This window comes from Muntiacus reevesi, chromosome 2 (assembly GCF_963930625.1).
Source record: "Muntiacus reevesi chromosome 2, mMunRee1.1, whole genome shotgun sequence".
In the NCBI taxonomy this organism is placed as follows: Eukaryota; Metazoa; Chordata; class Mammalia; order Artiodactyla; family Cervidae; genus Muntiacus; species Muntiacus reevesi.
Genome location: NC_089250.1, coordinates 39723987 through 39795856, shown reverse-complemented (window position 1 = coordinate 39795856; position 71870 = coordinate 39723987). Strand labels below are relative to the sequence as shown.

Genomic DNA, 71870 nt, shown 5'->3' with positions numbered 1-71870 from the left:
TCTGTACAGTCATTATATGAAGGAGGCCTGCATAAGATCTTTCCACTCCATACCTCATTCAATTCTCAAAGCCCTGGTTGTACTGCCAGAAATGTCTTCTGTGTTCAGAGATCTGACCAGCAAGCAAGAGGTTGAGGAATGTGGCAAACCCTGCAAGCTGCGTCCTCAGCATTGATTCCCCCCGATGACTTGACTTGACTTGGTACAGCAACGTTCCCTGGTGGCTCAGTGGTAAAGAACCCACCTGCAATGCTGGAGATCCAGGTTTGATCCCAGGGTCAGGAAGGTCCCCTGGAGAAGAAAATGGCAACCCCCTCCAGTATTCTTGCCTGGGAAATCCCATGGACAGAGGGGTCACAAGAGTCAGACACAAATCAGCAACTAAACCACCACCACTGTGTCTAGTTCAATACTATGGTTACTGGCGGGATTGAGAGGGGGAAGGTTCGGGAGAGGGATTAACTTGGAAATCGGGATTAATAAATGCACACTACTGAATATAAAATATATAACTAATAAGGACATGTTGTATAGCACAGGGAACTCTCCTCAGTGCTCTGTAATGACTTACATGGAAAAAGAATCTTCAAAGAACAAAGCAGATAGATAGATATGTAGACATATGTATATATATAAAGCTGATTCACTTCAAACTAACACAACAATGTAAATCAACTCTATTCCAATTTTTAAAAAGAAGAAAAAGAACCACAGAAATGGGGGAAAATAAAACACTCAGTCTCCCAGACTCTCTCGCAGCTCGGGGTGCCCCGGTGACCTAGTTCTCTCCAGATAGACATAAGCACAAATAGCCAATTGAAGCTTCCAGGAAAGGATAGTTTTCCAGATAACTGAGATCAGATTCGGCTGATTTTTACCATTTCCCCTCCTTTTTCTCCCTGCCTGGAATATGTCTCAGTGCCTTAGGATGGAAGGCCCATCCTCTGACAGTGAGCACAAGTCCCCAACTTAAGGTACAGAACGTTAAAAGAAGGGAGCTGAGCACTGACACCAAGAGGCCCACCCTGGCCCGGGACCACCCACCTCTGCTTTGCTGCTCCTTGAGAAAGTCCTACTCAGATTTACATCTTTTGTTCATGCCACTGAATGGAGTCCCTAATTATTACAGAGAACAGATTCTTTGAGTTTGCATTTTGTATTACCAATGTTCCACATATTACAAATAGGGTTTACTGTTTTGAAAAAGTAAACTGGCTCCGTAATAATGTGAAAAAATGCTTCACTCTAAAACAAAAACATCAATTTTAAGAAATATGCATAAAATAAGAAAGATCTTAAACTCAAATTAACAATTACTTTATTTTCATTGCCCCCAAAAAACAACTTTGAAAATGTTCCTTTTAATCTGAGTGAAAATTTCATTTCAGGTTAATGCTAATAAAATATGATAATGACCTCCATATGAGATGAGTAACGTTTATGGGATTTCTTTGTTGGTTCACTTACTGATCCATTACTTATTTGTAGATAGAATCTTCAAAAAAAAAAAAGAAAAAATGTGCAATGAAAAGTGGATGTACAAAGATGACGTTAAAATCAAGATTCAAAATTAATGAAACATTTTCCTAATAAAATTTTTGATTGTTTACTGTGACAATATTTGAGTTTTAGTCTCTCTGCTGGAAAAAAAAATAGAGTGGATAAAAGAGAATGGCATGGACAGCATGGTGACTACAGTTAATAATGTGTGTGTGTGTGTGTGCACGCGCATACATGCACACACGTGTGCTCAGTTGTGTCTGACTCTTTGGGACCCCATGGACTGTAGTCTGCCAGGCTCCTCTGTCCATGGAATTTTCCAGGCAAGAATACTGGAGTGGGTCACCATTTCCTACTCCAGGGGATCTTCCCAATCCTGGGATCGAACCCAAGCCTCTTGTGTCTCCTGCATTGGCAGGTGGACTCTTTACCACTTGCGCCACCTGGGAAGCCCACAGTTACTAATACTGTTTTGCAAATTTGAAAGTAGCTAACATAGTAAACCTTGAAAGCCCCCATTATGAGAAAAATAAAACAAAAACAACAAAAAAATCTTTGTAACTATGTATGATGACAGGCAGTAACTAGACTTCCTGTGGTCATCATTGTACACAAATATTGAATCATGGTGCTGTCTACTTGAAACTAATATATTTTTATGTGTCAGCTATACCTCAATTATGGAGAAGGAAATGGCAACCCACTCCAGTATTCTTGCCTGGAAAATCCCATGGATGGAAGGGCCTGGTGGGCTACAGTCCATGGGGTCGCAAAGAGTCAGACACGACTGAGCGACCTCACATCACATACCTCAATTAAAAAAACTCAATACAAAAAACTCATTAAAGCACTTTTCAAATATATAAAAACTTTTTTGTAATAGTAATATAAATAATAAACCAATAATTTTCTTTAAAAAGTTGATTTTATAAATCATCAGCTGGTTTTTAAACATGCCCACTTTATAATACTGCCTTTGAATATTTAAATCTAATAATTTTCATTACTAACAAAATACAGTGCTTATTAGGCATCTTTTCCAGATCATACCCCTTGTACCAGCCTTTCACTGTCTCCTCCAAAGAACTCTGTAGTGAAACCATCTACCTGAAGCATGGAAGACTGACCTATTAATAGAAGATCACAGGAAGCCTATCGGCTGGTCCCATCCATTTGGGATCATCAAAAAAACATCGGATGCTCAATTGCACTGACCCGCTTCAACCAGTGGTCAAAAGGTCACATTCCAGAGACCAAGGAGTCTTGACCAAAAGATAATGTAACCAATGGTGGCCAGCACACCAGCCCTTAAGCCTAGATGTCAGCCACCCCTGTGATGAGCACTTTCTGCAAAAAAGGAAATCCAGGTAAGTGTGTTCAGAGGGAAGGCTTACCCAGCAGGCATGTAAAACACTCTCTATTCTAGTGTGGTCCTCATTCTGCACTTTTTTAAAATAGTAGATTTACAATATTGAGTTAGTTTCAGGTGTGCAGCAAAAGGGATTCAGCTATTCCCAGATGGTGCTAGAGGTAAAAAAAAATTCTCCTGCCAATGCAGGAGACGCAAGGGATGTGGGTCTCAGCAATCCCACATTTGGGCATACACACCAAGGAAACCAGATCTGAAAGAGACACATGTACCCCCATGTTCATCACAGCACTGTTTATAATAGCCAGGACATGGAAGCAACCTAGAGGCCCATCAGCAGACGAATGGATAAGGAAGTTGTGGTACATATACACCATGGAATATTACTCAGCCATTAAAACGAATTCATTTGAATCAGTTCATATGAGGTGGATGAAGCTGAAGCCCATCATACAGAGTGAAGTAAGCCAGAAAGAAAAACACCAATACAGTATACTAAAGCTTATATATGGAATTTAGAAAGATGGTAATGATAACCCTATATGCAAGACAGAAAAAGAGACACAGATGTATAGAACAGACTTTTGGACTCTATGGGAGAAGGCGAGAGTGGGATGATCTGAGAGAACAGCATCGAAACATGTGTCTTATCAAGTGTGAAACAGATCGCCAATCCAGGTTGGATGCATGAGACAAGTGCTCAGGGCTGGTGCACTGGGAAGACCCAGAGGGATGAGATGTGGAGGGCAGTGGGAGGGGGGTTCAGGATGGTGAATACATGTAAATCCATGGCTGATTCATGTCAATGTATGGCAAAAATCACTACAATACTGTAAAGTAATTAGCCTCCAACTAATAAAAATAAATGGGAAAAAAAAAAAGAGAGATGTGGGTCTGAGCCCTGGATTGGGAAGATCCCCTGGCGGAGGAAATGACAACACACTCCAGTATTATTGCCTGGAAAATTCCATGGCCAGAGGAGCCTGGTGAGTCCATGGGGTTGTATAGCGTGGGACACAACTGAGTGACTGAGCATACATATATATTCTTTTTCGGATTCTTTTCCATTATAGGTTATTACAAGATATTGAGCATAGTTCCCTGTGCTAAATAGTAGATCATTATTGTTTTATAATTATTTTAGATTCCACATATAGGTGATACCATATTTGTCTTTCCCTGTTTGACTTATTTTACTTAGTATGAAAATTTCTGGGTCCATCCATGTTGCTGCCAGTGGCATTATCTCATTCATTTTGATGGCTGAGTGGTATTCCATTATGTAAATGTTCCACATCTTCTGTATCCATTCATCTGTTGACAGGCATTTAGGCTGCTTCCATTATCTCGGCTATTGTAAATAATGCTGCTATGATCACTGGGATGTATTTTTTTTTTAAATAATTATTTATTTATTTTGGCTGCAGTGGGTCTTAGTTATGGCATACGGTATCTTTTTTAGTTGCAGCATGTGGGATCTAGCTCCCTGACCAGGATCAAACCCAGGCCCCTTGCATTGGGAGCTCAGAGTCCCAGCCACTGAACCACCAGGGAAGTCCTGTATGTATGTTTTCAAATTATAGTTTTGTCTGGATATATACCCAAGATTGGAATTGCTAGATCATATGGTAGTTCTATTTTTTCATTTTTTAAGGAATTTATATATTATTTTCCATAGTGGCTGCATCAGTTTACATTCCCGTCAGGAATGTAGGAGAGTTCTCTTTACTCCACCACTCTCCAGCATTTATCATTTGTAAACTTTTTGAAGACAGCCAGCTGACCAGAATGAAAGGTAGCATCTGCTATTAGTACCCTTCTCCTTGACTATTAGGGAACTGTCTCCCCATCTCTAGGCTCGCCTTAAGAAGATTCACCCTATACACTGTTGCACTCCATGATGGAAGGAGTCCAGTATAGTCCACACTCAAGGATAGAGGACTTCAGCTCCACCTTCTGAAGGAATATCAAAGGATTCGTGGATATACCCTAACATCTCATAAAAACCATCTTTTGCTTCCATCCTCTCTAAGCCTGTACTTCCCTAAGAGCTCAGATGGTAAAGCATCTGCCTGCAATGCAGGAGACCTGGGTTTGATCCCTGGGTCAGGAAGATCCCCTAGAGAAGGAAATGGCAACCCACTGCGGTATTCTTACCTGGAAAATTTCTTGAACATAGGAGCCTGGCAGGCTACAGTCCACAGTGTTGGCAAAGAGTCAGACATGACTGAGCAACTAATGCACACAGCTTTTTCTAAGCTACCAAACAAACACATCACTCTCAGCCTACATTCAGATCCCCCAGCCCCGTCATCCCAAACGTACCCACTCCCAGCCACTCGTTCATACTCCCTCATACTACCCCAAGTGATCAGCTTGTGGGTCCTCACACATGCACGGGGCTTTCCTGTCTCTGAACCTTTCTTGCCTCTTTTCTTTAAACAGGAATATTCTGCAGACATTTTGGCATCGTCCATCACCTGCCACCCACCCATCAAACTGAACTTGGCCTTCATCTTCTCCTTGATGCCTTACCCCCATGGAAATCCTAAAGCACACCGTACCCTCTGTGGCACTACTCACTTTCTTATGCTTACAACTGTATTAATGTCCACGCTTTCTCTTTCACAATTAGACTGTAAGTTCCTTGAGGTAAAGCCCAGGCACATCGCAGTATGTTCAAGAGTGACTGTCCCAGTAATCTAATCTTTATCAGATGAACAAGAGCAGGAGTCAGCAAATGCTTTCTAAAAAGAGCCAGGTGGCAAATATTTTAGGCTTTTCACGCCATGCGGTCTCTGTCACAGGTGCTCACCTCTGTGGTGTGGTTCCCAAGCAGCCAGAGACAGTCTGTAAACACACTGTTGTATGTTTGTGTTGTATTTCAATCAAACCTTACCGGCTTCAGGCGGCCGGCTGAATTTAGCCCATGGGCCATAGTTTGCCAACTCCTAAACTAAATATTGCCTATGGATTGTCAATTTCAGATACAGGGATTACTGTAACTATTTTTATATAAAATTTTTTAAAATAATTTTTCTGTTGTGGAATTTTGTATATTCCCTACTTCTTTTATAACAAAAAAAAAGATATTTTAACTTTACAAATCTTTCACACTTTTTGAGAGAATAGAGGGTGGAGGAGGTATGCACACACAATTATATGTTTACCATTTTCCTCCCACTCTTCTAATGTAAAGTCTCTAATTGTTTTATATTTTTACTATCTCATCTGAAAAGCAGCTTTTTATCCCAGTCATAGCAAGACTACAATACTGCAATGGCTGAACAGTAATTTCTGTTTGAACCTGAGTGTTATATCCTTGTTCTGAATATTTGTCTTAATTTCATCTTTGACATATATTTAAATTATTAGTTTCCTGTGTGAGAAGAGAAATGCATGAATAGCAATCATTTAAGAATTAGTGATCCACAATCACATACATGGATATAGTATGATTACTTAGGCAGTGAGGTAGAGCTCAATAAACATATAACACAGAAAAAATAATTGTCAAGTTGTATCGAGACAGCAAGAGGATGTGAAGTGTTGCTAGTTTGAAAAGTCTATTTATGGGTTTTCATGAGAAAGTTACAGAGCTCAACGGAACCACTCCTAAAAGACTCAGCTCTCCTTTACAACAGTGGATGTGAAGCTTGGAAACCACCCCAGTGATAAAAGAAATTTGCTGTTTTCAGGGAAATGTCAGGAGGCAAACGTTATTCTTGTTTGAACAGAGCTAAAAGAGAGGCCACTGTGTGTGTCTGACAGTGACAAACGGCTTCCAAAGTAAACGGCACTGTCTGCCCACTCCCGCCATCCCCGAACCTGTTTTGCCGGCTGTCAAACCTTTGGCCTCCGTTCTATCTGTCTCTAGTGATCATGGGAAATGATCATGAATTACTTACTGTCCTAAAAGGTAGATAGACCTCTTCATTCAAATATTTCACATCACCTCAAACTCTATATACAAGAGGAGACAAATGCTGATGTAATTTATAAATAAATGTAGAAGACTTTAAGACAGATTTGACTGTCTTCTCTGCCTTGTCTGCTGAACTTTGAGGAGAGTATATTTAAGCCTCAGCATTTCAGAAAATACTCAGAAGAAAAAGAAGGAGGAAAAGATCCTTATCTCTCAAGTGAGAAGGTAACACTTAAGGCAGATTCTTTGACCATTTATTTCAAAGGATGATCCAAATTTGCTGAGTTAGATCTGGGAAATGATGGAAGGATCTAGAAAGTCTTTTTTTATACTGTGCAAAGACCTCTATCTCAATTAATTATTGAGACATTATTTATAGGTAATAAGATTTACTCAGTTGTTATTCAAGAATATGCTTGTCCCAATTCAATGATGGTTCAGTGGTTAAGAATGCATTTTCACTGCTGAGGGTTGGGGTTCAATCCCTGATCAGGAAACTAACATCCCACAAGCTATGCTGCGTGGCCAAAAAAATAAAGTTATTGTAAAATATTGGCCATATTCCCTGTGCTATACATTTATCACTTTATCTTATTTATTCTATAGCTAGTAGCCTGAAAATACGAGGGCAAGTGGGTGGTGCAGTCAGAGGAGACCACCTCCCAGGGAGAAGCAAACCTATGGCCCACTGTCCTTTTACCCCTTCAGAATGTAAATTCCCCTTCTTTCTTGTGTATCAACGTAGGTGGCATCTGGTCGGTGAATTGTTCATGCCTTCATTCAGCAAATAGAATTGAGTGCCTATTACTTGCCAGGTGCCGAGGACTCAGTGCCCAGGCAGACCCATGTGCTCAGCAGAACAGGTAGTAAGCCTCATATGTGGGCAGAGCTTCAGAGTCACTTAGCATCATCAATGACGAATCCACTCAACCACTACAATTTAAGTCAGAGGAATAGGGGAACTTCCCTGGTGGTCTTGTGGTTGGGAATCTGCCTTCCAATGCAGGGAATGTGGGTTCGACCCCTGATTAGGGAACTAAGATCCCACATGCCAGAGGGCAACTAAGCCCATGAGTTATGACTAGAGAGAAGCCTGACCACTGCAATGAAAGATCTTATATGCTGTAATGAAGACCCCACAGACTGCAGCTCACACCAATGCAGCCAAATAAATAAACGTTTTCTAATTTAGGAATTAAAAGAAAATAGAGGAATGCAGCCCAGTTTTCCAAGAACAAGTAATCTCCATTACCATGACTGTAGACATATGTCCCAGGATAAGGTAATGCTTCAAGTCTCTGACCTAAATGAGGCCATTTGACAAGGCTGTGTGCATGCTCAGCTGCTTTAGTCCTATCCGACTCGTTGCAACCCTATGGACTGTAGCCCATCAGGCTCCTCTGTCCATAGGATTATCCCAGCAAGAATGCTAGAGTGGGGTGCCATTTCCTACTCCGGAGGATCTTCTGACCCAGGGATCAAACCTCTGTCTCTTGCATCTCCTGCACTGGAAAACAGATTCTATACCACTAATCCACCTGGAAAGCCCCTTTGACAAGGATGCAGTGTGGCATATAGTCTTGATGTTCCTCCTCCAAAAACCCCCAAAGTCACTCTCTGAAGTTCCAGGCCTTGGGCCTGATGGAAAAACAAGGTGGTTTTAGGAGATCCCAGAGGATCAGCCCCGAGTTCCCCCAGAGGAACTATTTTGAAGTATCCCATAATAAAATTCGGTTGAACAGTAACCTAAAGCCCTATACATTTTGTGCCCAAGACCGGAAAAAGGAAATGAGGAGTGTGGGGAAGTGTTTCTATTTTTATTTCTATTTCAGGTAGCCCCTTTCTCCAAGGAGCTCCAGCGGCTGCTTGAACCCTGGTCAACATTATATATGGTGCTTCTGTTCACACACGCTTTCCTAGATTGTCCAGTCTGGCTTCTGCTGTGGTTACCTGTTTTCCTTTCTTCCTCTATTGCCACTCACAGTTGTAATGTTCTGGTTTATTCATTTACTTAAGTGACCTGAGACTTCTGTTTTAAAAATCTAGAATACCAAAACGATGTGCTTAAAAATAGAATCATTTTTACGATCGCAACACGTTGATCCGGGCTTTTATATATTACATGGTGAATAAATGCATCAACACATGAAGAAATATTAACAGCGTGTCCTGCTTCTGTCAAAGGGCCAGTGAACACATATCCAGCCATGGGGAACAGAGCGTCTGCAAAAGTAGGGACAGATGTTCTTCCCGTGAAGGATTGGGTTCAAGGTGATTCTCCCCTGAGGATGGATCAAAATAATAGCTTTCATAGGAGATTTGGCAGTAGCCAGACGGGAAGCTGTAGCTTGGATGTGTGGCCACGGTGGGCTCCTAGGTCTACCATGAAGCGAGAAAACTAACCCCTTTCACCACAACTCTGTCATCAGTTCCAGGCAGGGACTGGGTCCCCTGCCCAGGGCTTCAGAAGGGTGGAAGGAGGAGCAGAACTTGTTCTGAGCTGCTCATGACATGGGAAACTGGAGGTCCAGGCCATGTTTTCCTGATTCATGAGAGGCAGCACAACAGACAAGGGGAAGGCAGGGCTTTGCCTTTGTTTTCTTGTTGCTTCTTTTTAAATTTTTATTTATTTTTTAATTGGTAGAAAATTGCTTTACAACTTTGACTTGATTTCTGCTATACAACAATACAACTCAGTCGTAATGATATTTATAGATATAGATAACCCTTCCCTCCTTCTTATTGTTTTGTTAACTTTTTGCTATTTAGGCCCAGTTACCCCACCCTTGGACAGTGTAAACCTAAAATACCAACAAGCTGTCACCAGTCATGTGAGCTCCTTCTTGGGGAAGAGGAGGCAAGAGAGAGGCTGAAAGTTTCCTTTCCATGTTGCTCCCCATGAAAAGTGAGGAAATGTGAGGATAGAAGAAAGAACCCATCTCACATGTGTTGTTCAGAAGACAGGGTCATCAAAAAGACTATTCTGAGTCTGGACAATGCTATTAGTAATATTCCTTAATCTCGAGGTTGTGGAGGGAAGGAGCTTGGGCAGGACCCTCACCCCAGCCTCCATCTTGACACCATGAGTCAACAGCCATGGCTTTGAGGGGGAAAGGAGGGAAATAACCGTTACTGTGTCATCCCCAGCCTCGAGATCCACAAGGGACACTTAAAGCAGGCTTATTCTATAACCGCCTCCACAGAATAGCAGACGGGCTCCGCTCATCAGCCCCCTGCTGCTTTCCCATCCACACCAGCCCTGGGTGGCATTTTCTGTTCAGTGAGGGTCAGACTTGGAAGCCTCTCAGTGAATCCTGCTGGCTCATTTCCTCCAGCAAGAGAGCTGGTAACTGTGGAGGTTTGTGGCTAGGACTTCCTGGTGGTCTGAATAAAGCAATTTATGCGCTCAGTTCCTTTGAGGCCAAGCCAATGGTCTTCAGCCCCAAGGTGTGATTGGCCTCGCTACATACATGTCCCCAGGACAATAAAGATCCTTGCCCAGTTCTCTAAATCAGTTGACCACGGGAGACAAACATAGACTGAGAAGCCTTCCTACTGTAGGTATCCATGCGGCCGCCAGTTGTAGGCTCTGTCCCTGAACGATGGGTGAAGGTGACAGTCTCTATCACGAGTGTGGCTGCAGCCAAGCTCAGGATGAGAAGAGCAACCAACAAGGTGAGCGGACAAGCTGGCTGACCCTTCACTCTGTCCTTCAGCTCACTTCTCCCCTCCAGCCGTGTCCAAACACTCTCTAGAGCCTTGACTAAGGTATCAACTCTTAAATGTGGCTGCTGCAGAGTGGCATCTTGAAAGGACTCTGGACAAAGACTGGGCTCAGATCCTGGTTCTTCTCTCAACCTGAGAGTTCACTTTGGGAAATCATCCAGTCCTCTTAGTCCCGGATTCGTGACCAGCAACATGAGGATAAGCAAGAACTTTTTCTGAAAATGTTATGTATATGTGATTCCAGCTGTGGTAGACTAGCTGGTGATAAACCAAACCTCTTATATGGAATGATTAAAAAGTTTGGATAGAGAATTAAAAATACCTGTTCAGAGGCAACAGAGAGTTGAGAAGGCGACAGGAATTTGAGGGGCCATGATCCAAGACAGAAGAAAAATAGAAATGTGCCTGCATTTGGTCCAACCGTTCTCCCTGAGAGATTTCTGGTTTTCAAAGCAGCAGTTCTAAGGGCTTAGAAGCCTAGAAACTGGGTGTGGTGGCGGGGTGGGGTGGGGGAACGGCAGAAACCAGCAGAAAGTGATGACCAGAAGTCTGAGATATGCTAGATGCAGCTCTAAGTGGCCTTGCACAGCCTCGTGAAGCTGGAAGGAGGGAACACAGATCCAGCAAAGGGAAGGAGGGAACAGAGATCCCAGCAAAGGGAAGGAGCCCTGGACGAAGACACAGGCTACGGGACGGACCGCGTCAGGGGCACACCCCGGAAGTGGGAGCAAACCCGGCACAGACCAGCTGGGACAGATGTGCTCAGCTCCTGCCTGGATGGGGACCGTCTCCGCCTCCTGCAGCAACCCACAGTAAGAGAGGAAGGTAAGACTGTCCCGTCCCCCAAATTACCTCTGACGTTTATCAGTGTCTGGTATTTAAGAAAAATTACTTAGCACACCAAGGGTCCAAGACAACATGACAGGACACACATCTGAAAAAACAGACCCAGAGGCAACAGGTAACAGAGTTGCCAGCAAAGGACTTTAAAACTACTGGGATAAATATGTCCCAGAAAATAGAAGAGGGAAATTTTCAGTAGATAATTAAAATCAATTTAAACAAGAATTAAAAGCCGATTCTGCACTGAAAAATAACCTGGAAAGAAGTACTAAATAGTTGGGTTCAAAAGCAGCTAAGATTTGACGTGTTGGAAGAAAGGTTAGTAGAAATTAAGTAAACTGAGGCACAAAGAGGAAAAAGATGGAAAATACAAAAAAGAGCATAGAAATATGGGACACAGGGAAGAAGTGTAACATCATATAATTGGCATCTCAGAAGTAGAGCTGAGAGAGAAGGTGGCAGAAACATTACTTCAAAAAAAAAATAATGACCAAAAACCTTCCAAAAGCGATGTAAGACATCAAATCTTAGATTGAGGAAGAGTTATGCACTCCAAGAGAAAAATCGTGCAAAGAAAACCACATCTAGGCTTATCACAGTGCTGTTAAAGCAAACAGAAAAAAAAAAAAAGAAAAGAACAGAGGATACAGAAGTTTCAAATGAGAAAATTAGCAAACTTAACTTATTCAGTATATATAGAACACTGCAGGATATATAGTCTTTCTGAGCCCTTGCAGAAAGTAAAAAAGTAAATGTAAATGTGAAAGGAAGTATGGGATCTTTAAGATAAGTTTTAAAGCACTTCAGAGGTTTTAAGTTAGAGAGGGATATGTTCTGATGAGAGTGGAATTAAGCTAATAATCAGTACAGAAAAGACAACTGTCAAAATTCCCTTATGTTTGCAAATTAAGTAATATACTCCTAGGTTCCTTATAGACCAAAGAAGAGGTCACAGTGGAAATTTGAAACTATGTAGAACTGGATAGTCATAAACATATAACATACTGAAAGTTGTGGGATTCAGCAGAAGTCATAGTCGGAGGAAAATATATGGCCTCAAATGAATATTTTAGGGGGGAAAAGGAGAAAATAAATGAGCAACTCCAGAAGTTAGGTAAAAAAGAGCAAATTAAACCTCAGAAAAGGACAGAGCTGGGAATAATAAAGGTGATAACAGAAATTGGTCAAATGAACATATGACACAAAAATCTAGAAACCAAAGAGTTGTTTCTAGAAAAGAGGAAGAAAGGAGGACAGAGTACCAATATCAGGAATGAAACAGAGCATCACTGCAGAGCTTAGGACTTTTTTCAAAAGTGAGAGGATGGTATAGACAGCAATTTTTTTTAAAACCTTGCAAATAAAATCTGAATAGTTTTGTAACAATTAAAGAAAATATTAAATAAATTGACTACATAATAACAAATTTCCTCAGGGAAAATACAGACTGGAACAGCTTCACTGGTGAAATCTACCAAATACTAAATAAAGATATAATATCAATCCTACACAAACGCTTTCAGTACACAGATAAAGAAACATTTGTTGTTCAGTTGCTCAGTCACGTCCACCAACTTTGCAACCCCATGGACTGCAACACGCCAGGCTTCCCTATCCTGCTTCTGGAGTTTGCTCAAATTCATGTCTATTGAGTCAGTGACGCCAACCAACCATCTCATCCTCTGTTCCCCCTTCTCCTCCTGCCCTCAGTCTTTCCCAGAATCAGGGACTTTTCCAATGAGTCAGATGTTCACATCAGGTAGCCAAAGTAATGGAGCTTCAGCTTCAACACAAACACTTTCAGTACACAGATAAAGAAATATGAGTTCCTAAATAATTTTATGAAGCCAGGGTAACCTTGATACCAAAATCTGAAAAATCCGTTACTAAGAAGGAAATTTTCAGGTCAATTTTATTATAAATATCAGTGCAAACTTTTTAACAAAATATCAGAAAATCAATTCAAGTTACATGTAGAGAGAATAATATATCAAGACAAACTTGAGTTTATTTCTGAAATGCAATGTTAATTAACATTCAAAATTTAGCAAATGTAACTCAGCACATTGTGAGAATAAAGGTACAATCATATAACTATACAATAGATGTAGAAGAAATTCAATACCCTTATGATAGAAAACAAAAATGGTGTGCACACTGGAAATATAAGGCAGATTCTTTCACAATCTGAGCCACCAGGGAAGCTGCAAATAAAACATAATATAATATAAAAATAGTACATATGAAAATCTAGAACACACAGGATTCATAATGCTGAAATACTGGACATTTTCACCTGAGATCAGATGCCCATTACTAACTATTATTCTAAAACAATTTTAGCTTATCTCTTTGGGTGACACGCTTGGGTAACCCATTCCACGACATGCAAGTTTCAGTAAACAGATTTGGTCACTTCCTCTGGAAACTTAAATCTTCCTAAGGAGAAGACAACATTGGTGCATTTTTAGGTTTGCTTTTTGTGATGTAAATAAGACTCTTCATGATTTGAGAGGCATATTTCTGGGTTTTGGAGAAAGTTTAAATGCAATACCTGCCCAGTTCTGTGGACAGAAAGGGGCCATTTGAGAGGGGTGCCATGTGGGGGGTCTCAAGGACTTTCAGATATGTTATCACTGTGCTGTAGACTAGAAAGGGAGACTTCTGGAAAGAGAGAAAAAGAGAAAGGAGACTGTGTAATTGATAGGGTGGGTGGCCTAGTCCCACACCCAACCATCATTTCTCCAGTCCCTGATGCACATATGGGGCTTCTGCAGACAGAGTCCCTTTGGAGAAAACAAAAACTGTTCTCCCTCTTTTGCTTCCCTCTTGTCATCCCAATCAAATTAAGCTGGTCAATTATTTACTTTCTAGTTTAAATTATATTTTCCATCCTGTTGTTTTTCTGTCCTGGGTGAATAAGATGCTATTGTCATAGGTCCTACCAATGGCAAAATGTTTGAATAGTGGAAGACTATAACATTTTGCCTTGATTTTTTTAACAAAAAATTTTAAATATACTTCTTTAAAAATTCAGTAACTCACTTTTTTTTTTTGAGGTGACTTGTCCAAGGTAACACAAGGTGGACCCAGGATTTAGACCTAGATTTTTTTTTAGTAATTAATTTATTTTAATTGGAGGCTAATTACTTTACAATATTGTGGTGATTTTCACCATACATTGACATGAATCAGCCATGGGTGTACATGACAACCGCCCCCCCCCAACATCCCATCCCTCTGGGGTTTTTTTGTTTGTTTGTTTCCTTTTTTTTTTTCATTTATTTTTATTAGTAACTCACTTTTAAAAATGCAAATTTCAGAGTTGATCAAAAAACGTTGTTACTGCCACTGATGTGTGAAACTCTTTGATTCACTTTCTTTCTCATTCTAAATGCCTTCTCAATAACTTTAGCCTTCAAAGGTAACTTTCTGTTTCACAGAAGAAAAATTGTATTGATAAAGAAAGTTATTCTTCTCAACATAATTCTCCATATACCTTCTTTTTCTTATTTCAACCTTTTTTATATCCTCCTTTATTCTTTTGCTGATGTCTTCTATCACAGCTATGCTTCTTGAGTTTTTAATTCCTTTTTATTACAGACCTTCTTTATTCCTAATGGCATTATCCCACATTTTTTAAATCTCTAATAATTTGATTTAGCAGTTTTTCTTTATTTCCTCTTACTTCACTTTTGGTAGAAATAAAAATATGTTAATACTTTGTCTTAGTAAATGAACATGATCTTTACTGGAAATTTTTCAAAATGCAAATAAATATTTCTAAAAAAAATTCCTAGGCTATCACTTTGGACAATGTGTTGTGTGTGTGCTGTCTGACTCTGCAACTCCATGGCATGTTAGCCCGCCAGGCCGCTGGGTCCATGGAATTTTCCAGACAAGAATACTGGAGTGGGTTCCATTTCCTACTCCAGGGTATCTTCCTGACCCAGGGATTGCACCCTCATCTCTTGCATCTTCTTCATTGGCAGGCAGATTCTTTACCACTACACTACCTGGGAAGCCCCTTAACCAAACATGAAGTCCTTCTAAGCACAAGACCCTGTGTGACCACACAGGTCAAAAACCTATGAACACTCTGCCCAGAACATCTGGCCTAACCCTTCCAAATCAACACCTTTGACCAGTTAGATCAACCAAGTCAATCCAAAATGTTTCATCATTTCATGAGCTTCTCACCTGAGTTGCTAAATGGTCATGACTATTTTGGGGTGTTTTTTGGTTTTTTGGTTTTTGTTTTTCTTTTTTGGATGTGAACCATTCGTCAGAGTCTTTATTGAATTTGTTACAAATTGTCTCTGTTTCATGGTTTGGTTTTTGGCTGCAAGCCATGTGGGATCCCGGTCCTCCAACCAGGAATTGAACCCACACCCCCTACATTGGAAGGTGAAGTCCCAACTACTGAACCACAAGAGAAGTCCCATGACTGTGTTCTTTTTGACCAAATTAGCTGAATCTACAAGGATGGTGGGGTGGCGGGCAGAGGGTACATTGTGTAAGAAAGACAGTATCAGGCTGAAAGTTATGCAGACAATTGGAGGGTTATATCTGAAGTCTGTTATCTTATGATCTGAAAGGCATTGCTCTAAAAATAAATAATAACTGCCAATGATGACCATCCTCTAAGATCCTGGGCATCCTCTAAGGGCACTTAGAGGGAAAGACAGTTGTAGGCCTCAAGGCAGCCCTAGGGGGTGGGCACTGTACAGACCCAATTTGCAGATGAGGAACCAGTCCTGGGGAGAGACACATGGAGTAAATTCTCCAGGTAACACAGTCTGTTAGCAGGGTAGTAGCAGTAGTAGTGTTAGTCGCTAAGTCGTGTCTGACTCTTTGTGATCCCAAGGACTGTGGTCCGCCAGGCTCCTCTGTCCATGGCATTCTCCAGGCAAGAATACTGGAGTGGATTGCCGTTCCCTTCTCCAGAGGATCTTCCCCACCCAGGGATCAAACCCAGGTCTCCTGCATTGCAGGCAGATTCTTTACCGTCTGAGCTACAATGAACAGGGGCTAAAATCAGGTCTGAATAGCCAAACCCCTCTTGGTCTCCACGTGGTTCCAGCACCGTGATCCCAGGCCCCATCTTCTACAGATACAAGCAAAGATCTGGATTTGGGAAGGCGGTGGGGAGGCTCATGTGGTGGTCCCGCACCTCACTCGCCCTGAAAATGGGCCTCCTGCTTGTAAAAGACCCTGAGCTCCCGAATATACCTGAACTTGCAAGCCCACATCTCAGGACTGAGGGAGGTAAAGCTACTCTGTTTTCAGCCACAGACAAGGATTTTTTTTTTTTCTCTTCTCTGTATAAACAGCAGGTTGTTTTCCTAGTTCATAGCTGAATGCCAAGCCTCCATAAAAAAATAAGAGAAAAAGGAAATTCTTGCATAGAACATGAAGGATTCAGCAAAACGAATCTCAAAAACCTAGGTGTTCAGGCTCTGTGGACACAACCGGCATTTTGGGGACACACTTAAGCTCTGCCTCCACCTGTTTAAAGGCTGGAATTCAGGGCTTTGGCATTTGATGAACCCTCTGTTTTCAGTCCTCCTAGGAACAAAGCTAAAATGACCTGTCTATAGCACTAGGTGTTCCTTATCTGTTTTCAAGGCTGCCTCCAGGTTCAGAGTAAAGTCTGAAAGCAAGAATTGAACTGACTACAAGACTGAAGTCCAAACCAGGGGGTCTATGTGTACATAGTCATGTACATATGACTTCCTCTGTTCTCCAGTTTACTGTCTCTATATAGATACTAAGATAAAACATCGAACATACCTAACTTTTCATACTTCCCATGCTCCCTCCAGGATGCAGACAACTGGACAGAAGATTTTTTTTTAATTATTTATTCTTCTCACTTAGATTTAATTTGGTTACAATCCAGGTGTGTCCCCCAATTCCATATCTCATGCTTGTTTTATTTTTTTTTATTTTTTTTTTTTTTAATTTTATTTTATTAGTTGGAGGCCAATTACTTCATATGACCCAGCAATACCACTTCTGGGCATACACACCGAGGAAACCAGATCTGAAAGAGACACGTGCACCCCAATATTCATCGCAGCACTGTTTACAATAGCCAGGACATGGAAGCAGCCTAGATGCCCATCCGCAGATGAATGGATAAGGAAGCTGTGGTACATATACACCATGGAATATTACTCAGCCGTTAAAAAGAATTCATTTGAATCAGTTCTAATGAGATGGACGAAACTGGAGCCCATTATACAGAGTGAAGTAAGCCAGAAAGATAAAGAACATTACAGCATACTCATGCTTGTTTTAAACAATCATTATCAATGCTCTTAATGAGAACCCTGCAACATGTCAAAGTGACTTCCAAGTGATTAAAGATGGCATTGCCAGTATAACATTGCAAAACCTATATTTTCTTATCATTACTTAGGAATTGGTAATCCTTTTAATATATAGCATATATTAATATAAGTGGGCTTCCCGGGTGGTGCTAGTGGTAAAAAAAAAAAAAACTATTTGCCAATGCAGGAGTTGTAAGAGATGAGGGTTTGATCCCTGGGTAGGGAGGATCCTCTGGAGGAGGGCTCAGCAACCCACTCCAGTATTCTTGTCTGGAGAATGCTATAGACAGAGGAACCTGGCAGACTATAGTACAAGGGATTGCAAAGAGTCGGAAATGACTGAAGTGACTTATCACAGCACATTAATATAAACATATAATGTACATTATTTATAATAAATATTTATGATATATATTACATACATGTATTATTATATATAGGCTTCCCTGGTGGCTCAGATGGTAATGAATCTGCCTGCAGATTCATTGGTGGAACCAATACTTAGCACTGTTACAGCAACTGATAATATCACAACCAAAAGCAGAGCTTGCAAGAAAAATACCTATCCAAGCAGGAGACCCGATTCCATCACTGGGTCTGGAAGATCCCCCGGAGAAGGGAATAGCTACCACTCCAGTATTCTTGCCTGGAGAATTCCATGGACAGAGGAGTCTGGTATTCTGCAGTCCATGGGGTCGCAAAGAGTCACACACAACTGAAGCAATTTAGCATGCCTACATATGTCATAAACATATATGTAATGTATATTGTACATGTAATGTCTACATACATAAATATATGTGCATGAATGGTGTCAGCTGTGGTAGACTGCAGTAGTTGATCATAAACTGCTCCCACCCAGGTATGCAGGCCCCTTTGCAATTGACTTGGCTGTTCTCAAAGAGGCAGAGACTATTTTATCATCTCAAGTACCTTGCTTTGACCCATAGAAGGCCATGGAAGTGATATTATTCAACTTTCGAGGCTAGACTTTGAGAGACCCTGCAGTTTCCACTCGTGCTCTCTTGGACTGCTGCCCGGGAACTGCTCGGTAAGGAAGCTGATCAGATGTGCTACATGCTGGCTTTAAAACTTATGGTCTCCACATTAGTGTCATCAATGCTGTGTCTTTCTGTCTCTGCTAGAAAAGCTGGGGACAAACATGGGACTCCAACATTTCCACCTATACCAGAGTGTCCCATTAAAAAATGATGGTTCTTTCAAGACTAGAAATTTTTCTCCCAATACTACCTCTTTTTTTTCAACCATAATACTTATTTTGAAACAAGAATACTTCCCAGGGTCTGGGAACTTTATTTTTATCCAAGGAACCCCACGTCTCCACACTGATAAAAACAGATGGAAGTTAACTAGACCATTTATCATTTTCACGTGTATTAAACCTTCAAAAGAAATCTCTTAAGGGACCAATATTTACCAACGTTACAGTAACTGATAACATCACAACCAAAAGCAGAACTTGCAAGAAAAAACCTATCTATGCTAATTTGCTTTCATTTAACTCAATGGAATGAGATTCTTGCAGCCAAAATTTCTTCTGATGCTGAGCCTAGGACAACCTGAATAATTCTCAGAGGTTAGGTTATCATGACAATTCAAAATAAACTATGAGCTACGTTCTTGACAGAACTGATAGATCTTTGATTCTCAGCTGGACTCAGGTATAAATGTTATTTTACATTCTTGAAAGAATTTATTCCACGGAACTGTAGGAACCCAGATATTGCTTTCTTTTACTTTTCCCCTCGCTCACACCTCTTCTGCCTCAGGGTAAATATGATTAAGAAGCCTCAGTTGCTTTGATGATAGTGTTACCCAAATTTAAAAGAGAGTGACAGTGTGCTGAGTAGAGAAACCTGAAAGTTTGTATAGGAAGAAATTAGTTGAATTCAAATGGCAAGTGCCACTCTGGGGCTTCTTTCAGAAAAGCACTCTTGGTGGGAAGGTGGCCACATTGATTATTATCCCATGGTTCAAATGACATGATAAGATGCAGGCATATGCTCAGTTTTGGATACTTCAGGCATCTCTGATTATTTTTCAAGTTTCAATGAGAACTAAAAACATATTGTTACCAGCACATTTTCTTTTAATTTTTATATTCACGCATATTATAAGAAAAATGAAATCCATACGCTTATAAAAATTCATTTACACTTTGCACTTCACAATGTGTGACCAAGTCTTTTTATAAATCTTTTAATGTCTTTGTTTACTTTGGAAAGCATCCGGTTTGTGAGAAAAAAATAAGTCCAAAGAAACACGAGTCAGAACCCAACTGCCATAGTCCATTCACGTGCACTGTCACACACAACCCATGAGGCTACGTACTTGAGAATCACTCTCGAGAGCAAAAAAGCATTGCTAGGTAGGGAGACCTGGACAGATGGATGGATGGATGAATGGATGGAGGCAAACATCACTAAAATGCTTGATTCTACAGCTACCTTTTAAATGTTACTTTGTCACACAAACTTGGTGGGTATTTTCTTGAGGCCCTGAGCGTTTGTGTATTTCCTCTAATTAAACCTCAGCAGTAAATGAAGACTTCACCTACACTTCCAACTCCAAAGTGGACTCCTGAGTTGGACAGGGCATTTCCTCTCCTAAAAGTCTGATGGGATCTTCCAAAGAAGACCTTCCCTGTAACTCTTCCTGAAGGTACCAAGTTGAAGGCTTTAGTGCTCTTTCTGTCCCAGCCCAAAGGATGGAGTCGAGAATGGGATGACTTTGTCTCCAAATTCATTGACTCAGCGAAGAGCAGGAAGACACAGTCCAAGTCCACCGTGGCTGCCACGGTCATTGCGCCGAAGTAGGCAGCTGAGGCAACAGGCTGTGTAACCAAATCCCCTTGAGGGGAACAGAGTCGGTTGAGGTCTCTATGCATCAATTTCTAGCTTCCTAACATGAGGAAACATGATCACATAACATTAACGTAAGTGGACTTGTCACAAAAATCTTCTTCAGTGCAGTCATGATGGCTCCCGGGCTGCCACTGATCCCACAAGTCTAGCCATAGATTCAGTAAGCGTTCCTAAGGCCTTGGTGAAAGTCTCAGGGCTGTCCGATTTGGTAAGTGGCTGACAACAGCGGTTCCTTCTGATGTTACGTAAAGTTCCGGTCAGTTCAGAGACTTGCGTGAGCAGTCTCAATGGCCTCTCAGCCTTTCACAAGCCTGAGAGATAGCAACTATGGTCTGCAGGGCTGTGACATGATTAAACTCACCCTAGAATGTTGATGGGAAGTGCACGGCAAAAAAAGGAGGAAAATGATAACAGCCCTAATAATGAATGCGCATGACCCAGATCAAGTCTCCGTTCTTTACATATGATCCCGCTGAATCCTCACACCTGCCCAGGGAGGGAGCTATCAGTCCCACTAAACAGACAAGGAAACGAAGGCTGTGGAGTTTTGCCAAAACTTGCCCAAAGTGACATTGCTGCTAAGTGGTAAAACCAAGATTTGAACCAAGCCAAATCTGCCAGCTTCTAAGCCCCTGAATACCCCCCATCTCTTCCTAGATCATCTCCTTCAGGGAGCGGTCCCACAGCTTATAGTCTGAATTTCATATATAGATATAAAAGCACAAGGTAAAGACAGAGACCCCCACTCCCACCTTGTTTAATCTAAGGCAAAAATTCTCTTTATCCCACCCGTAAGTGACTTTTCAGGATTTTATCATAAAACAAATGCAAAAGTGAGAAAATAGTCAATTTCTACCTCTCTACAAAAGATCAGTCCTTCTTTAAATGTGAATCATGATTTCTAAATAATTAAGAACTTCAAAAAGATGACTATAATGCTTAAAATTGGGAAGATTCAAACCCAAACTAATCAAAAGCATCAAAACTACACAAACACAGATAAAATTTATTTCCTGAAGACATCAGTTTTGACTAGGTTGCTTTTTGAAACTCTTCTTTGTTCTAGACTTAAAGCATTGAATATATATGTATATTTTAGAGTCAAATTTAGAAGTGAAATTTATCTCTAAGGTGATCTTGAATCTCATCTAATTTATTTGATAATTCCCACATGTATGAGCAAAGAAAATCTGTTTTTCACTCTATGACCAGCCTTTCCTGTTTGTTCCAGAATCAATGCATCTGATTATCAAGTACAACAATAATCACAATGGGAAGAGCACTCTTTTTGTAAACAGGTGTTGATCACAACTAGACAGGTTACCACTTGAAGAGAATGATGAATTTTTATATATTTAGTGTTATCTTTTCATCTTTATCTTCCTGGAACAATACGTGCTCCCCCTCGTGGCCAGAATGATACCTTCACTTCTTAGATCAAGCTAAATGTATTAAAACTCTGCCAAAGAAGCTTTTGCTTGTTTTTTTGTTTTATGTTTCACAAGCTTCAAGTTCCAATTCAATTCTTTTAAAAAATCAATTTCCTTTAATTCATTCAAATATCTTTCTTATTTTTTCATCCAAGAGTTTTGTTGTGAAATTAAAACCATCTAGTTAAAGAATTTTGTTATTTGCTGTTTGGGGTAAAATTAAATCTTATAAAACTAAAACCACATCCACCAGTGACTGGGAGAACTTCCCCGAAGGGAAAATTGTATGGCTAATATAAGACACTGGAGATAATCCATCCAGTCAATATATCTCACTAGAGAAAAAGGAAATAGAATGTTACAGGATGGAAATGTAATTTAATAGCTGAGTGAGCACTTGATCAGCTTATTTCATCCTCAAGAAGAAAAAGAGTGAAGGGAACCCAGGTGGTTAAATTGTAAGGCAGTTGAAATTCCATCACCCATGAAAACTGTAATTGGGATTCCACTTTTGGACTTGGCCAGCCCAGAAACAGATGTGTGTTCCAACGAGGATCACAGAATGCTCTCCTAGAGAAGAGCTCTTTAGAGTGAAACAGGGGTTTCAACTGGTTTCAACTCCAAAGAAGAGACTAGACTAAATTGAATATAATTGTTCCAAGTGTTTATAATTCCCAAGTTGGATTGTTACTAAATGTGTGGTTTTCCTTTTATTGCCTTGGAAAAAGAAGACAGTGCGATTCCTCCTTGCTCTGTCCTTTTTAAAAAAAAAATCCAAAAACAGAAGAATTTTTTTAAGTTGAGATCCAACAGTTTGGCTAGAAATATCTCAGCCACAGTGAATGAAGCTCTAGTTCAAACAGCAAGGTCAAGGTGAAGACCAAATACCATTTTGTGCATAATCCCTGCCCATTAAAAGAGGAGAATCAAATGTTTCTCATTACACAGCCTGCCTGGATGCACAGTCCTTTCGGCTGAGTTCCTCGGGCATTTTCTGGCAAGGTTCTAAATTCATATTAAACAAGCCTCACATGGAGCAGGTAGAGTTTCTTTTGAAAAAAGAAAAAAAACCTCAACCAATGTAATTCTAGCTAGAAAAACTGATGCCAGAAAATCTATAGTGGGCTTTAACCCAGACCACCACTCCATTAAATAAATCTCACCCTCCTTAACAGGAGTCAAGAAACAAGCAAACAGGGAAACACAGTTGTCAGTAAGTGGGGTCCACCCAGCAAGAGATTAATGCCACACAGATTTCAATTACTTGGGAAGAAGTAAAAAGAATGCTCGGGCCAGTGTCGGATGTTTACATTTTATTGCTATCCAGTATTTCTTCAAACAAGGGTCTTCCCCACCCCTTTGCCTCCATCTCTCTTTTCCGACCCAGAGAGACACTCTCCTTTAGAAGGAAAGGAAAAGTGCATTCTTCAACCCCTGGTAAGTTTGAGCATCCTTCGGTGACCCGCAGGACAAACCAGAATGTGTTTAGGAAGGACAAAGCTCTGTGTCTCCTGCCCTTCTGTTGACTTTTCTTCCTCCTTGCCCCAAAGCAGCCACCTTTCCCAAGGGAAGTTCTCACCATCCATTCTAAGCCCATCCTCCAATCAAGAATGCCACAAAATTCCATCTTTATTCATTTAAAGCATGGAGCTAGCCCTTTTTACAAATACTCTGTTTCTAATAAAACCCTGTTGATATGCATCCTTTCACAAGAATCAAGTGGATATGCTGGAGCTGGTGGTGTGCAGAGATCAGACCTGCAGAACCCACCCATGTGCACCCAGCACAGCACTAGATGAACCCAGAAAGTTCACACACAGAAACAGGGTTCTGTGGTCTGCATTTTTTTTCCTGGAAGGAATCATTTAAAAACAAAACAAAACTGTAGCAACGTTCACCTTTAAGGACAGATGAGGACTGGAAGAAGCTTTCCCTTTTCATTTCAATGTTTCTGTGCTGCTACACTTTTCTAACAATGTATATATATATATATATATATATATATATATGTGTGTATATATATATATATATATATATAACTTCCATTCTTTCGACAAATCAAAGGGTGACTTGAGTGACTGCATATCTTTTTTGTTTATTTTGGGGTACGTCTCTTCATTTAAAAATTTTTATTCTTAAATTAAAAAATAATAAAAGGCAGGTGCTAGTGCAAATTGCCTCTGAGGAGTGATTCCTTCTCAAATTATTTGATCTGACACAGTACTCTGTAATCTTACCATGAGTCCCCAGTATCTCCACAGAGCTGTGTGCACAGAGAACAAAAAAAAAAAAAAAAATCCAATCCTTAATGGGCTCTTTTGAAAATATTTCAATTCTGGATCCTTCCATCATTCATAAAAACGAATCTCCTGCCCTTTGTTAACAACGAAAAAAATAATCATCTCCAAACAGGTGAAGCAACACCAGGGCCGGGCTTCCAGTGATGTCACGACCTGGGAGGGTACATTTCACACTCAGGACAACGAGGCTTGGCGAGGGTACAGGCCCCCTCCCCACCCGGTGGAGTAGAGGCTTCACCTAAGCCCGCTGGGATTTCCCAGGACCCACAGCCTCCAGGAAGGAGATCGGATGGATGTTACAGAGCACGCTGGCCCTGTGCCTGGATGCTGCACCGCCCCCCTCCCCCCCATGAATGTGCCCTGAGAGCCGGGGACCCTGGAAGACCCCCCTCCAGCCACACCACAGGAGGAGCCACAGGGGACAGACGTGGAAAGTGCCACCCTTTGCACAGGGCATCCTCCAGCTGGGCTGCATTTTCCAGCTCTTCTCATCCATGACCCCATTCAACCCAAACACAGAGTGAGAAGATTCTTCTCATCCATGACCCCATTCAACCCAAACACAGAGTGAGAAGGTTCTTCTCATCCATGATCCCAGTCAACCCAAACACAGAGAGAGAAGTGGCAGAGGGAAAAAGATGACAGCAATGAGAGATGGATTCTTCTCATTTCTTCAAAAAAGCTGAGGTGCCTTCTTCCTTGCCCGAGGTAGCCAGTCCTCTGGGCAACAAGGAGGGGTATGTGAGATGCTTGGATGACTGAGCACATAAGCTCATCTAAATGCTTTATTCCTGTTACCATTATGAGCAGCCTCTCTGCAGAAAATGCTGGCACGGAAGACTGAAGACCCCAGACTCCAAGTTCGGACCCCAATCTTGGTTCTCTGATGAGGTGATGTCACCCAGTTTCCTTGTCCAGACCTTGTGATCCATAGCTTGCAGCATGTGATCCAGAGAAATAAACTAGGTCCCTAATCCTTGATACTCCTATCTATAAAATGGAACTTTTTTTAATAGGCAAGAAACTTTGAAGAACTGGAATAAAAGCCTCTATATGAAAACAGGAAGATATTCTTTTCATTAATTTTGATGAATACCTCCAGCAGGTACTATTGAAGTAAGATGCATTGAAAATAATTTCCCCACTAGTTCCCTCCAAACAGACAGCTTCTCTTACAAGTAAAATCTTCAATTCAAAAATCTCTGCTATCAGTTTTAGAGAACCAAACACAGGGAGGAAAAATAAAATAAGTAGCAGAGACGTCTCTGCACTAAGAACCCCCTGGATTGCTTAATAGTCTCTTATAATTTTCTTTAGCTTTAGAACCTTTTTAAAAGTGTTCTGAAAAAATCCTTACTGCCTTCTGCCCATTTTTTCCCTCTAAGAATTAACTTCATTTTAGGATGGTTCCTGCATTCTGCCTTGCTACTTTGAATTTTCAGGGACCATCCCTGAAAATGGTCATCTCCTCTTTGTTTCACTTCTACCTCAATCTGGGTGGCAAGTGCTAAGGAGTAAACCAATAAAAACAATTTCCTCTTAATAGTGTTGACGCTGGAAACCCAGGGGCTAAGTCGGTGAGACATATCTACACAATACTCCAGGCTGGACACAGACTGGCTTGCCCTTACAAAGCAGACTTTTAGATGCCTTCCTTTATTCAAAGGTAGCCATGGTTAACAGGTGATGTCAGACTCTCACCAGTGACATTTTTCTGACCACAAAGATTGCAGTTTTATGTCCAGGGTCCTGCCTCCAGAGTGTCTGAAGTTGGAAGCAGTGAACAGAGCTTGTGTTCTGCTCCAGAGGACACTTTCTGGGTTTTTTCAACCCATTCCTTTGCAAACCAGAAGTCAGATTGCACCTTTGTACCCAGAAGCAGTTTGTGGTTTAAATTAACAAATGGACTGACTCCTGAATACAAAAAAAAAAAACAAAAACAGTGCAGACATGTCTACCATATGCTGGACTCCCTCCTATTGGGTGTGGAGGAGTGGGAGCGGACACTTCCAAGGTAGGAATGGTTTTCTAACCACAGAAAACACCAGTGGCCGCAGGTGCCCCCCTGCCCTCAACCTTATTTGGGGTGACATCACGTCAGAGCAAGCAAGGAGAAACCCAGTCCTTAGGCACTGAGAAATCCAGACAAGAATACTTCCAGATAATGTCCTTGGGGGAGGGAGGAGAAGGGACAGTTCACCAAAGGTTTGTTTGGGTTCATTGTGATAAAATGTAAAATAAACGCTGCAGCTTCTCCAATTCCCAGGTTCGAGCCTCCGCCTCGAGTAGGCATGGGGGCCCCTGAGAGGTGGGGGCTAAAGACCAGAGGGCCTGTCCTGCTCTCTTGTCGAGAGGGGGGTTCGGGGAGGGGGGGAAGGGGGGTTCTTAGCAAGGTGGTAGGGCTGGAGGAAGCAAGGCCAATGAAGAGAGGCGGAGTAGTGACTAAAGGCCCAGGAGAGGAGGTAGCGGATGGAGCCGGATGGGGACCACGTAGACGGGGAAGACGCAGCGGGGAAAGGAGGCTAGAGAGAGAGGAACGTAAAGAGGCCGAAAGTGAGGGAAGAAAGGAGGGTCGCTAGGAAGGAGATAGAAAAGGGAGGAAGAAAGGAGGCGTGGGAGAGCCAGCACGAGGGGGAGGGAGGCAGGGGCGGTGCCGATCGGCCCGGGACGAAGTCGGAAAAGACGCTGGAGGCCGCCAGGCGAGGGAGGCCGCGTCGGACCAAAGGTCGAGACGAGGATGTAACAGTCCGAAGCCAAAGTTCAGAGAAGCCGAAAACCCCGAAGGATGGAGGACGCGCGGCCTCCGGGCGCGGGGCAGGGCGATGCCAGGCTGATGGGCACCTCGGCTGCGGCGAATCCTCGGGTGCGCGCTCCGCCGCTGCCTCCGGGCTCGGGCTCGGGCTCGGCTCGCGGAGGCGCGGCCCTAGGAGGTCGAGGCCGGGATGGGTAGTCCGTGTAAGCTCCCAAGGCCGTCTGGTGCCTTGCCGCCGGGGCTGGGCGGCTTCCGGTCGGCCACTGCGGGAGGAAGCACAGGGCGTGGGGTCACTGTCGGGCGCTGCGCGGAGCAGCAGACCCGCGGACCGCGATGCTCAGTTACGCGATGGGCAGCGCGGGGTCCCAGGAGGAAGGAGCGGCGCGCGCTCCACAGCCGGGCACTGCAAGGAGGCAACGAGACTAGGCACCCCCTGTGCCCTCGACGCCCACCCGCGGGAGCCCCTCGCCTGCCCAGCCCGGGCCGCGGTTCTCGGCTCCGGGCACTCCGGCAGATGCTCCATAACTCAGACCCTCCCCCACCCCTCCGCGAAATGGCCTGGTCCCCACGCTGCTCAGGAAAGTGGGCCGGGGCGCAAGGAAGCGCTGCAGAGCGAGGCGGCCCGGGGCGGGGCGGCTCTCGGATCCCGGACGTCGCGGGTAGGGAGCGGGGAGTTCAGATGTTCGGACGCCGCCTCCCGGCACCCCGACCCCCACCCCCACTCCACCCCACCCCACCCCAGACCCCAGCCGGCCAGGTCACTATCCTCCAAACAGTGCAGAGCTCGCGATAGGCCGGGGGAATCGAGTCGGGGCGGGTCACCAAAACGCCCCTCGAGGAAGTCCCGGGCGGCCTGGACCGACGTGGGCGGTGGTTGCGCCTGAGGCGGGCGGCAGACCTCGCTCTGCGCTCGCAGCCCGGGCACCCAGCTGCGCTCGCCACGGTAGGCACACCGAGTACTGGGGCGTGGGACCTTCGGAGTCAGTGACTGTGATCTTGCCGGATCAGGCGGCATTTTGCTTGTTGCACTGTTGCTTAGGGTTTTGAGAAGGGGCCCAAGTTTTGCTACTGGAAGCCAAAAGAGTGACGCCACTATTGTGCAACCACAGTTTTTTCCCTTTCCCGACGTTCGGCCGCTCGGCTTCTCCTGCACAAGGAGGCACAGGATTGTTTACACCTAAAGACGCCTATTTTCTTTTCCACTCCCCCACACCCGTGCCTTCCTTTAAAGGGGGGATCTGGGGGCGGCTCAGTTTGGGGCGAAGGGGAGCTCCCCATTGTTTACGCCCGCAGCAGCCCTCGCCCGGCGGCAGGCGCACCGCGACTTGAGCGCGCGGAGCCGGGCCCATACTTCTGCGCCAGGGGCGCGAGCGCGCGCGCGCACCACTGCGCGCAGAGGAGGCGAAAGGACCTGAAGGCCTTTCCAGGACAGAACCCTTGCTCGCCCCTGCCTCTCAGCTCTCTTTCCTAAACACAGTTGCGGCCGCTCAGCCGACTGAGTTTTCACATTTTTTCATTCCACCCAATACTCAAACTTGGAGGTGAGGGCCTGTTTAGAAAACATCTCCGGAGTAGGAGGTTTCTCAGCCAAGGGCCGGTTGCCTGAGAGACAAGCGAAAAAAAATGAACTCGTGAAAAACAAACACCCGGGAGGCCAGAGACAGACTGCACTCTACTCTACAGGGGTCGATCCTCCTGCGGTGTTTTTAGCTCTTCCTCAACCAGTCCTTCCCCACAAGACCTCTCCTCCCTTCCGTCCCCACCTCCTGGACCCCGGGCGCTACGAGCGGGTGCAGCGTGCTGGCTTCGCTTGGGCCGGCGTTAGGCGCGCTGCAAGCTCATTTAATCATAATGGGCTGGATGAGGACAAGCTTTTTAAAAAATATTGGAACTTTGATTCCAGGGCTACCGGGACCCTGGGGCGGGGCGGGAAGGAGGAGATGTCAAGGGGATTCTGGAAAAGGGTCTCCCAGGTCTGCTGCATCAAAGGAGACGCAGGTTGGCGGCGGTGGCAGGCTCTCAGACTGACGCCTGCGCCCTAATATTCCTGGCAAAGTTCGCTTTAAGGATCCTTCAAGAACTAATCCGGAGCAGAGATGAGTGGAACAAGCCTCGAATTGTCTCTAACAAATACAAAAGACACATTTTCTTTGAGCCAATGCAATATCTTACAAACGCTATTTCCAAATCTTTAGTCTTTACAAAAAGTGGCTGGGAAGGACCTCAGAGCCGGGAAACTTTGAGTTTCTGCAAACCTGGTAAATACCATTTGTCTGGTGGGGTCTGTCACCTGTCTGGAAGGGGAAGGAGACGGTCTTGTCTGGATAACCGTGGAGATTACTACACAGAATGTCATCGCCCATCCACATGTAGATGAAGTGGAACTTTGCTATGCTCACAGCCCTCAAAAATTAACGTTCCCTTTCATCCATGGGAAATGTTAACCACACGTTCTTAACTAAACAATAGGGAACCTAGACCCCCAACCCTTTACCAAGATAAAGTTAATCAATTGCAATCCATAATTTAACATCTGAGTAATCTTATCTTAGCATAATAGTTAATGTTCACCTGCACCTGATTTGAAGGACATACTGAAATATATGTATATAAAATATAATATATATTATTACATGTATATTGTTCATGTGTGGACTAGATGATCAAATGTATTTGTTTTTTACTGAGCATTCATAACACTAAATGACTTTCAGCTAAGAAAAAACTGCTTTCTTACTGAAGAAGTTCAATAAATGTTATTCCTGCTGTTCTTATGAACTGAACAATGAATGGTAGTAAACTGTTTTCTGGGATAGATTTCTTTGAAGATAATTTTGTAAGCAACGATTTGAAAATTAAAGGCAGTGATTTGCATTACTTTGTAATTTTTCAAAGACCACTTGGAGGATGGGGGGCAATTTTTCAAGTCCGTTTTTTTCTGCCAATGAGAAGAGTAAAACTCCATAACCCAAGTCGGTATGTAATTCTCATTATATGTTCCTGTTCAAACACAAACACTTGTATGCCAGCTGAAGAAATCATTCTTAATGATGGACCTGATTTATTCGATGACCCTTTACTTGGATCTCTAAAGAACTGTCAGGATCAGGAAATTGTTATTAATTTAATAATGAATGTAGCTGATTATTGCTGCAGATTTGGGAAATGGCTGGGATGCTCCATGATAGGAGGTAAAAATAATGGCTACAGGGACAGGAATGCCAGGGTCAGTCAATGGCTCTGGTTTTTTTTGTTGTTGTTGTTTGTTTTTGTTTTTCTGGCTGCTCCAGGTGGGATCTTTCATGTTTCAATTCCCCAACCAGGTACTGAACCCATGCCTCCTGCAGTGGAATGGAAGCCTGGCGTCTTAACCACTCGACTGCCAGGCAAGTCCCAGCTCTGTATTTCTGAAAGGAAGGTATCTTCTAAAAAAAAAATCAGCCATCAATGAGTTCCCCCTTCCACTTCTAATTAACCGGATTTTATCAGCGTCCCCTCTGAATTATTACCTACATTTCATAACTTGTTTCTAATGTAGTGCTTGACATGTGCTGCGACAGAACGGCTCTGTTAGAAAAGGACCTCATCGTTCTGAAGTTAGTGAATCCTTTTTCTAAGTCTTCCTGCTCCTTGGGGTCACCCCAGGGGAGATCATTTAAATTTTTGGCTACACTTTCCTAAATCAAATGAACTTACTTAAATGTTTAGTCTCATTAATGTAATTTGATAAGTTCCATTTTGATTTCTAATTCAGCAGAGAACCTCCGGTGTCAAGAAAATAGTGGACTGGAGTCCAAGGACAAGGCTCTGAGCAAAACATTCCCCTGAGACCCTTTATCTGTCCTTAAAGGGAAAGCTTGGAGGAGCTCTGAGTCTGGACTTTTAAAATTCCCTTTACTTGAATTTTCCTGTAAATGAACAGGTGGAATTTACATTATTTAAATTAAATTTGAAGCTTAATGGAGTTCTAATTCTCGATATCTGTAAATTGATATCCCAGAATTTTTGTGCTCCAAGAAAGGTGAAAATAATTTTTTTAAACTTTTGTTCCTCTGCGTGACTGTTAACAGTGACATCTAGTCCCTGCCCCCTCTCTTTCATGGATCGTGCTATTATGTCTCAATGAAACTATGAAACTACTTGGAAATAAAACTTTTTGCCTGGGTGTCACCAGAGAGGAAGACATGCCTGTCCTCTACCTATGGATGCCACCTGTCCCCACTTCTGCCTGGGTGAGTATGAGGCAGGTCAGCTGCTAAAGGTCTCTTCAGTCATCTGGAACATCCCTGTGGCCCATGCTGCCCCAGGTTTGTCTTCAGCCTCCTTTATAGGGAGGCTGGCACCCCCCCCCCCTCCCCGGGATGACTCCTTCCTTTCTCTAGAGGAGCTGAAGTTGCAAATTCCTGGTGCCCAGAAATTTGGAAGCAGCAGGTTCAAAATTGGCAAATCCTGTCATTCTTTTCACGGTGAGGAAAATGCAGACTCAAGAGCAGGTGAGTTTTTCCCAAGTTGTAGGAAAAACTAGAACCCAAAGATCAGTTTAAGAAGAGGCCCCTCACACTGTTGACTGTCAAATACCTCAAATCTCTTAGTTGGCTTATCAGAGAGCAGATTTATAGAGGAGGGGGAGGGCGAGATGACAGCGGCAAGAGGTGGAAACCCCCAGCCACATTTCCTGCAGAAAGATGGATCCCAAAACCACCACACAGAGTTCAGAGTCTAGCTTGTCTAGCCTTAGAGACATAATTGAAATGCTGTCTCCTTTCCCAAAGGATGTGTTTAAGGAGAGACCAAGGCCTGCTTGGGGGAAAAAAATTAAAAAAAAAAAAAAAAAAAAAAGCTCGGACCTGGAGGAAAAGACGGGCAGGACATAGAAGAGGCCCAAGGCAGGTCCAACCCACCTCCAGGGCTCCGATGCCACCGGCAGGTCCTCCGCAGAAAGCACAGCCCTGCAGGTCACAGGAAGGTGCCCCTCGAGGGTGCCTTCTAGACCTTTCTAGGGACAGAAATGACACCCAGAGAGGGGGGCCTTTTTTTCTCCATACAGGTTGGGGAGACAGTCCTAGCGCCTCTCCCAACCGCCTCCTGCCTTTCTAGGGACACAGTTTACACCTGCTAAAACTTATCTACTCTGAGAAATTAACAGGATGAAAGCATAAACCGGGCGAAGAATCTAGGCCGGTACCCACTCCAACCTCTCGCTGTCGGTCTCGCTGTCTGTCTCCCCCCTTTTCTCCCAGGGACCCTTGCTAACGCTCCGACATTCATTTGAAAGCCCTCCTGCCCGCCGCCCGCCGGGCCGCACCCCTCACCTTCTCTGCTGGGATGCTTGAAGGTCACGGCTGCCGCGAGCTCCCCGCCGTGCACGGTGACGCTGGCGCCGGGGGGCGCCAGCGGGGGACCCTGCGCCGGCGGCCACGGCGGGCCGGGGGCGAGGTAGCCGCCGGCCGGCGAGCTGTACACGCCGTGCTGGTTGGAGGCCGGGTAGGCGCAAGCCGGGAGGAAGCCGCCCACCGCGGAGAGGCCGGAGGCCGACTGCGAGGAGAGAGCGCGACAGCCTGTCACCAGCAGGCGAGCCCTCCGGCTTCCCCAGCACAGGCAGTTACGGGGGCTCGGGGCGGGGGGTCCTCATTCCCCCTGCTGTCCCAGCCATGATTCCCACGCGAAGCCTGGCCTCTAACTGTCCTGGCAAGAACTCCGACAAAGTGATGCCCACTCCAGCTCTTTAAAAGTGCTCATAAAAGGTGAAGGGGTCAAGGTAGTCACCATCCGGAATTTAGAGAAAGGGAGTCAGTCCTCGATCTTTTGTGTTAACTCGTCCCAGCTTTTTTAGCAAAAAATATCTTGGCCAAAATGCAAGTCAATCCCCTTGAAAGCCAGCGCGCCTAGGAAAGAGAGAAATATGCCCGCAGATGCCGGGCCAGGCAGCCAGACCCTGACCGTCTCCCCAGCTCGCTTCCCCCAACCCCGGGATGGGGGGGGGGGAGCTCTCTTCTCTTTCTCTCTAACCAGCCCCCAACTCTTCCGCTCCCCTGAGGCAGGATGGCTCCTTCCCCGCGCTCGGTTACCTGCGTGTATTTAATGTCCGTGTCTAAAGCAGGTTTCTCGAGCCCGTTCACAGAGGGGCTGGCGGGGAAGGCCGCGCGGTTCACTCCCGCCCAGTCTTCCATCTTCGGGGAATAGGCGGCGCCTTCGCTCCCCGCCAGGGCCCCTGCGGGGACACAGGACGGATTAGAAGGGCATGTGGGCAGCCCTCCTCCCGGACGGGCGCACCCGGGCCTTCAAGTGCCCACCTGGGATCCAAGGGCGAGTCCAAGGCTCCTCTGAACCCCCAAGGGGCAGATGCTCTGAGGCCTCAGCTTTCGCTTTTGCTCCCAGTGGCGCAGAAGGAGGGCGGATGGGCCTGCTCCTCCCTCCCCACCAGCCCTCAACCCGCTTCAGGCGAAACAAGGGATCTCTGGCAGGGAGACAGCTGGTAGCCAGAGCTGGCGACCTTGGCCCAGGCCGCCTTTCCGCTGTCCAGAGCTGGTGCCCCAAAAGGTCCAAGTTCAAACCCACAGAAGGCTCAAGAAAATTACACGGGGTTTCTCAACATCACAAAAAGCGTCTGGAAGGCTAGAAGCTGTTTCTGTGCAGAACTCCCTGAAGAGTTGTCCCGAAATAAATGTGTGTGTCACGAGTGTGTCACACACTCCCAGGTGTCCCGAAATAAATGTCAACTCAGCCACCCAAGAGCGTCGGGGCACAGGTCTGCTCCTGGCGCAGGTGTGTGCAAACGAAACCAAGAGAAAGCTCCAGAACTGAACTCAGGCCTGGCCAGGTCACCTCCCTGCCAGTTGCCCGTGGGCTGCTCCATGAAAAGCTTTGGCCTGAGTCTGAGGCCCAGGCTGGGTTTGAGCCACAAGAAGAAACAAAGCCTGTACACGGGCCTGGAGACGTGGCCCAAGGCCGCTGGAGCTAAGCCTTCAGTTTCATCCAGGACGCCCCTCCTGTCTCTCAGGCTACAGTGAATTTTGCCTCTTACCCTCCTGCTGTCTGCTCACCTAGGGACACACCATTCTGCTAGGGGCATGGGACAGTGCAAAGAGACTCAGGGTTCAGTTCTGCCCCCCGCCCCATTCTCCCCAGCCCCGCATCAAAACTGCCCCAACCCATCTCCTCTCCCGGTCTCCTTCCTCCACACCCAGACAGATTGCTGAGAGTCTCATTGCAGGCCGTGGGCAAATCCACGGGTACCTCCACCCTCAGGATGGCCACAACCTGTAGGCGCCTGTGACCCGAGATCTCAGTCTCAGGACCTGTGGGGCCTACTGGCTGTGCAAGGCTGTGGGGCCTACTGTAGACTCAAGCCACTGGGCCAGGCGGCCCTTTCACCCTTTACTCAGTCTTTGGGCCTGGGAGGGACAGAGCCCTTTGGGGAATGGTGAGGGACCCTGGAAGAAACTGAAGAAAAGGTCGCAAAATTGACTTTGTGGTTTGTTTGGCTTAGATCTGGCGATAGGGGTTTGCATACTTTTTGCAAGAATGAAAAAGCGCAATTTCAGGCCTCCGAATTTGTGGTCGGCGATTGCTCTTCCATTTGGGAAAATATTTTCCATATTTGTCATAAAAAGTTCAAGATGTCCGAGGACTCCCACAGAAGGCCCCAGGACCCTCAGCCTCCCTGGCCAGCCCGGAACCCTCCCTTGAGCCAAAACCGGTTGAAGGAGGCCCGGCGAGAGTGACCCCCTCACCCGCACTCCTGACCCCCGCTCCATTCCGCCCCTTCTAGGAAGGCTACCGAAGGCCGGCGCCACTGACCTGTTTGCTCCATAAACGTCCGGATGCCCAGGATGTTGCTGACCGAGTGAGCCGAGGGCCATGAACGGGGGATGCTGACGTGGCCGGCTGTGCCTGGGACCCCGTGGTGGCTGCCCATCTTGGCGCCCGTGGGCGACACGGGGCTGGGGTAGGGGTACTGGTAGATGTGGTTGTAGGGGAGCGATGGCTGCGGCGGCGGCTGCTTGCTCGCCTCGTAGGGCCCGGGCTGCGCCAGGCTGCCAATCTTATTGCGCAGAATACGGCTGATGGAGCTCACCGAGGGCACGTTGTACTTGTCGCAGACGCCGTCGGCCAGCAGCCGGTCACGGATCTCCCAGGCGAAGATGCCGGGGTCGCCCTGCTTGTAGTCCCGGATATGCTTGACCACGTTGGGAGTGGTGACGCGGGGTTTGCTGCCCCCGATGGCTCCGGGCAGGATGGAGCCCGTCTCGTTGTAGCGCGCCAGGATCTTGCTCACGCAGCCGTGGGACACGCGAAGCTGCCGGCTGATGTCACAGGGTCGGATGCCCAGCTGTGCCAGCTCCACGATGCGCAGGCGGATGGCGTTGGGCAGGGGCCGGCCGTTGACGAACACGCCGCCCAGCTGGTTCACCTCGCCGTAGGTCTGCTCTGCGGACGCGCCCGGCCAGAGTGAGGGGAGGGGAGAGAACACCGGCGGATGAGCCGAGGGTGGCTGCGCGGGGACAGGGGCCGCACCCGGGGCGCGTCCGACGGTGACCGACAGCTCCTCAGAATCCCAGCGAGCGGACCGCGTCGGGTCCCGGGAGTCGGCATGAGCGCAGGGGCGGCGGAGGGGGGCGCCGCGCGCTCCAGCCCTCCGCGACCTTTCGCGATCTCTGGCGCGTCTACTTGGAACATGCCCTCCCGATACTAGCCTAGCGCCCCCTCCACTCCCGGGACTGGGGGCGTGCGGAGAACGCAGCCGGTCCGGGATCCGGGACCAGGTCTCCCCGGGAAACCGCGGGCGCGAGGGAAGGGAGGCGCCGGGACACCGCCCCCCCCGCGCCCCCGCCTCGTCCGCCCGCCCCTTACCCATGGCGCGCGGGCCGGCCGGCTGCCTGGCGCCGAGGCGGCCGGGGCTGGGCCCGGCGCGGTCCGGGAGTGCTGGGGCGCCGCCGCCGCGGGAGAGGCATAGAGGGAGGGCGCGCGCGAGCCGAGAGCCGCGGCGGCCGGGCCGCGGACTGGAAGAGCGCCGTGCGCCGCCGCCGAGAGCGCCGCCGCCCGCCCCCGGGCCCGCTGCCGCCGCCGCCGCCCGCTCCCAGGACACTCTCCACGCCCGCGACCCCAGGCCTAGGGTGAACTTCATCCGATTAGGAGAAATTCGTCTGACCGGGAGGCTGCGGAGTGCGGGGATCAATTTGACGTGTCCTCCACGTCAATCTCGGCAGTCACGCCGGAGACTCGCGAGTTGGCAGCTCATTGGTTCCCGTCACTGCGCCCCGGCGCCCCCTTCCCCGCCCTGAAACTCTACCCCTCCTCCCGTCCTCCCCCCTCGGCCCTCCCTTGGAACCCATCCCCCTACACACACACACACACACAAACACACACACACACACACACACACACACACACAGTCCTAACCCCACGCCAGGCCTGGGTCCTTCCACTTGTTCCAGTTCCCTAGAAGCCCCTTACCACTAGAGTGTTGAGAATGATGGGATGGGCTAGTCATTTCAAATTGATGAGTATGTATTAGTAGTATTAGTCTAGTCATTTCAAATTGATGAGTTTAGTAGTAGCAGTACTAGTCGTGGTTTTAGTTGTTGGTAACCTCTGTCGCCATTACTACTAAGATAGCCGGGGACTAAAGTTGATCGTGGCAGGGTGCTCAGTGTGGGCACCCCTCGTTTCCCTGTCCCTGGGCAGCCGCCAGTGCCCTAGCTCCGGTGGCGAGGGCACCGCAGTGAAAGCAGCAGGCTTGTACAGGGCGCCTGGTCAGCGGACCTGAGGAATTTGGGATGGAGTGACTCCAGAGTGTCCCATTTCTGGCCAACACCTCAATCTCGCTCTCAGAAAATCTTTACCTTTGACAGTTACCCACTCCTTGGGGTAGTGTGATTTCAGTGACTTGAAAAACACGCATTCTAGATTCTGGCTCCCTGCGGACTGGCCCACCCACTTGAATTCAGGACACAGGTCAGAAAGGGATTCTGACCTATGGCCCCCAGAACAGGGACCTGGTGCTGTGGGAACCCCAGGGGCAGTCTGGTGGTCCACTAGAGGACACAGGCTATAGCTCCCATTCTAGGCCTCTTCCTTTCTTCCCAGCCAGAATCCAGCATCTTTCCACAGCCTGACCTCACCGTTCACTCAGCATCCGCAGCTTCCAGGGGTCTTTGTTAAACCACTAAGTGGTCCTTTCCCTGTCAGGTAAGTGGGGTTTGTGTAACCCTGAAGTCTGTCCTTAGCATTAACCGTCACCTCCGTTCTCTTTCTCTATCCTGCATCAACTGAATTGTAGATTTTCCACCCTGTGTCGCTAACTGTGGCAGTCCCAAAGGGAGCCTCGAGGTGGGGATCAGGAGAGAGGAGGTGGCGGAGAAGACCAGTCCTGGGAGTTCTGAACTTGGGGCCCTGCAAGTTCAAGGGCACTGAGCTGAGGGGGGAGGGGAGGGCCTTGGAGGGAGTCTAGGAAAAGCGCCGGTTCCCAGGGATTCCCATGGACTACCAGCTCTCCGGAGGAGGAGAAAAGAGTCCCCCACCCCCTTGGCCCCAAGAGTCCAGTGTTTGGGAGCTGGTGGAAAGCTGCACACAGCTGCAGTGATGCTACTGTAGGTGCAGACAGAGCCGATCAGCGCAGCCTGGGGAGCAGCGAAGACTGAGTCCCTGGGAAACCAGAAAGCCTGCTGACTCCTAATCCAACTGTCCGAAAGTGTCAGTTAGGAGCGGCTGAATTAATCCTGGCTCTGGGGAAGCAGTGCGCAGGCCCCAGCAGGTGATTTCAAGAACCGTCTTTGGAAAAAGAAAAGCCAGGTCAGAAGAGATGAGAACTCTCCCTTCCCGGAGCACAGAAATCGCAGTGCAGCCTTGGGCTCCGGGTACTTCAGGGAGGACACCGACCCGGGTAGAGGAGCGCCAGAGTACACTGGTGAGAGGTGGGGTGGGACTATTTTAGAAGATTAGGCCCCTCCACGACCGTACAGGGTCTGGTTCGGAGGAGAAAAGGTGATTTGGATGAAGGTGGGTTAACCGAAGCCAGGAGCTCTGAAAAGGCATCGAGCAAAGGCGACTGAGCACGCAAGGGACCTGGGGCCCCCCGAAGCCACCAGCAGTGGGACGGTTCGCTCAGATCACTCCAAGTGGTTTTGGAACCTGTTAGCCCCTGATCTAGACTTTTGTTGCCTGAATTTCAAGTCGCGCGCTGCGCAAGACCGAAATCGTTTTATCCCTAAACCCAGGAAACCAGCACCCATCACCCGGTGCGCCCTCAAGACGAGGTGAAGCAGCTAAAGCCATTTCTAACCCCTCTCCCCCGGCCCAGCCCCCCGCGGCAGGCGCGCTCAGAGAACAAATAAAGCTGGGTACCCGGGTAAGAGCCGGTTCTCCCCAATCGTCCCATCAGGGGAGCATCAACCCCCACTCCTGTGCCAGTAGACTGTGAACCCGGGAGGGCATCTTGCCCCCACTCCCCTTGGAGAAGACCTTTGGGGCTGGAGGAGACGCCAGGAGGATTGAGCCCGGGGCTCCAAGGGGTGTCGGAGCCCCCCACCCGGGCCCTCACTTCACATTCCACATCCCTTGCACCCCCACCCCTCCAGCCGCCCGCCGCCTGCTGAGGGCCACACTGCGCTCCCCGCGGCCCGCTCCCGGCCCGCCGCCGAAAAGCTTACAGTTTGTCGCCCCCTGACGGCAGGCAGCACGGCTCCACCGGCTCCCGCCGCGGCAGCCGGGACCGGGGCGAGGGGGCCCCAAGGTGGGCTCACGGAAGGAAAGGAAAAGACTCTTCCCACCTCTCGGGATGCAGCCTGGTCTCCTCGGTGGCAGGGGGCGGCGATGTGGTCGGCGCTGAGAGCGCAGAGGTAGAAAATAACAAAGCTTGCGCGGGTTCCCACATCGCCGCTGGGCTGGGCTTGGCTCTGTTGTTTCGAGAGCCCGGGATGCCGAGTGGAACAGTCAGGAGCGGCTAAGCTCCGGGCGCCCGCTGGGACCAGGGAGCCGGGAGCCGACGCGCCCCTCGGGGCCCGGACGCCCTCCTGGCGGAGGACGGCTTCGAGGATCGCCGAGTGGCCCTGGGGACTGACGCGGGTTTCTTGGGCCAGAGGAAGGCGAGGCAGCCGCGTGCCAAAAGCTTGAAGCAAACAGGAGGCTGTCGGTCCTCCCAGGAGACAGGAAGGGCGGCGGGTGAGTACCCCTGCGCTTTGCCGCTTGAGCCCAGAACCTGAAAGGTTAGGTTGGGAGAGAGTCAGAAGTTCGGTGCCAAGGTCGTCCTTGGAGCCACAATCATCCCGTTTCATGTCTCCTGCGCCGCTGTGATATTTTGGTGGGGCTGTTTCGGAGAGCTGTTGCGGGGTGCCAACGAAATATGCCAGTCGCAATAGAACCGGGTGTTCCCCGGGGCCCGCGCATCGCAAAAGCTTCAGGGAAAACCTAAACCTGCAGAAAGAAGTCCCACTCAGGTCCCGCGAGGCTGAAGGAGCGACCAGGCGCCCTTCGGTTAGGCGACCGCGACGGACCAGAGCGCAGAAGTTAGAGGCGGCATCCCCAGAGGGCCCCGGGCCGAGCCCGCGGTCTAACAGCGGACGCCAGTACCCGGCCGCCGCCAGGCTGGGCCGCCGGACCAGCGCGGGCTCCGAGGGAGCGGAGACCGGGACCGGATCCTGGGGCCTCCCTCCGGCGCGCGCGCCCTAGGCCTGCGAGCTCGCGCGCGCTCCGGGAGAGTCCGGGCTCCACGCACGCCCCGCGCTTTTGCTGGGATTTTAAGAGCACTGTGCCGGGAGTCGCGTAGTTTGGAAAGCAAAGTCAACAAACCGAGTCTCTTCGCTTTCTTTTTAAATTTGCTAAAAAAAAAAAAAAAAAAAAAAGACAAGGCAAGCGAAACACGTGCTTTATGCACCAGGTTATAGTGTGCCCCACCTCGGCACAGCCACAGTTTTGCAAAGGCGATCCCGTGCACCACACTTAAAAATAGGATCGAGCAAGAAATGGTCACTGAGACCTCAGGGTGGAAGAGCGAAGCCAAGTCAGGGAACTGCAAACCCCAGGGAACGCGCTCACAGCGCCCTAACTCTGGATACGGGACTATGAGATAAAGCAACGGAGCCCCACCCAGAGTGACCGCGGGGTTGGGGACCTGGGGGCCGGGAGGAGGGAGGAGGACTCGCGGCTGAACTGGCCCCTTTGCGGGCGGCCGAGTGGACTCACAGGTGACGGGGGTGGAGGGCGTCTCGCCCTGCACCTGCTACTCCACATTGGAACACACACGCACACCCCAGACCCTATATGGAAGGTGTTGAAGATGGTGCCTTGGCAATACAAAAAATATCGACGACTTCCATTGGGCCTGCCAGTGATCGCGCTGGCCTTGAAGTTGGTTGCCTAGCCTCGCGTTTCAGTCGCCAGCTTGGAACAGGGTCGAGCAGGCAGTGATGGAAAGAAGTGTCATATCCCTGGGGGCTGAAGGCGGGGATGTCCTTGGAAATGCAAGAGGAGAGGGGCAAAGAAATGTCTTTTTCATTTTCCCCAAAATGAAATCAACAGATAAGAATGCGATGAATACTGTCCGCTGAATAACAAAACAGTTGTCCGATTCTGTTCAGAGGCGGAGGGGAAAAAATCAGGAAAACAAGACCTGCCCTGAAACCCTCACTAGAAACACATAGAGGGAAATTGAACTTTGCAAAAGAATATCTGAGATACTTCCTACCCTGCAATGCAAGGATCTGCCTACTACATTTATAACATTTATTTTGGAGTAGAGACATTTTAAATGTTTCATTTGGGTGATAAAAATTAACTACAAGAAGCCCGTGCCTTGTAGGAAGCGATGGTTTCTTTGAGCTTTCTGAAAGAGCAGCATCTCTGCAATTCTTGTATGCAAAATCCAGGATTTAACTCCTTTCCCTGGCAATGGGCATGTCAAATAAGTTTCAATTTCCACTTAAATAAAATGATCTTAGATCTATTTCATTTCATTCCAGCAACCAAAAGCCTCCAAGGAGTTCTCCAGGCACTGGTCAAAATTCCACCTCTGCAGTGAGCTCTCAAAAATGTTTATGTGGCAGTGCTAAGAGCCTAAACAGCACTATTAAAATGGAAATATTTGGGAAACTTAAAATGTCCATGGGGCATATCTCCTCTACTGGGTCTGGGCACTTGGAGAAGGAGAGATCTAAGAGTGGCCACAGGGATAGAGGACAGAAATGGCATTTTCAAAGGGGACCGAGAGGGTGATGGCAGCTCTGCCACAGGATGACTTGCACAGGTGGCAGTGGGCGGGCGAGGGTCTCTCACTGCCTGGTGGACGTCCCTGTGGATCAGACTTGCTCTGCTACAAATATTGACATGTGTGAGACATCCACACCGGCCAGCCTAATTGGAACCAGCTTGAAGTGTGCTGCCCCTTGAATGCTTTGGAAATTTCTGATCCTCCATGGACATGAAACAAGGAGAATGTATGGAGGACCTGGAAATTAAAGGACGTGTAGAGCCCTTTCCTTGAACTAAAAAAAAAAAAAAAAAAAAAAAAAAAATGCCCATTCAGTTGTGATTTACCTGTATTTGTCTGATTTCTTATTAAAGATAAGTCCTCTCCAATCTTAAACACACACACACAAAAAAACCCCATAATTCAAGCACTGGAAACAGGGCAGTTAGGAGGTTTGCTCTAAAGAACTCTGAAACCTGCTGGTAGAGGATTTCCACCTTCTCCTCAGACAAACAGACAGTGAAGTAGGCATCCTGCTCCCATTTTCTGTTATCCGTTTCTTGCAAGCTTAAAATTATCGTTCATTAGTTATGGTAATGATTTTACTTCTTGAACACAGCATACTACTTGGAAATATTGCTGTTTTGGAATAAAGGCTTTGTTCCAGGCTTGTGAATTGATTTGTTTAGTGTAAGCTTAGAAGTCTTGAAGGCCGCTGGAATTGCATGTTCTCTTCAAAGTAGGGTCTCCTTCTCGTTCATTTCATGTTTCATGTGCACATCCCTATGTTATCTCTCCCTGCAGTGCCATTTACATCATTTTCTTGCCAGGAGTCAAGTGTCTTTCGGGTACAAATGAGATTTTAACTTGTGAGTAACTTTTCACTGCCAGGCTACTTGGTCACTTTTAAGTAGTTATTGCTTGATATCTTTTTCTCTGTAATTGCTGCAATATCTCAATGCCTGCTAGATATACATATATATAACATGTCCACAGCTCGGTGATGGTTTTAATTTTCTCCCCCTCCCCCTTGCGTATGGGCGACGGAGTTTTATTGAAGACCCGTAATGCCTCCGGTTTTGATTTAGTGTTTTGGAGTTTGTGATCTCATTGCCCGGTATGGAAAATATTAGACAGGGTCTGCAGATTGCATGCAGGAAAAGACCCGCATCACCACCGTGGGGTGAGCATTCGTCCCCAGCGCTCCAGCGCCCCAATAAGCCAAAAGTGCGGCCATTGAAATAAATGCTGAGATTTGTGCCTTGTATAGAGGCCCCCTCAGCCAGCCCTGCCGAAGCAAGTCTTTGTGAAGACACTGATTCTCCCCGAGGCTGCACTTTGGTCACCAAAGGAGCCTTAGAATATTCTGACACCCAGGTCCCGCCCGTAGAGATTTTAGCTGAATTTTTCGGGGAGCAGCCTGGGGTTTTTAAGAGCTGCCCAGGTGACTCCAATGTGCATTAAAGCGTTGAAAATATCCACTTTAGGGAGGGGATGATGTAATTCGATGCTTCCCGCTTTGCAACTGTTTTCCAGGATGTAGGACTGGCTGGCAACTGACCTGCCTCGCTCACCTCCGTGGGTACTTTTAACATGACACATGAAAACATGTTTAACTCCATGGAGCAAACGTCCCTCCTGTGCATTTTTGCACTTTGCACTTTGGCCCCTCTCGGAACCGGCTGAAGAGGGGGAAGGCTGCTTTCTCCGACTTGCTGGGCTTCCGCAGGTTTGCTGTCTTTAAAAGCACGAGCCCTGTCTTTCTGCCCATACAGGTGATCGCAGCCTCCCCTTTAAGCGTAACCATCTGCACAGGGAACTGTGGTGGGGAGCGATCGTGGAGACAGAGATTGACTTAACCATTGGCCCGATGAAGAGGGACTTGGAGAGAAGTGGCAATGAATTTAAGCACTGCCCAACGGGGAGCTGGAGAAACTGCATTGTCCAAGGAGGTGGAAAATGAACTGCCCTTTTTAACAGGGTTAATTAACTCTACCCTTTTGCCATGTAAGGTAGTAGAGCAGGCATAATCCTCCAGCTTCTGGTAGCATTGAAGACTGAATCTTAAGGGCTAAGCGTAGCTTAGTATTCTTATGACTGTTTCCATTCATCACATTATTTAATGGCCATGCACACTGTCAAGGGAAAACTTTTTCAGAGTGGCTGCTCCAGGGTTGCATTTTAGATTTCAGAACTTCTTGCCCCCCAGATGCCTGGTTTGTTGTGATAATAACTAAAGTGTCAATTCGTAGAGAGGGCAAGGGGGGAGGAAATAGAAAAATGCTTCACTTATCCTCTTCAAAGTCTCCGAAGTCATTAAAAGGAAACTCCTTCTTTTCATTTTTAATTAGCCCCATCTTGCTAATAAGGGTGAAGATATGGATTGCTCTATTTGATCTAGATTGTTTTCTAAGTTTGTGCTTATAATATGAACTGCATTTCATTTTTAAACAAGTTCCAAGAAAACCTGAGGTTAACTCTGTTGCTGCAAGGCCTCCAGGTCCTCGACCTTTAAGGTGCATATTTTTAAGATCCAGTTTAGCCATAACATTAGTGTCTAAGTCACTACAAGATCAAGAGGACAAATACACATTCTTGTGGGGCTTTTAGATCTCGTGTATTTTTTAAGATCTTACATGGGCACCTCTTGAGAAGATCTTAAAATGTCTATTTTAGGAATCACATCCATTTTTTAAAGTGCCTTGTAAAAACTTTTTTGTGTTCATGTATTTTAATAAGATGATACTATTATGTTCTAAGGTAATTTTAAAATAACTTAAAGGTACAGGGAAATTCATCATAATAATAACAATAAAAATTAGAATGCCTTCAAAATGATTCAGCATTTCTCAGCAACAACCAGAAGCTTAAGGTTTAGAGAGTTGTACCTAAGGCAATACCAGATGTAGAACTCAGCAACAGGACACAGGCCTTCCAAATGGATGTGCTGAGAAAACGAGTTTTGACAAGGTTTCTTAGCATCAAGACGTTGGCAAAGTGGATACATGAATTAATATCCTTCCAACTGGGAAATCCTCAGCATTGGGAATATTGCCTCTTGACAGGCTATCCAGGGAGAGGTTGCCTCCCCCGTGACCTGGCAGCATAGAGGTGCTGTCCATTTCACTTTCCATAATAACACCTCCAACTGAGCTAAGACTCCGCTGGGTCTAATCTCCTTCTGTAATTGTATCTCACAAAATACAAGCCAGGCCGTGATACAAGAGGCTAGTCTTTGCATGTGTGGGACATGTGTTCGTGTTTGCCATGTCAGCCGACTGATGTGGGCAGAACGAATCTGGCACTTTCATCTTGGTTTCTCTTTAAGCTGGGGCATAAGGTAACTGGAAAGGGTTGGCTGGGGCTCAGGGCACAGCAGAGCTTCAGTCTGAACAAGTGGCGCTCCGTGAGGTGTGATGGTGGTTTGATTTTCTCTGGGTCCCATGTCCTGCTGGCTTCTTAGGCTGGGTTGCTGCTGCCTCCCATTACGGAGAGACTGGAATTTCATTGGAGGGTCTTCTGTTCCCATTGTACCTCTGGAGCTTCTCTTTGTGTAGTAGTATTTAAGCTGCTGGGAGGCTGGAGGAATTTATGATCAGATGGGAGCCGAACCGAGCTGCTATCCACAGCAAGACCACGTGTGTGAATGCCATCGTGAAAATAGCACACAGAGGTGGATGCGACCTCTTCATTTTTATTTTTATCATTTTCTCTTTGGAGAATGGTTGCTTCACACTGCTGTGTTTGCAGGGCAGCAAAGTGAATCGGCCATACAAATACATATATCCCCTCTTTTCTGGATTCTCTACCCATTTAGGTCACCCTGAGTATGGACAAGAGTTCCCTGAACTATACAATAGGTTCTCATTTGTTCTCTGTTGTATACATGGGAGTGTGTAAATCAGTCCCAGTCTCTCAGCTCATCCCGCCCCGTTCTTTCCCCCTTGGTATCCATATGTTTGTTCTCTACATCTATGTCTCTATTTCTGCTTTGCACAGAAGATCATCTGTACCGTTTTTCTACACTCCACATATACGTGTTAATATACGATATTTGTTTTTCTCTTTCTGACTTACTTCACCCTGTAGACGCATCCTCCTTAAAGAGGATTCATCTATAGGTCCAAAGTGCATATGCATCTCAGATTCAGTAAAGGACGTGGCTTCAGAAAAGTTCAGTATGGCTGAGCCGAGAGTTTTTATTCCCTCTGAAGTCTCAGGTTCGAATCCAGGTTCTGCCACTTCCTGAGACCTGTGCTCTCCGACCCTCAAGGATAGGGTCGTAATAAGGATGCGCAGCCTGACCGTGGAAAACGCTTCACGGCAGCACCTGGCTAATCTGTGGCCTTTATTCCCTCTATATTGGTTTTCTGTATTTTTTATGAAAGTCATGCATTTTAATTTTTAGTCTCTTTGATAGGACATCTGTTAGACACACAGTGGGTGATTTTCTGATAGAAATATTTATAAATCAAGCTGTCTTAAATCAGGTCTGGGGAAGGAAACAGCTTCAAGGTACTTTCCTGAGTTTCTGTTTGTTTGCCATGTGCTTTTCGTGGTTCCTCCTAGGGAAGGGACAAGTGGAGGCTGAAAACAGTCCAGTCTGCGGAAGCTATGGAAGAAGGAAACACATCGATGGCCCAAGGTTTTCCTGAGTCCTGGGAGGACAGTGCTTCTTAACTAGGCTGACTTCCTGCCATGCTGGCCCCACACTCACAGTACTCTGGGCTTGTTCTGGCTTTACCCCTGGAACACCAAGCTCTTCCTTTGTCAGAGAGAAGATCTTATATCTCTGTTTGCTTTCTTGCTTTTTTTGGTCCTGAGTTTTTTCCTTCCTTGTTTGCCTTCCGAACATGTTCTTTCTGCTCGAGGATGTGTGGGGGGCTCCCCCCAGGGATGGGCCCAGCTCTTTGTGAACCAAAGCTTCGGCCAGGCTGTTGGGAGACTGTCTCTGGGGCTCTCAGTGTCGGGGTGCCCCCAACAGAGTGATACTGGGGTTTGAGTTCCTGCCTACCACAAATTACCATTCCCCTCCCCCAAACATGCACCTCTCTCACACATTTTAACTTTTCCCCATTCCCTGAAATGCTTCAGCTCCAAGGTGTTGGTGAAATGGCCACTTGGATTCCTGAAAAAGTCACCCCCTTGGGATAACCAGGCTGTTCCTCGTACCTTTTTAATTTGGGCAGTGTGCTTGAGTAACCTGATGGCCTCAGTTGACTCTGGGGCTGGACACCTTCAGCACAGCCATGCCCCGACCCGCCCCCCCACCATCCCACCCCAGGTCTGAGCCCTCACCCCTCACTGCTGGCAGCAGCCTGGAGCTCCCAGCTGAGGGCCCACCCCCCTGCTTTGACCGATGACAGCCATCTCACGCAGAGACACCCCTTCCTGGGGCTAGCTCACAGCCCATGACTGTGCGTGTGAGGACACAGTAATTCAGTGGGGACAACCGTGAAGGGCTATGCCAGGGCCAGGGCTCAGCGTGGGGTCAGCAGAGGCCTCAGCACAGTCCCTTCTCCTCCCCCTGCCCCGTCCTGGCCTGTCACCTCTGAAGATGTTGTTCACAGCAAACATCCTGCCACAGATCCTGACTCAGCCCACTGCCCAGGGAACCCAGACCGTGACACGCAGTTACCTCCTTTGCCAACCATGAGGGTTTGTTTCAGCCGTGTCCTTGCTTCAGAGATGAAGCTTGGAGGCATGGAGATAAAATCACGGCCACTGAATCACATGGTGAGGGAAGCCAGGGTGGCCACCCCATCATCCTCCTGGTGGGCTGGAGGAGATGCTCCAAGCAGGTGGGATGTCTACCTGGAGAGGTGCCTGGACTCAGGTCCCCTGGAGCCCACAGTGGGCTGGCTGGACTACAGCAAGACGATCTCAGATTCGCATCAGGGATTGAGAATCTGAGGGGCACAGGGCAGACAACAAATAGGAGAGTGAGAAGGCTCCTTCCCTCCCACCTTCAAATGCAGTCATTTTAAAATGTGGTCTGGCTCTGTTTCCAGCTCATGTAAATTTCTGGAATGGAAATACAACAGAACCTCCTAAGGATGCCACAAATTAGAACTTGGGAACATGAACTGTGTTGGTGGGCTAGTGCCAGCTCTAAAAAATAGCTTCATTGAGCAAATTAATCAAGTAGCTTCAATTACAACGGAAACATATCTACTGAGAAAGAAATGATTTTCAGACTTTTAGGAGCTTATGTTAACATGTAATTCATGCGAGCAAATGTGAAGTTCTTTCTACAATCAACACACGGTGGTAATTCGGGGATTGGGAACAAGATGCAGTTTTCACTCTTTATGAACTTTATGTTCTGGTTACAATTTCTGAAATTTGGGTGTGTATCCTCTGCTGGGGCTGGGCAATGAGAGAGAGGGCACTCCCAGCCATGCAAAATCATATCTTCCTCTCCTTTCCAATGCAGAGGGTGAAGGTTCGATCCCTGGTCAGGGAACTAAGATCCCACAGGTAGCAAGGCCAAAACAAAGCAAAACAAAAAACTAAGGGGAAAAAAAAGCACATCTTTCTAAAATGTCAAACTCACCTGATGATTTTGGAAAATAACATGATTTTGATATCCAAACAAGCATGAGTGGTTCATGGCATAGGAAACAGGACTGTTACCCTTTTTGAGAAAAACAGAAAATACCAAAAATGCAACCTTGGCTCCCTGGAGCTTGTGTCCAGTCAGGGTTCTGGCCCCGGGGCATTAAGACAGGTGCTGTGGAGGAAACCTTGGAGCCCCACTGTAGGCAGAGCAATCAGAGGTGAAGCCATGGTTTCAAAACAAAAGAGGTCATGTATAGTCAGGGCCCACTGAGTATTCCACGGAGGGAGTCAACATCTGAGATGTACCTGAAAAAGTGGGTTTTGACAAGTGGAGGCCCAGAGGGCAAAGAAGGGGGCGGGAAGGGCCCTTCCGGGAAAGAGGCGAGCAAAGGAAGGCAGGGGTGAAGGGAAAAGAGTTTGGCTGGGACGGGAGCAGGGCCCCAGCCAGAGAGTGGGGGCAGAGAAAGCAGGAAAGAGGGTTAAGGCTATGCAGTGTTGAGCCTGCAATTTAAAGGACAGATATGGAAGTGGGCATGCCAGAGGGTGGAGGCTGAGGCATTCAGGCCCGTGTCCTGCGGGGAGTCCTTCAGGGACTTTAGAACACAGATGGGGTACAGACCAAGGACACCACCTGCTCAACCACTGTCACCCTGGGACAAGTCGTTGAGCCTCAGTCTTTCCATCTGGAGAATGGAGTCACAAGAGGACGCATTTCTTTTTTTTTTTTTCATAATATTTATTTACTTGGCTGCTCCGGGTCTTAGTTGTGGCATGTAGGATTTTTAGTTGCATCTCTAGTTTCTCCTCAACCAAGGATTGAAGCCAGGCCCCCTGCATTGGGAGCATGGAGTCTTAGGCCTGGACCACCAGGGAAGTCCCAAGAATGCATTTCTTGAAGTCAAGAGGCTTAAATGAGACCAGGAAGACAAGGCAGACTCTTGGGTTGGTGTCAGCTGCCTACCAAGAGTTCGATAAATGATTGTTGTTATAATAATAATTATTAATGATTATAATCACATATAACAATTTTACTATACTTGTCATCATGGGTCTCGAGATGGATCAGAGAAATAGTGAGAAATCAGGAGGAAGCCGGGTGAGCTGTGACCTGGGAATGCTGAAGGGGAAAGATGCCCAGGCAGGCATTTTGCTCTGCTAATTGTAAAATGATCTCAGTTATGCATGAAGGCAGAATTTCTGCAAGCCATGGCCTGCTAGCCTCTGATGCATTTTTTCCTGGAGAACAACAGAACTTCATTCCTAAGGACTCCTCCGAGTCAGGTGTGTTTTCCCAGCATTCTCCTCCCCAAATCCTGCACCCCCCCCCCCCCCCCCCCGCAATTCCCACCCAATTGTCTCAGTACTGGGAGCAGCCACTGGGGAAAAGGGGCAGCTCTGAGCTTTACCTTCAGGGGCCAAGAGAGAAAGAAAGGCACCCTGTCTGGGACTTCCCTGGGATCCTGGGATGGATGGTCAAGGTCTATGGGTCTTGACAGCCAGCCACACCTACCAATAACAGGCCACCTCTTCCCAGAAGTGACCATGAACCTTTGGGACCATGGCCCACTCTTTTTAAAATTTGATTCTTTTTTGTCAGTAGGTAATACATTCACATGACTCAAGTTCCCAAAAGATTTAAAGTGGTCACCTTTAAGTAGTCTGGTTCTCACCCACATCCTGCCCTGTTCCCTCCTGAAATATACAGGGTCCCACTTTTACCCATTGTTTCTTTGTGTTTTTTGATGCAAACACCTGGTCTTTTCCCCCCTTTCTTTCACAAAAGGAAGTATGCCAGGCTCCCTGTCCTGCACTCAGCTTTTTTCACCCATTCTAGAGAACTTCCCATATCAGAGCAGAGAGCACCTCACAGCCTTCTTTTATTAGCTGTGTAGTATTTCACCATCTGTGTTCAGCATTTATTCAGCCTCTTAATTGTGTCTAATCTTTTGCAGTTTCGTGGCCACACTGGTACACCTCTGTGGGGTCGATTCCAGAAGTGCCAAAGGCTACCAACATTTGTCACCCTAATAAATGTTGCCAAATGGTCCTTTACAGGAGTCGTACCATTTTGCACTCCCAAGAGCAACTTTTTCAGCCCGTCTTTTAGGGGCTGGATGAGGGTATTACGTGGAGAAGGAAATGGCAATCCACTCCAATATTCTTGCCTGGAAAATCCCCATGGACAGAGGAGCCTGGCAGGTTCCAGTCCACGGGGTCACAAAGAGTCGGACACAATTGGGCAACTAACTCTGGGGGTATTATGACAGCTATAGTTGGCATTTCTCCTTGTAGGAATGAAATGGAACATTCTTTCATATTTCAGGCCTTTTCATGATTTTTTTTTTTTTTTTTTTGAGATGTCTTTACCCATTTTTTTCTGTTCAATCTTTTCTCAGTTTCTAGAATATCTTCACATCCTGGGGAGATTCACACTTTCTCAGCAATATGTTTTTTCCCAGTTTCTCACTTGTCTTTTTGACTTTGCTTATAGTGATATTTTTCATGCGGAAATCCTTGACTCTTAAGAGTCAGATTACTCTTGCTTTGTTTTAATTTTCTGGATTTTGGCACCAGAAAATTTGGCACTCTTAGAAAAGTTTTCCTTGCTCCATATTGTACAGAATTCCCTCATGTTTCCATCTGCTCCTTTCTTAGTTTTGTTTTCTTAAATTTAATCTGGAACCCATGGGCATGAACTCGAGTGTATGGGGGCAGGTGTGGTTCTGACTTTCTCCAGAGGGTTACCTGGTAAGGGAACCCCTCACAAGAACCCAGGCAATTCTTAGCCTGACGATAACTGAAGCCTTTTACCTGCCCACTCAGCCTCCTGTCACTCCGTGTGTATAAACGATTCCTCAGGACTCCTCCTAAACTACCCCTCTGACCACACTGTTCTCCAGTCTGAACCATCCAGCACTTTGCCATTCCTGCTCTGCAGCCCCCGCAGTTGACTCACCAGCCCCTTCTACAGATGGCCCAGCTCAGGGTCACCGAAGAAAGAGGTTCCCCTTTCACAGTTCTTGCCCCCCAGATCATTCTGCCCCCCAGGGGTGGTGTCCTCCAGGGTTGCCTTCTCTCGCCCTGGATCACCAGACTCTTGGAGGGAGACACAGAAGGAATAGAATAAAGTGGTTCAAACAAACAGCAGCAATAATATCGTTTATTATGCAATCTCGTTAAGCCCAAGACCCTGCTCTTGGCACCTTGCATGCATCCACAGCGTTCAGCACAGGGCCTAGGCTCTGTGTGTTGAAGAAACATCATCTACACTTCTGGCTTCCTCTGGCCTTTCATCCTCTATAAGCTCTCACTCTCTCTCTGTCTCTTTTTCTTTTTTTTTTTTTTTGGCTGCACTGCATGGCATGTGGGATCCTATTTCCCCAACCAGGGATCAAACTTCGTCTGCTGCAGTAGAAGCATTGAGTTTTAACCACTGGACTGCCAGGAAGTCTCTGAGGTCCCTATTTTTGCTACTGGTCTATTAGTTCTTTCTGGAACAAGATGAAATTTAAAAATTGTCTTAAAGCCTTTTATAGCTTTAATGAAAATCTGTCCATTAATAAGATTGGCGACATCTGAGCCTAGTAACCAGTCTTCACAGAAGAGGAGCAGCCAGACTTGTGCTCCTCCCTGGGATGCAATAGGAGGCCCTGGGCCCAAGGAGTGAAGCTGAATCTGATCCAGACTCTAGATTTCATCACCAGCCTACTGTAGGTAGAAGATGAAGGTTGTTTAAATGACTTTATGGGGATGTAACTAGCCCAATCTAAAATGTGGGAAAATCTACAAAGCAAGGGCTTGGTTTATTCAATAAATAAATGACAAAAGAGAAAGAAGGGAGTGCATATGATGGACAAAAATAAAATTAAAATACATAAAGGAGACCTAAGAGATATACCAACCAGTGGAAAGGGTTGACTTTGTTAGAATCATAATTCAAACAGAACAACTGCAAATACTCATTTTTTTTAATCAATCCTGGAAATGTGAACACTGGCAAAATATTAGAAGATGCTAAGAAATCATTGTTAGGTGTTTAGGTGTAAATGGTGTTATGATTTTATTTTTTTTAGAAAAATTCTCATCTCTTAACTCTACATTCTTACTTACATAATTATATACTCTTACATACTTACATACATACTCCTAACTCTACATACTAAAATATTTACTAAATATTACTAAAATATTTACCAATCCAATGGTATCTGGGATTGGTTTTTACGTAATCCAGCAAATACACTTGGTGTGTTCCAGGACCCCTCTTAACCCATGCCTGCTAGGTCCCAAGCTGTTCATGGGCAGGGACCAAGCCCTACACCTTTGTCCGGGGCTGGCATTTCTGGGAGGTATTTGCTGAATTTCCTGAGCATGGAGCCACTTGAGCACAGGAGCTTAGTGAGAGCTATCAACTCCCCGTAAGCGTCTGGAAAATAAAAAACTAATGTGGTCCACTTCAAATGGTCCTTAAGTTTTTTACTATCTCATTCCCAGACATGGCTGAATTCAGACAGCTCTCCAAAGATGAGCCAAAGCCAACTGCTCTGCTCTCTTCCTAAATGTCCACTTCCTGCTCACCTGTCATGTATAAACCTACAGTTCTTGCTCTTGTACAGCATACAGATCTAAATTGGAAGGCAATGTACATGTAATGTGCAGCACTCTTTTCTCATCTTGACTTTATTACCAAGTTACCATGGAGACCCTGAAAGCCTTGTCCACCAGTTTTCTCCGGATGAGGCTCTGGGGAGAATTTCTCAGGGACCCTCCTCTCCCATTTGTTTTTCTCAAAGAACTGGTCTGCTTTCTCTTCAGATGCAGAGCTGTTTAACCTGTCATATTTTCCCCAAATGTTAATGTCCAACTGCAATAATTATATTTGTATATTATTGCTAGGGCATTTCCCTCATCATCCTTCTGTAACCTTCCTGTTTTATTGGTCTTATTGATATGCAACCTTGTGGATAGGTTGTGTGTGCATGCTAAGTCACTTCAGTCGTATCCAATTCTTTGTGTTCCTAGGGACTGTAGCCCTCCAGGCTCTTCTGTCCATGGGATTCTCCAAGCAAGAATACTGGAGTGGGTTGCCATGCCCTTCTCCAGGGGATCTTCCTGACCTAGGGATCAAACCCATGTCTCTTACATCTCCTGCATTGGCAAGAGGGTTCATTACCACTAGTGCCACCTGGGAAGCTATCGATAGGATACCTTGATATAAAATAAAACAGATATTTTGATTCAAGGCAGCCTAACAATTGCCATAGTTGCAGACTCTACTGGATGTGATGGTGACAAAATCAGGTTTTGACATTACAGAGTGATGGCCTGGCGCCTCGAGGGGAAGTCTTCCCACTGTTGATAATGGTCTCATATCAAACAGCTCTATGCGTAGCTTTTTTCAGCCATCAGGAAATAAACCTCATGTGTTTTCTTCATCTCCAAGATCACACTTTTTTGTGGGTTGTTATGGACAGCAAAGCGATCACCATGTTATTTGCAATAACCACTAGCAGATTTTGCTCCCAGCTCCACAGTGAAGGCAGAAACCAGAGCATAGCATGGAGCTCAGATACAGCAATGATGCAATGCACCATACTCTTCAGTGACCTCAGCCCTAGGGCTCCTCTTTTGTTTCCTTTTGCTTTGTTTTATTATAGTTGATTTACAATGTATTATTAATAATTTCCATTGTATAGCAAAGTGATTCAGTTTTATATATATATATATATATATATATATATATATATATATATATATATATATATATACACACACTTTCCTTTTATTCTTTTCCCTGATGGTTTATCACAGGATATTGAATATGTCTCTTTGTGCTATACAGTAGAACCTTGTTGTTTATCTGTTCTACATGTAAAAGTTTGCATTTGTTAATCCCAACCTCACACTCCATCCTTCCACCAACTTCCTCCCCATTGGCAACCCCCAGTGTGTTCTCTATGCCTAGGACTTCTTGATCTTGGCTTCGCCTTTATGTGACCCCATAGAGACATCTGTGGATGTCAGTCTTCCTGAGCCCCATGGCTCCTGGCAGTTCGAGGAGGTCTGAGTCCCCGCACCACCAGTGGGACCAGCTTGCACATGAACTGTCCTACACCAGAGCTTCCCCAAACAAGAATAGCCCCTGAGACACGGTGGCCCCAGCCACGGTGTCAGCAATGCCCAATGACAAAGGAGGCTCCAATAGTCTCTGGAGCACAGATGGGGGAAAGAAATTATTTCCTATTTCCAGCTAGGAATAACCTTCATTGCGTTATACTCACAATTCAGGTCATGAAAACAGAACTGGAACCCTAAGAGTTGGAAGTCTTCCTGAATTGGAAAGAATACAACAAATTTTAAAAATGAAGATGAGATGCTTTGAAATCCAAAGAAAAGTGCTCAGAGGAAACATTCCAGTTATGCTTAGAACTAGAAACTGCTTCAGGAGTTGAACTTCTGAGGTGAGGATAGTTATACTCAGGTACCCAGCCCTTGAGGAATGTGGCATTAAATACCAGGAGGTGCAGACACAGAGCAAATAAACTGCTGCAGGGGGCTAAGAAAGAGGCGATGTGGGTGCTTTGTGATGAAACAATCTTTACCTAAGAGGATTTGGGGGAATGGATGCCAACTCACATGGAGGAAATGCCAACTTGGGGGTTTAGCCCCACAAGGTCCACAGCTGATGAATGAACCTTTCAGTCAGCTCCCCCGGGGCTGCTACAAGCAACCAAGGCAGCTGGCTCACCGTGACAATGTCCCACTCCTGTACCACATGGCCTGGAACCAACGTCCTCTTTCCTAGCCTTGATAGTGAGAGCTTCCCACGTGCTTGCTTCAGGCCAGGCATTGTTCAAAGCATTTGTACGTATATCTTGCATGTGGCCAAACTGACGTCACATCATCCCCATTGTACAGATGAGGTAATTGAAGTACAAAGGGGACAGCTCGCTCCCGGCCACACAAACCAGAAAGTGGCTGCGTCCATATCTGAACTTGGCATCTGCCTTCCTAGTGCACAATGGGGCACAGGCACTGTTCTCAATTCAGGAGTCTTCAGTGTTTCTCTGAGACCTAACACACGGCCCACTTGAAATTCCCCAGAACTGATTTCTGGGCAGTGGGCTCTCCAAGTACTGAAGGTCTCCCACCCACCCCTCACTCCCCACCTAACCAAATGCTGACTGCTCATCAGGCAGTGGCTGGTAGGAGAGGAGGTAATGAAGGGCAATTGGGAAATTGGCAAAGGCTGGTTTCAAAAATATTTGGTAGAGGAGACTCTCAGAGGTGATTTATAAAGTGAAGACTTGGGGGAAATTTGAAGGCTTCAATTATCTGTGCATTCCTTTTTAACTGGAGGTCCCAGGTCCCATGGGCTACAGGTCCCCAACCCCTTTAAATGGATTGTGAAATTTTGCCTCTGTATATTTTCTCAAGAGAGCATCCTTTGTTTTCATCATATTTCCAAAGAGTTTAGCTAAAGATCTCAAGTCATCAGGGTCTTTGTTACTCAAACTTGTGGATAAATGAAAAGCTCATTGTGAAACAGGCTACATGATGGCAAACCAAACAACCACTAAGGGCAGCACAATTAATTTTATTGTTTTCTATCAGGGTCAATACAGCATTTTATAAAACACATGGAACGTGGAGTCAGAGAACCTCAATTCTCAAACCAGATCAGTCACTGACCAGCTGTGCATCTCAAGGAAAGTCTTGAATATCTTGAAATCTCAGCTGGTTTATCTGTAGAAGGAGCATAACAAGATGTCACAGTCTATGAAATTGGGCCTTGCACTTTAGCCCTGCAAAGCGTCCATGGTATTTTCCTAAGCTTCCAAGAGCAATCTGAAGGACCTGCCATCATCTCACCTGCCCGCACCCACCCCAGACCTTTCACCTTCCTGAGAGACGGGCGTGGGGATGAAGGGCCAGCACTTGTCAGTTCTTGAGTTGAAAGTGGGGAGATACTGTGGGTTTTCTCTGGCTGCAGGGGCTCTGGGCTCCTGAGCGGCCCCAGGGCCGTGGTGAAGGCCTGCACAGAGAGGAGCCTCCAGGGCTGCAAGTGGGCTGCCAGCGATGATGAAAACCTCAGGGCCACATTCACCTTCAAACGGGGTCGGCTTGAGTGGCCACAGCTCTGCCTCAGACCCTGGTCCACGCTGACCTCGGTGGACTGGGCTGGGGCCACAGCATCCCCAGATTACTGTCTGTGTTCCTCGTTTCCCAAGGTCCTAAGCTCCAGCCGTCACTCCAACCCCTGTTGCAGAGCCCCTCTCAGACCCCAGAATGCTCTTCAGGGCTCTCCATTTGAAATAATTTATATTCTTTGGTCTGGCGGCTTTGTATCGCTGAGCCTAATGACTGTTTCTACTTAATTCTCAGATGCTTAATTATAGTGGAACACTTCAACACCATTAAATTAAAACAAGCTACCAGCTCACTCTTGATTGTGGCCTGGCACCCTTCCCAATGACGTTTGCAGCAATATCAGACATTTAATTCGTACCACACATTTTGCTAACTTCAGACCAAAATGGGAAAATGCCTTCTGCAAAGGCACTTCTGAGCCGAGGATGTGTCCACTGGGGAGAGGGTTTGGGCAGGCCGTCTCATCTGTTAATGGGTACTCAGTGTTTCGAGGTGACCAGAGTCCCTTGTCTTGGAATATAATTTTTCCACTTTGGTTTGAATAAGGACTGCTTATATTACATTTTGTGAAAGCTAATGGAATTACACATTTCTTGTAATCATGCTCTTGTTTACACGGCCATGTGACACTGAGCCTATTATATGGACTTGGCAAATGAGCAGACATTAAGCCCCAGCCTTTTGGGATGGAAAGTAAACTTTCTAGGTGCCACGAAACCCAGCCACACAGGTACACATGTTTGAAGGGAGCTGAGGGCAACCGAAGGCCCCTGTAAGATAATATTCTTTGGGAATGGATGTTAAGAGTTAGCTTGTGTCTTTACAACATCAGTCATATGAGTATTGTTTGCATCTGACAGTTTTTCTTTTAAGATTAATGTGCTTATGAAAACCTTGTGCGTTCCTCTACGAGGCAAGCTTGAAATCCATCAGCATTACCATCGGAATGACACAAAGCTGGGAGAGCAAACCAAATGACAAACAGAATCTGGTTTTCAGAGGCCAGTGTGTGTTGAAGAGAAATGATCTGAAGCCAAATTTGGCCTCCTTCCAGAAATTCCTCCTGCTGCACTGTTGGCACGGCCCACAGGAGGGGGAGTGGGGAGGTGGGCAGATGAACATGGAAGGGGGGGTACAGGACCGCAGGGAGAGGGGAGTCGGAAAGGCAGCGTGATTGATCGAAAGACTTGGTCTTTGCAGCAAACAATAGTCATATGTAAAACCAAGTCATGGGGAAAAGCTTTGTGGAAAATGGGCTTTTTCTGGATCATTAGGGAAAGTCATTTCAAATATCAACGTTTGACATGCAGTTGCTGATGTGCAGTTGAAATGCAAGATGGTTGGATTTGAGAAGAACCGTGAAGGGGAGAGAATCAAGAAGGACCTCAACATTCAGCAAAGGGATGCTCAAGCTCAAGGGCAGGGGAGGTGAAACATGGCTTGGTCTCTCCACTGAAAGGAAGTCAAATTGGACTCAAGCTCAAGAAATCAGGGTGATGTCTGTGAAAGCAGGAGGTGTGTTGGGCACTTGCAGGACTCAGGACAGATCATCACCAAGACAGAGAACTGAGGTTGAGCCAGGCAGACAGAATGGTAGGCAGCGGGAACTGGCAGGGACTCGCGCGCGCCCCCCCCCCCCCCCCCACAGCTAAGCATCTGGGTTGAGCTGAGAAGGAAGGAGAGACCTCTCACCCAGCACCCTGTCCTACGGGCTACTACCTTTCCTGATCTCAGATCGATTCACTTCGCATCAGCTGGGCCAGATCCCACTTTCTCGGCTCAGAAAGTGGGTGGCCAGAAATAGAAGAGAACGACGCAGCCGAGTTCCCTCGATTGCAGCCTTTTTAAGTCCCAAATCACTTCCAAATGCAGCAGCCAGTGGAACGCCAAGAGATCGCGCTGCCTGCGGCAACGGCCCACTGAGACGTGATGAATCGATGAAGCGGTGGGACTCCAGGGCAGCCGTGCCAGCGGAGCCGGCCAAGAGGCTGTCACTGCCCCGGGGAGTCGGGATGCCTTCGGGCGGGGCGGTGGGGGGGGGGATGCTGAGTTTTCACACCCTCCCAGCTCAGGCCTGCACTCTTGGCAGTGGTTGCTTCCAACAGGCGAGGACTGGCGTCTGGCTTGGGAGAAGCTGCAGAAGACCCAGCGTCTGAAACAGACACGGATCCAAGAGTGAGGAAGATGGAAGTGACAGAGCGAATCCCATCAGCTGCCTGGGACCCGTTCCTAGACATCGCATCTGGGGACCCCTGGCAGCTGCGGACCTCAGAGAAGCATGTGTGAGCACAGATCAACCCCACCATCCAAGAAGGCTGCATGCACATCTCCGCTGCCTTCAAGGCAGGGAGAGAGGCTGGGGGCCAAAGCTGCAGTCACTGGTGCCCAAGGGCCTCCCCAACCTCTCTCATCTGCAGACTAAATTAGGACCATCCTGTGTGCATTCACTGGGTGGGCTACTTAGCATGTCCAGGGATGTTTGAGAGCAGAAATTTCTATAATGCAAAAATGTGTTTTCACCTTGCCTTCTCTGGATGCTGGGCGGATTCCTCTGTCCCCATGCCCTCCATGATTTCTTTCCTGTGGAAGTGGCCCTATTCAAAGCCATCGCTGTGGGAAGATGTAATGGTCCGGAACTGGGTGAAACCTCTGTTGGGCTCTTTTTATTTTAACCTACACATTCTGTAGAAGGGAGGTGGCTAGGCGAGCAAATCTAGCCTTCCAGTCTCAGTCCTGTCACTCACTCCCAAGGCTGCCTGGAACAGATCATTAACAACGCGGCACCTCGACCCTCACCTGTGAAACAGGAGTAACAGGGGCCACAGGTGCTGGAAACACTGGCCATGAGGAATTTACGGGTCACTGGGTTTTAAAATCATCATCGTAGACCTTGGCTATGATTTTTATCAGAGTGAAGCTCAAACTCTTGAAAGATAAATAAATGGAGGGCATTTAAACATAGTTAAAAGGAGCATCTTTCTTGTGATGGTGATATGGATCTATCTATTCCATTTGGGTGACCTAAAGCTCTTGAAACTCCAATATTTCTTTCATTCTCAGTAAATAAATACAGTTTTCTTTCTCTTCCCCATAACCGTGCCCATGAACCAGCCCATTCCTCTGTTGTGCCACGAAGAGGTCCAGAGGGGACTTGGTTGTACAAGCTTATGAGAGCTTACTTAACACATCACTTCTTTTTTCCCTGCTCCCTGGTGGATTTTGGAAATGTTTGCAATCCATGAGAACGGGCAGTGCCTCCATCCTTGAGGGTGTTTGGTGACTCCACACCTTCAATAGTGAGAAATGATAGGCCCTCAAAGGCTCTCACAGATGCGAACTAACTCGCACACACGGCCATTGCTGCAAACGACTGATGAAGACATTCATCATATTTTCCGGTCTGACTCTTCTAAGAGGACTGAACATTCCTTGTCTTCTTTTGAATCACTGGTACATAGACTTATACCCTCTCATTTAAATTTTTTAACCGTTTTAACTTACATATGGTAAAATTCAATTTTTGGCGTATGGTGGTATGGATTTTGACAAATGCACAGCCGTGTAACCACAACCTAATCAGGACACCCCTTCTTTTCTTTCAGGGGGCACTCATAAATGTGGCAGGTCTCTGGCTATACTGATTCTTTGGAATAGTTTCTTTCAGTTCATCTTGAGCCTGGAGAAATAGAGGCTACATGAAGGTCATGGAACTTTTTTTGCTAGGAGAAAAACAGTTTTTGATGTACTGTCTCATGAGTGTTTCTTGTCTTCATGAAACAAAGTAGATTCCAGGGAAAGAAGTTAATTAAGGTGTGGAGTGGGGGAAAAGCTGTGGGGTCAGCAAATGAAATTATCTTTTCGCATGAGTTCAAAATTTAACCGTTGTGTACAGCCGGATGGTATTGTCAGGCTACACAGATGCTGACTAGGGCATGGATGCTACAACCAAACTCCCTGGGCTCAAGTTTTTCTTTTTCTTTTTTCTTTCAGCTTTATTGAGGTATACTGGCTATACCGAAAAAAAAAAAAAACCGCATGTATTTAATGTATACAATCTGATCATTTATTTGGGTCCAAACTTAGCTGTCACTGTGTGACCTTGGCCAAAATGCTGAACATCTCTGTGCCCCAGTGTTCTCGTCTGTAAAATAGATTATAATTGCATGTGCCTTATAAAGGCAATGTAAGGATTAAATAAGGACTAAGGCACGTGGTAGGCAGTCAATAAACATTAGCTGTTATTATCCTCATTATGACTGTCAAGAAATCTTATTTTCATGCATGCAATTCTATTTCAGATGCCTCTGTCTGGATCCAGTCACAGTGAAAATAAAGCCAAAGGTCAGGAGAAGGGAGTTTGCCTCTGACTTCAGGCAGCTTTTTAATGAAAATCTACCCAGTGAGAGGTCTGGTGGAGAAAAATTACAAAACTCTCACCCCAGGGCAGACAGGATGTCACAGTCTGGTCCTGCACTCCAGTGGGGGGTGGCGCAGGAGGGTGCCTTGGAGGCAGGGGTGCTGTGTGCTTCCTGAGATGCTGGCTTTGGACAGAAGGCAGGGCCCCCTTGGCACAGACGCCTCACAGTCCGATTCAAGACCTCAGGTCCACTGGCCACAGGGTCCACTGCTGTGTTATCTGTCGCTGGAAACAGACCAGACACTCTCAGGATTGTGTTCAATGTGTGTCTGATCTGTGTGTTTGGCCCTGCCCGGGGGTTCTGTGTGCCCGGAGCCTGGACAAGGCAGAGGGCTGGTGCCTGGTGTCTGCCCCTCTGCGTCTGACAAGTGACTCCAGCAACAGGAGGCTGGGGTCCCCTGGAGGCATCTCCGCTCCCTTGTGTGGCCTGGGCTTCCTCACAGCATGGAGGCCTCGGGAAGTCTGGACTTCCCTGAAGTCTGAGCTCAAGGCTCAGTGATCCCATGAATGAGTTGGAAGCTGCAGGCCTGTTGTGACCTCACCTCAGGAGGCCCGTGGAATCACTCCCCCACCCCCGTGGGTCAGAGGCGAGATCACTGGGCCACAAGCCCACCTGGGTTCATGGGGAAGAGATGTAGGCTCCCACCTTTCTGTGGGAGGAGGGTTAGAAATCTGTGGCCACATTTGAAAATCTCCATACCTGCCCTTCAGCTTCCCAGGTTGGTGCTGGTAGTAAAGAACCTGCCTGCCAATGCAGGTTAGACGTAAGAGACATGGGCTCGACCCTTGGGTCGGGGAGATGTCCTGGAGGAGGGCATGGCAACCCACTCCAGTATTCTTGCCTGCAGAATTCCACGGACAGAGGAGCCTGGAGGGCTACATTCCATGTAGTCACATAGAGTGGGACACGAATGAAGCATCTAAGAAGGCATATCTGTCCTTACAAGATTTACACTACAGAGAAATTAGCCAAAAAATGTTTTTGGTCACACAGCTCAGCTTGCAGGATCTTAGTTCCATGACCCAGGAATTGAACCCAGGCCCTCAGCAGTGATCATACCGGGTCCTAATCATGGACCACCAGGGAAGTCCCAGTAAATAATTTTTAAAATGAAAGCTAATTTAAAAAATCATTTTAAAAAGTGCTACATGGAAAGAACATATGGAAAGTGTTCTTTGCTGGCGTGTATCACTCCACATTCACTCTGCTCAGATGTGAAGAAAGAGCCCAGCTGCTTTATCTGCAGTACTGGATCCATTAGTCATTGCCCCCATCCCAGCAGGGAGACCTGGGTTGCTACTTTGTGGTGAGTCAGGCTCCTTTGGTTTCATTCATCACTTTTTATTTAAATTGTCTCTCCCAGAGAGATACATGGTAGCATCCAAACTTGGTCTCTGCAGGCTGCCTTCCCTGCCTCCTCCTCAGAATGGAGCAGGACAGCTGACGCTGTGGGTGGGGGGGCGCTCTCCCTCCAGCCCTGCCCACCCTCCTATGCAGCTGAGGGGCAGTGGGTCTGGTCCCCTAGTGGGGGCTGGCCGGGTTTGCTGAATCCCTATTGCGGGGTAGTTCCTGTTCACCACCCCCCAGGAGCTATGCAGGTGCTCTGGGCCTTTCTCTGTGTCTGGAGAAGCAACCTCCCCCTACTCCCCAGCCCTCTAAGGGGCAGGGGTCTCACCTCATTGACTGCAGCCCTCCCCCCCACCCCGTCCCTTCTTATGAGCTCTGAGGGCACCCTCGCCCCCAGTTTCCAGTTGGTCTTCAGCCTCATCTCTTGCCCTGCGGTTCAGATCTCTGGAGCTTTCCAGGGGTGATGTTGTAAGCTCCCACCACACTCTTAGCTACATTCTTGTGACATTGTTACAACAAAGCTACACATTCTTTCACATCTTTCCATTGAGAGGTTGGTGCCTCCATCCTTCTCCCTTGAATCTGGGCAGATCTGTATCTCCTTTGATCAATGGATTGTGGCTGAAATGAGGTTATGTGACTTCCAAGGCCAGAATATAAAAGGCTATGAGAGGTTTCGCTTTTGCTGGAATGTTCCCTGTTATAACCATGCAGCGCTGTGTTAGAAGTCAGCTGCACCGCAGGCAGCCATATTGTGAGGAAGCCGAAGCCACACGGAGACAACACATTAAGTGCTCCAGGCAGCAGTTCCCATCCTCCAGCCCAGGACCAGAGGAGAGAGTGGAGATGCCTCGAGATGATTCCAGGCCTGAGAAATCTGAATTCCTAGCTGAGAGCTCAGGCATCATAGAACGGAGACACGTCATTGTCCCCCCACCCCACCCTGGGCCCTTCTGAACTCCTGACCCAAGAGTCAGGGAGCGTAATACAATGGTTGGTGTTTTCGGCAGGTCTGCAACAGGTAATTGGAACAACTGTCACAAAACCCCCACCTCCACCCTCAGGCATGCGAGGACGGTGGTTCCTTCTGTGCCACACAGGAAGACTGGGGAAGTGAACGCTGGGCCTCCTGTTGGCTGCCCACGCCTCCCATGGCTGCACTTTTCTTGCTGCCACCAAGTCACCCTGCAGGGTGGTCTTCATCCAGCACACACAGCGCACTGCCAAAGGTTGGCTTCGACCCTTCAAATTATCCAACACTCTCTTGCGGGATTTGAACTCAGAAGAGGATAGCAGGAACACATGAACACCTATCTGCCTCTCCTCTCCATCCCCAGACTGACACATGTACCATCTCTTTACCTTCTCTCTGTGGCATGGATTTCCCTTGTATCCAGTCTCAGGCTTCCCTCTGCCCCTGATTTACAGTAAAACTTCATGATGCGGCCACAGAGCTAAGGCAGCTAAGATATGCTAAGGCAGCTAGGGAAACATTTGTCTCTCCCCAAAGCATGCCTCTCAGTGTCAGGGTCAGGAACTCCGAATCATCTTCCTTAATTCATCAAAACACCAACTCTCCTCTTGCATCCTTGTTGTAACGATTTGAACCCTCCCTCGGGCAAATGGACCCTTGCAGAGCTGGGATGAGGCCAGAGTGAAGCCACTGATACATTCACACTTTTTACCCCTATTCCCTGAGTGAGGTTTTCAACATAGATATTCAGACTCAGTTATCTCCAACAGTAATAATAATTCCTTACATCATGAATTGTACAGCTTGAAAGGACATTTCCCTACAATGACTCATTTCTTTTTCCTCAGCCATCCTGTGAGGGAGAAGAGGTAATCCTTGTTACTGATCAGGAGAGCAAGGTTCAGAGAGTTTCAAAGGCTTACCTGGGGCCACACAGCACACAAGTGAGCAAGGGAGAGTCAAGCCTTCTGCTCTTTCTAATATATCATAAAAGGAGGACTTCCCTGGTGGTTCAGTGGTTAAAACATCACCTTTCCAATGCTGGGGCTGTGGGTTTGATTCCTGGTCAGGGAGCTGAGATCCCACATACCTTGCTACCAAAAAACCAAAACATATAACAGAAGTATTATTGTAACAAATTCAATAAAGGAATAAATACTCAGTCCTCTAGCCCCCCAGGGTCAGCCACAATGTCACGTCACTTAGAAATGAAAGCTGTGGGTCATCAGTTGTGTGATACTGAACAATGCAAGTTTGGTTCTGCTGACATTCCATCTTAGAACTCTAGCACCATGGAAAATAATGCCAATATCATAAAAGGAAAATAGGTATAAATACATACAAGACCAGTCCTCACTGGAGTCACATCCAGAACTCACACACCAGGCCTGGACCCTCCTGACACCCCAAGAACTGGAGGAGTGGAGCCTGCTGAAGCTGGCTTTTGATCACACGGTTCACTACCCAGTGAGTTTTGACACCTCTCTCTGACGTCTCCCCTTCCTTGGAGATGCAAGAGCAAAAAGAGAAGATGCAGGCTTTTCCGGAGAAGAGGATGTCCCCAAGTGACTTTTTGGGTGTGCTTTCATCCTCTGGGTTCATGAGTCATTTCTTACAGTTTGTTGTCAATATTAAGGAAGAACAAGATGTTAAGTGCTGTGAAAAACACAGAATACATCTGCTTGTATCTCTCTATTGGGTTTACTAATTTCCAAAACATAAGACATATATATGGCTTCCTGGTGGCTTAGCTGTAAAGATTCCACCTTCAGTGCAGAAAACACACCTAGACTCTGGTTCTCTCCCTGGATCAGGAATATCCCCTGGAGGAGGGCATGGCAACCCACTCCAATATGCTTGCCTGGAGAATCCCATGGATGAGAGGAACCTGGCGGGCTGAAGTCCAGAGGGTCACAAAGAGTCAGACATGACCGAGCAACTTTCACTTTCAATGTCATGTAATAGTACCCCTTTTATTTATCAACCTGGGAAGATGCTCCCTATAGTACATGATTGAAAAGATATCTAGTTTAGTAACTAGATCCTACAGACTGAGAGCTTATTAGAAATTAAAGAAAAGATGAATGAAATACCCTGAATCTTTCAGTCCTAGGCACTTACACAGAGAAAACTTGAGGCCATGAGCAGCATTCTAACACAAAGAAAACTTCTTTCGTCTGAGTGATCTAAACTGGGACTTTCTCACTTTTTCTGGAAAAAGAAAAACATTTTCACTTTCTTATGCTTTGCCTGTGTTGGGGTTTTCTTGTGGTAAGGAATAGCTTACAGATTCTTAAAGGAACTTGATGGTGACTTGGATGAGATTTTCTGAAAGAGGTGGTATCTTAAATGAGCCCTACATAAACAAGTGTCTTTGAGAAATCTTTGACTCCTGGTCCACTGACCTGTGAATGGGTCAGAATTTCAGCCAGCAGTTTCATCCTCAGGAGGTGTCACCAACCATACAGAGGCAACAGCTTGGGGAAAGAAAAAAAGAGCTTTGATCCAAAGAAGAGCAGAGGAAACTCAAGTTCTTCAAGGCTGCTAGCCTGGCTCATGGGGTAAACACCCAGCTCTGAATCAATGAAGATAAACAGGATCACTAAACAAATAACAGACAGGATCAGGAGTGGACTTGTCATTTTGAAATGAGCTCCACTCTATGGAGACCATATGACATTATTGTGTATAAAAAGTAGAGCCAGGCCCTAACCCCATCTTTTCTGGAGCTGTGCTTACATCACTCCAGACCCACACTTTGAAACCAGCCCCTCCTCCATCTCACTCTCTTGGAATCTGGCACTTCCAATCATCTGGAGGTTCCAGCAAAAAGCCCAGGAGTCATTCTTGATTTCTCTCTTCTCTTCAGTCCCACATACAATCCATTATCAAAGCCATGGAATTCTATTTTCAGAACATATCCTGAATTTGACCACTTCTCATCACCTCCGTGGCTGCCACCCTAGGCCAAGCCAGCATCATCCCACATGTGGACCACAGCAGCACTCCTAACTGGTCTTCCTAATACAGTGATCAGAGTTAGCTTTTTAGACTAGAAATCACACCATGTCACCAAACTCAAAACCTATCAGCAGCTTCCTATAACACTTGGAGTTGTAGTCAAGCCCACAGCATGGCCCCAAGGCCTTTGGGGTCGAGCCCACACCTCCCTCCCCAGCCCCAGTTCTCAACACTCTCACTTGCACCATCCCGTCCCTCTTGCCAGCCTTGCCCCTCATGTCTTTGTACCCCAGCCACATCAGCCTTCCTTCCCGCCATCCTGGACAAACGAACCTGGTCCCACTCTTCCACCTGTTGAGAATCTGGCTCACTTCTTCACATCATTCAAATGTTCCCTGTTCAGAGAGCCCTCCTCAAATTTCTTGTATTAGCTAGGAGTAGCTTATAGATTCTAAAATAACTAAAATAACTCTATTTAAAATAACTTCCTGTTTTAGTTAGGCTACATTCAGGTGAAAGTAACAAGACAAACATTAAACAACTCAGTTAACAAGACCAGAGGTAGCCATTCCCAAGCCTGATTTGGTAACTTAGCAACACTCTCAGGAGTCAGGCTCTTTTCAACTCTCTGTTCTGCCATCCCAATGATTGGGCTTTTTATCCTCCTAAGTGGTGATGCATGATCACAAGATGGTTGCCACATTTCCAGCTTTCACATCCTTTTACAACCAAGTTCAAGACAGGAAATAGGAGTCATCAAGGCAGAGACTCCTCCTCAGACCCTTTCTTTTAATCAATGAAGGATTGGGGGTTGGGGACGCTTCCATAGAAGCCAACACACTAGGCTTCCCCCTCACATTTCTTTGGCTGGATCTTAGTCTAACAGTTACCCCTAGACCAATCCCTAAAAAGGAGAATGGAATTTTCATGCTTGTCTTAAAACCAATCACATTTCTTTGGCAGAAGGATTCACCTCCACTGAGCCATTTTGTCACCTTAACAAAATTCATTCGTTAAACTGAGAAAGAACAGGAGTAGATGTTGGTCAGGAAACCATGGTGTCTGAACCCACCCAGCCCCCATTTTCTTTATCCTCATTCTCTGCTTTGTTTTTCTCATGGCACCGATCATGACCTGAAGCACACTCTGTATTTATCTGTTGCTCATTGTGAGTCCTCTCACTAAAATGGAACTTTGGGGAGTTCTCTGGCTTTCCACAGTTAGGACTTGGTGCTTTTGCTGCCAGGGCCCAGGTTCAATACCTGGTCAGGAAACTTAGGTCTTGCAAGTTGCACAGTGCAACCAAAAACAAACAAAAAAATTTTTTTGAAAAGGAGTATTTTTTAAAAATAAAATAAAATGGGACTTAGCCCACCTTGTTCCCTGATGAACCCCCAGAATCCCTGACAGTACCTAGGAATCAATAAGTATTCATCAATAAATGAGAGTGTGCTGTGTGAGTAAATGGGTAAAACTTGGGATCTTTACATAATTCCTGTCTGAGCCTTATTTTACTCATTTTTAAAATGAGGACAATTCATCTACCTCTCCCATGAGAGTGGAAGGAGCTAATGTAGGAAAAACTCTTTATACCACGCCTGGCACATGGAAAAGTGTTCAATACCCTCAGCTGTCAGTGTCACTGGGGTGCAACTCCATCAAACAAGCTCAGGAAAAGCATAAACAATAAACTCTAATTTCATACACTTTTTCTAACTAGGAAAGAGTGCATTAAGGAATCAAGCATTAGAGAAATGCATAACTTAGAGAAAGATAATCACTCTTGGGATATATTTTTTCCCAAGAATACACTAGCATAATTTTTATGTAAGTGAGGTAATACCAGGCATGCTGCTTTGCAACTGAGTTTTTGCACTGAATATCTATTGGACGTTTTCCCATGATTATTCATACAAATATACCTTTCGTATTTGATTATATTTGATAGAAGCTGGAGACTTATTCTTGCTGGAGACCCTGATCGCCTGCCCAGAGCCTGCCTTTTCTTCAGTCCCATGCATCTTGGGAGTCTTAAGCGTCCGCACAGGGCCATGGCCTTCCCTGGTAAGTTGGATCAGAAACTGCCCATGGTTGCTATATCAGCATTTTTTACTCTAAGATGCTGCCTTGAGAAAGTTCATTATTATACAGTCTTCCCTTCAGGCAGAACCACGAGAGGAATAAAAATAGTTTACATTTCCTATGATCACACATTTTAAATATTTATAAGCAGTCTCCCCCACCCTTTTCCCTATGCAAATATGAATTATTTTAAATCTATTTGGGACCCTCCCAGGAAACCAAGCTTATACCCTTGGCTTTCACTGAACATTAAATTATCAACGTCTTTCCAAGTCTTATGCAAGCGAGATCATGAATGCTTTGGTCTGTGAGAAACCTTAGAAATTACTTCGTTCTGGCCCATCACACAAGTTTTATAAGATGAGGCACCTGAGGGCTAAGCTGTGTGAGTTTCTCCAAAGTGTCTTAATACCCTGGCGATCTGCGATCTGATTAAGGCCACGCATGGCCGGCAAGGCCGGGCCCATTGGTCGCCTTGTGTACGAATCAACCGAAAGCGTGTGTATCTTCACGCTGCAGAACCTGGCTGCCAGCGCGCTCTCCTCACCCCTGGGTGACTCTGCTGACAACTATGCTATCCCTCCACACCTTCCTGTCATCACCCCTCCCTCAGGAGGGTTCAAGACCTAGATAGGATCTGGGCACCAAAGCAAACCTGTCAGAGTGGTGTGCCTCTGGAGAAAAGACTCCTCAGGGATCCAGGTGCTTAGTCAAGCTGGCATGTTTGTACTGTGGAGGCAGGAGGGGCATTGCAATAGATGCCCGCCCAGAAGAAAGCACGGCTACCTCTGGGGCATGATCCACAGTCACAGAACAGACGTCAGGGTCCCCCATGGGAGGCCAGCACTAGGTTCTGCTTTGGAAACAGGGCTATGTGGTACCGTCTGAAAGACTCCTGGGTGCACCACCAAGATCACTGCTCCGTAGCTTTGGGACATGGAGTCCGTCTCTCACTGGGCACTAGTTACTTCCTCTGCACCAAGGCATCCCTGGTGCCCCACTGGAAGTGTAATGCCCCCAGCGTGCTTATCAGCACTCAATAAATAGGAGCTGCTATTTTGTAAAAGAAGGGAAATTCTTTTTTTCTTAATTTTATCTACTTATTTATTTAATATTTTGGCTGCACTGGATCTTCCTTGCTGGGCATGGGCTTTTCTCTAGTTGCAGCGAGCAGGGGCTATTCTCTAGTTGTGGAGCCCAGACTTCTCATTGAGGTGGCTTCTCTTGTCGCAGAGCACGGGCTCTAGGGCAGGCAGACTTCAGTAGTTGTGGCACACTGGCTTCGCTGCCCTTCGGCATACGGGATCTTCCCGGACCAGGGATCGAACCCGTGTCCCCTGAGCTGGCAGGCAGACTCTTAACCACTGGACCACCAGGGAAGCCCAGGAGCTGTTGCTAACAAACTTCCCCTTTTCCCTCTGTCAACAGTCCAAGACACATAGTAGGAGCTCAATAAATACTTATGGCCAGAGCAAATAACATCACACAGTCTGAGGCTATAGCAATAACAACACCAACAGCCAACACAGGACTACAGAAAAACATGACATAGAAAATGTCAGATTCTCTTACTTTATCATAGTTTCCTTTGTTTTTTTTTTTTTTTTTTTTTTTTTAATTCTAAAAGAATTATTTTTGGTTTCCATTTTTTTTACATCAAAAAAAGTATTTTATACATAGAAAATATCAGATTCTCTTATTCTATCATGGCTTCCTTTTTTTTTAATTCAAAAAGAATCATTTTTGGTTTCCATTTTCTTTATTTCAAAAAATTATTTTATACTTCAAAAATCTTATTCAATTAGGTTCTCCATGATTTTACCTAAAAATTTATTTTTTACAACCGTCTTGTAAATTACATTTTACTATCATAGTTTCCACTTTCTTTACTTCAAAAACAAATTATTTTTTACTTCAAAAATCTGATTCAATTATGTTCTCCATGATTTTACCTAAAGACTTAATTTTTACAACTCTCTTATAAAATACATGACAGATAACGCATAACTATCTTTAAAGTATAATTAGCATCATGAATGATAAGCAATATCCAATGGCTATCACAAAAGTCAAGAAAGAAGGCAGTGTTAGAGCTCCGGAAGTCCCCACCACTATATATAAAATAGGTAACTAACAAGGACCTGCTCTATTGCACAGGGAACTCTGCTCAATATTCTGTAATAACTTATATGGGAAAAGAATCTGAAAAAGAATGGATATTATAGATAGACAGACCTGATTCAGTCTATTGTACACTTGAAAGTAACACAACACTGTGAGTCAACTAGATTCCAACAAAAAATTTTTTAATACTTTCCATTTTTTGCCAAATGTTTTCAATCACATTATGAAGAAGATTGGTTTGACTTTAGTCTCCACTAGGGGAAGAGGAACTAAAAAGCCTCTTGATGAAAGTGAAAGAGGAGAGTGAAAAAGTTGGCTTAAAGCTCAACATTCAGAAAACTAAGATCATGGCATCTGGTCCCATCACCTCATGGGAAATAGATTGGGAGACAGTGGACACAGTGTCAGACTTCATTTTCTTGGGCTCCAAAATCACTGCAGATGGTGACTGCTGCCATGAAATTAAAAGATGCTTATTCCTTGGAAGGAAAGTTATGACCAATCTAGATAGCATATTAAAAAGCAGAGACATTACTTTGCCAACAAAGGTCCGTCTGGTCAAGGTTATGGTTTTCCCAGTGGTCATGTATGGATGTGAGAGTTGGACTGTGAAGAAAGCTGAGCACTGAAAAATTGATGCTTTTGAACTGTGGTGTTGGAGAAGACTCTTGAGAGTCCCTTGGACTGCAAGGAGATCCAGCCAGTCCATCCTAAAGGAGATCAGTCCTGGGTGTTCATTGGAATGACTGATGCTGAAGCTGAAACTCCAATACTTTGGCCACCTCATGCGAAGAGATGACTCACTGGAAAAGACCCTGATGCTGGGAGGGATTGGGGGCAGGAGGAGAAGGGGACGACAGAGGATGAGATGGCTGGATGGCATCACTGACTCGATGGGCATGAGTTTGAGTAAACTCCAGAAGTTTGTGGTGGACAGGGAGGCCTGGCGTGCTGCAATTCATGGGGTCGCAAAGAGTCGGACACAACTGAGCGACTGAACTGAACTGAACTGAGGGGATAAGATAAATACTACCACTTCATATACGATCAGCTACTGTTCTAGGTTGTTTTCTTATTATGCAATACTATTGGTTAGATTTTCTTCATCACAAAAGTAACAGAGTTCATTATCAATAATTTGGGAGGTAAAAGAGAAAATAGAAAAAAAAAAGTCAAAGTGTTTCCTCCAATAATTTGGGAGGTAAAAGAGAAAATAGAAAAAAAAAATGTCAAAGTGTTTCCTCCAAGAGTCAACAGCTATGAACATGGTGTATTTCTATGCACACTTTGTAGTTCATTGTAACCCTACACAGTATCCAATTTTACTTCCAGCTTTTTTCCTGAACATGAGGACCTGGAGCTTTCCAAAAATATTCCCCCATTATTCAATCTGTTGCCCATTCTTCACAATTTTAAGCAGGGCTGAAATGAGTATAATTGCTCGTAAACATTTTCTGCAGTTAGAAAAACATTTCTTAGGCAACATCCCTTGGAAATGAAACTATATCTTTAAAAATATGAATATTCTTTGGTACACATTAATTAAAAGACATTCAAAAGTCATTGGAGAAATTTGCAAACTTTCACCTGTCCTGGACATTCTCATAACAATTGGCAGGCAATCATTTCAGCTATTATTTTTTTTTCCATTTATTTTTATTACATTTCAGCTATTATTTTTTAAATGTTTATCTTACCAGTGAAGCTGAATAATATAAAATATTTATTAAATACATTTGATTTCTCTTTAGAGAATTATCACACTTTGCCCACGAATTCTGCAGTGTGTGGTGTGATTTTTATTAAAACATATGACACTGTAGTTTAAGGACTAACGTTTTGTCAAATGACTTCCCTGGTGACTCAGACGGTAAAGCATCTGCCTACAATGCAGGAGACCCGGGTTCAATCCTTGGGTTGGGAAGATCTCCTGGAGAAGGAAATGGCAACCCACTCCAGCACTCTTGCCTGGAAAATCCCATGGATGGAGGAGCCTGGTGGGC

General features: G+C 46.2%; 1 protein-coding gene across 2 annotated transcripts; it reads right to left on the bottom strand.

The window, feature by feature from the left end:
• Positions 1 to 26657: 26657 nt before the first annotated feature.
• Positions 26658 to 36192, bottom strand: PAX1 (paired box 1). 2 transcript variants are annotated; one of them, XM_065921338.1, is made up of 5 exons: positions 35919 to 36192; positions 34866 to 35495; positions 33134 to 33276; positions 32371 to 32600; positions 26658 to 27314 (listed from the first exon to the last, which is right to left on the bottom strand). In XM_065921338.1, the coding sequence occupies exons 1-5, from the start codon at positions 36190 to 36192 to the stop codon at positions 27074 to 27076; spliced, it is 1518 nt and encodes a 505-aa protein (XP_065777410.1). In that variant the 3' UTR covers positions 26658 to 27073. The 2 variants fall into 2 exon arrangements, with proteins under 2 accessions (XP_065777410.1, XP_065777409.1); XM_065921337.1 differs by having other exon boundaries at positions 27097 to 27328; positions 32378 to 32600.
• Positions 36193 to 71870: the final 35678 nt, after the last annotated feature.

What these genes read in the sequence shown, in the direction of transcription:
- PAX1 (XM_065921338.1), bottom strand. Translation starts at nt 36,192, where the DNA reads ATGAAGTTCACCCTAGGCCTGGGGTCGCGGGCGTGGAGAGTGTCCTGG. An exon ending in GACGTTTATGGAGCAAACAG is followed by an intron (nt 33,277 to 34,865) that starts GTCAGTGGCGCC and finishes GTGTCCCCGCAG; the next exon opens with GGGCCCTGGCGGGGAGCGAA. An exon ending in CCCAGCAGAGAAGGTGAGGG is followed by an intron (nt 27,315 to 32,370) that starts GTGCGGCCCGGC and finishes GCCGACCGGAAG; the next exon opens with CCGCCCAGCCCCGGCGGCAA.